The following is a 72,089-nucleotide window of genomic DNA, read 5'->3' as shown; positions in this document are numbered from 1 at the left end:
GTAAATTGAATTAGGTGAAGTGGATTCTGTGTGGTACGAACCTCTTACAAAATCGAAAGCAGACAACTACGCCGCTCAGAGGGCTAGAGGCTTTCATCTTGGATGGTAATGAAATACTACTACATATTTAAAATTATGTACATGACATGACATGAACACGTGCGGAATTAATTAGTTAGTACAAAATTGCTACAATTGTTTGTTGGTAATGAATTGTTGTGGCCTGTTATGCCGATATCATATCATGTCAACACAAATAAAACCGTGGATGAATCGTGTTCAAGACCACCAAATTGTTAACGTGTTTGTGTCCATATGGCCACATCATGAATTGTCATCCTTTGGTTTATGGAGAGTATCCAAACACATTGCAGAACATAGTAGGAAAAAGGCTAACCAAGGTGAAGGGAGCCTTTGATTTCAGACCATCCACTACGATGTCTTTATACCGTCCCTTAACTACAATTTGACCACTATTTGAGGGCCCCACTGTCATTTTTTCCTCCATCCCTTAACTAAGGGACGGAACCTGCAATGCTCCGTCCCTTAACCGTCCCTTATTCCGTCCCTTAATTACTATTCATTCAATTTCATTTTTTATTTTTTTTTACAACCCAATTAAATTTAAACAAACACGATTCATTAAAATTAAAACAACATTACAACTTAAACTTAAAAAAAAAGAAAAAAGACATAATTAAAATTCTAAAAAAATAAAAAATGACATAATTTAATCTTCTCCGCCAAAGTTTTCCCAAATGTGCTCAATTAGATCCTCTTGGAGTTGGGTGTGGGCGCTAGAGTCGCGTGTCCTTGCCCGAATAGCCAACCATTTGTTTGAGTTGATTTAAGATGGAAATTGGAGTGATAGAGAGGATTTGAGAGGAATAGATGTGTGTTTGTGTGAGAAATGAGTATGAAATATGATTATTTATAGAGTAAATAAATAAATAAAATTAAAAAAAAAGAAAATAAAAAATTAACGGTAACATTACCGTTTAAAATTTTTTTTTTATTAAAATTCGATTTTTTTTAAAAAATCAATTTTTTTTTAAAAAATTGAATTATTGCGTCATCCGTGACGACGCCCACTCGCGGGCCAGCGAGTGGGCGTCACGCATGCATCGAGGGGGCGCCACGTCGCCCGGGCGCGTGACGGGACGAGGGTTGCAACGCGTCCCGCGGCGGAACCGTCCCTCCGGGACGGAACGCGAGCCGCGCACGGGACGCGTAGTGGATGCTCTCATAGGCTTAAATCAATACACTGCATATTACATGTATGATCTCTCCAGCTTAAATTCAAACACTTTTGATACCAGCAGGATTGGAATCTTGGATTTGCTTGTATGTAAGTTTCTATTTTACTTCATCTCATCCTCACTTTAATTTGTGTTCCCCAATAAATTTTTTATCCTTATTTTTTGCAGATGAATGACATGGATTGCCAATTGGCCCAATGGTGAGTTTATCTCAAAATAATTATAGTAGTAAAAAGATTTTTATCTAAACTATATATACACACACATGGCTTGATTGAATTTATGTGTAGGCACATTCCTATTGGTTGTACATTGTCCCATAGGGTCTCTACAAAGCTGTGAACTATGTTGAAGGTCATTATGGCAATCCAACTAACATCCTTATAAATTCTAATAGATTCCTCCCACAAGGAAGTTAGATGTAGAGTTGGGTCATAGATTAGAAGGTCTTTGGTTTTGCAATAAAGATTCAATATCTACACGTGGAGAAGTAGCAAGCCACTTCGATTTTTTGGAGAATCAAACTTGTAACTATTCAATATCATAATTTAATATTAACTTAATAGCATGTTTATATGTGTAGAAACATGAAATTGAATCGATCCACAAAATCATCTAAATAGATTCTAATATGTGAATTTATTTACTTTTGCTATTTCCGCAGTGCAAAATAATTGTGTTGATCATTTTGAATTTCTACTAATTGAAAGTAGAATATTTATAGCAACATAAAGTTTCAATCATATCGAATATGATTTTAAAAAAAATTAACTGTATAGTCCCGATTTAACTTGGTATTATCCTTGCTATATAACTTGTGATGAAAATGTATGTACCAACATAATTGTTTCACTACAATGACTAATTGGAAACTAGTCCTTATGACAAACTAAAACTGGATGATTGCATCCTTTGTTTTACAGTCATAAATTTCAAGAGTTTATTATTTAATCATTGTTGTGATTTCTAACTTGAAATACTTTATTTGGAAATCCAAAGTATTTCTAAATGGAAGACTTTTAATGTTATTTTAATAGTTATGAAAATTGGGTATATCACCACTCCTTTTATTATAGGGAGTGAGCCCTTTTAACTCTATCGAACATTATTTTAATTCCATTGATGAATATTTTATGAGACAAAATTTAGCTCCTACTTTTTAAAGTAGAAAATTAGAAGTCTCAATATTCTTTAAACTATTAAAACAAATTACACAGTGGTTGGAGTTAAATTCATCCTAGTTTAATAAATGAGATGTGAAGCTCTTATTAAACTCTTATAATTTAATTATTCTTTAAGAAAGACTCCCACTATTTTAATCATCATTTTCACAAAAAAATAAATAAACACCAACTATTCAAATAGTTAGCTCTTGGCTTGGAGCATTAAAATAAATTTTAATGTGCACACTATATATACTGCAAGACTTTCTAGTATTTACAATAAATACTTTTCTTGTGAATAATTGAATTAACTTAATTGTCTTGTAATCAAATATAGTGATTATTTTTCTTTATCCTTATTTGAACAAATGCGACCCAATGATCATTTTATTTTGTTTAAATTCATGCCGAACATAAAAGATTCTAATGATTCATTTACAAAATAATGGTTGAAAATTTAAACGATTAAAGAAACTGAATAAACAACAACTAATTAGTAAAACTTATTAATAATTGAATCAACAAGAATATACACAAGTAAACATTTTGATATTAAATTTGGTTTCATTCGATGTCATTAGTAATTGGATAATCAAAATTTATTTTTCCAATAATGCAAGCATTATAAAACGATATTGATATTCCAAAATAGTAATTGATAATCTAGTAATAAAAATTCCAAACCAACAATCCAATGTGACATAAAAAACAATATAAAAAATATAAAAAACTAAAATTCAACAACAGTAAATATAAGCAAAATACACTCCCATTCTTCAATAATACAAAAGTGCTATGGCTATATCGAAATTAAACCTTTCTCCATTTCATATGAAGTTGACTTGAACTTTCTGCCATGTCAGACTCGTGTCCTAGGTCAGAAGAGTTCTTTGTCATATTTCTTTGCATCTTTCTTATCTTGATTTGAGCATCAATAAGCTTGTTGAAGAGTACTAGAAGAGATGTTGTCCAACAAGTGTATGAAATCTCATTATTTACATCTTCATAGCTCTTTGTAAGACCATCGAGGATCATGAGTTGTTGGGTTTCCGGGCTTGTCTTCTCACCCAACGTTTCAAGTCTATCAAAACCATCCATCATTTCCACGACATAGTCGCTCATGTTTTGGTCTTCCTTGAAGACATTTTTCCTCATTTTTCCTCGACGTTTTGATAGACTTGAAACCCGGAAACCCAACAACTCATGATCCTCGATGGTCTTACAAAGAGCTATGAAGATGTAAAGAATGAGATTTTTTACACTTGTTGGATACATCTCTTCTAGTACTCTTCAGCAAGCTTACTGATGCTCAAATCAATAAAAGGAAGATGCAAAGAAATGTAACAAAGAACTCTTCTGACCTAGGACGCGAGTCCGACGTGGTAGAAAGTTCAAGTCAAGTTCATATGAAGAGGAGAAATGTTTAGTTTCGATATAGCCATTACACTTTTGTATTTTTGAACAATAGGAGTTTATTTTTGTTTATATTTACTGTTGTTGAATTTTAATTTTTGATATTGTTTCTGATATCACATTGGATTATTGGTTTGGAATTTTTATTACTAGATTATCAATTAATGTTTTGGAATATCAATATCATTTTATAATGCTTGCCTTATTGGAAAAATGAATTTTGATTATCCAGTTACTAATCACATGGAATGAAATCAAATTTAATATCAAAATGTTTACTTGTGTATATTCTTGTTGATTCAATTATTAAAAAGTTTTACTTCTAAGTTGTTGATTATGCAGTTTATTAAAAATGTCTCATATAATATTTATAAATGGTATTATAATAATGTTCGATACAGTTTTCCAAAGAAAGTATTTCAAGTTAGAAATCACAACAATGATTAAATAATACACTCTTTGAATTTATGGCTATAAAACAAAGGATGCAATCATCTGTTTTAGTTTGTCATAAGGACTAATTTCCAATTAGTCATTGTGGTGAAACAATTATGTTAATACATATATTTTTATCACAAGTTATATAGCAAGGATAATACCAAGTTAAATTGTGATTATACGATTAAAGTTTTTTTTGATATCATATTCGACATTATTGAAATTTTAGGTTGCAATAAGTATTCTACTTTCAATTAGTAGAAATCCAGAATGATTAAGACTATTGGATTTTTATAGAGAAATATGTATAAGTGCATTTGAGAAAGGCACATAAAATTATTCTACTGGATCACTAGGCCAATAAAGCGGTTGGTATACTCGAAAGCATTCTTTGAGTATAAGTGGGAGATTGCTGGGGTTTGTAAACTAAAAGATGCTTCTAGCATATATGGCCTTGTACAGTCAGCTCATGCACGTATGCTAGATAATACCAATCCACTTGTTTACCTAATTATGAGAATAGATAATATAATATAATAGTTTATTTATTAAAATGTAAATAAACAAGTCTAAGGCTTCTTACTAAGAAGGTTAAAGTAGAGAATCTGATGGGTTCTTAGTAGGGGACCTGATCGGATCTAGTAAGACGAAAAATGAGTTCACAACCTGGATAGGCCTTGGCTACCTATTGGTATGGTTACAGTGTTTGTGATAATTCTCTCTTACTTAAGAAGAGATAAGTAACGCTTGTGTTGTAGAGCACTATAAGGATCAACCTGAAATATATTTTTTATTACTATCTACTACGAGAATATACTTTAGAAATTTTAGTATTTCTTAGTCTATGCAAATAATATTAATATTATTTATTTAATCAGACGACACTTTGACTTATCAATATGTGAGAGTTTTTAGCAACTCAATCATGATTTCTTGGGTGGTAGTAATTGAATAACATGAAAATATTAGAATATTATTTAATAGAATTCACGTGTTGAGTGTTGTATGATTTTATTCCCAATAGGTGTTTGAAAAGGGAATTTATTATTTAAAAATCTGCACAATTAGAATTTTATTACATGAATAATAAATAAAGTTTCAAACTGGAAACACTATTTGGAGAATTAATTTAATTCAAGTCACATAGCAAACAAAGAATTAAATTAATGGATTAAGATAATCTTAAATGTGGGAAACATTATAAAATAAAATAGAACCCAAGTTCAATATTATATTTAGTGGAATAAAATAATATTCTATTAGATAATATATTAAATAATGGGTTAATTGATATAATAAGTTTATTGTATAATGGGCTAACCCAATATATAATCACTCAACGGATCCCCATTCTTGCCCAATAGAAGTCCATCTTATAAATAGTGAAGAGAGGTGGGAAACCCTAGCACACAATTGCACAACGCACTCCTCTCCAAACCCTAGCCACCTGTCACGACTGCACTTTCTAAGGATAGAAGCCCGGTTGATCGCGACTAGGGGAGGGTGAAAGAAGCGGGGAAGAAAGGGGAAAACTGTGGCACAACTAAACATGAACTAAAATAACTAGAATTTTTCTATATCAGAGTGCATGATACAAAGATTGTAAACTCGACTTTTACATTGCAGCGGAAGAGTAAAGAGTAGATGACATCGTGTATGGAGACATGATACATCCAAGTACTATTCTATCGAAGGATCTTCATTGTCTGTGCTCAACACCGCCCGCCGTCATCACTGCTCAACCTGCACATTTTTAAAACATATGCAGGGCTGAGTACTTGGTGTACTCAGTGGACACGTGCCAAAATATATTTTATTTTCATAAAATAAAAGTTTATGTCAAGCCACTCCTAAGTGAACTCGGGGTTTTAAGAAAAATCCGAGAACACCAAATCATTTTTCCTTTTCCTTTATCAAAAATGATATGTCGATCTATTTTCCTGGAACATTTGTCGTATCTAAACTAACTCCTGGTGAACTGGAATGTTCACTAAACTCCTGGTGAACTGAAATTCACGAACTCCTAGTGAACTGAAATTCACGAACTCCTAGTGAACTGAAATTCACGAAACTCCTGGTGAACTGAAATTCCCGAACTCCTAGTGAATCGAAATTCACGAAACTCCTGGTCTAGTAGGGACGTCGCCCTCGCTAGACAAACAGATAGGCAAAGTTCAAAACGCAACATGGCTTGACATAATTTTCAAAACATCATTTTTCTCTTAAAACATATTTGGAACAAAACTCATTTCTATCGGTCAAAGCCGAACACATAACATCAACAAAGACTACAGTTCATAAGCACACTTAAAGCAACACATAACATCATATAATATAAATCACATCACCTCCACTTTATGTAAATAACTATAAACATACTCCAATGATATTTTCTCAATAGCACCCTAAACCCTAATCTAACATAAAGCTGACTTCGTTTGCTTAAAACTCCTTAACTTGAATTCTCCTCTCTCCGCCCTGAACTCGCGATGATAACCTTTTTAAAAACAACAAACTTACTAACAAGAATTAAGAAAATTCTTAAACTTTTAATTAGAATGCATGCCCCTAATTAATCATGGCCCAAGAACTTAAATAGAATTCTTGGACAAGACCATATTAATTTCGGCCCAAGCTCCTTCGTAAATTAATTTCATCCGGCACAACCTTCAAATATTTTTGTAACCCAAGACTTCAGCCTGATATACTATTCCCATTTATTCTCTTCTCCAGACCCAAATCAAATAATCTGTCAGCCACTCTTCTTCTTTCCTATTTAATTTCCTCAGGCCCAACATAAATTAAATAAAAGCCTCAACTCACTGGCCCAACTCCTTCTATGCTCACAGGCCCAAAATAATTGATCTCTTGGCCCAACCAATTACATAAAATTTGCACCAACCCCATCTTCTTCATACTCTATCGGTACTCCTTCCCCAATCTCACTATTACCCATTCTCCAAAATAAAACCCCACTTGATGAGAAAATCAGGCGAAATTCCATGAAAGTACCTCATGGGAGCTCTTATCCGCCATTTGTACCCGCAAAAAAAATATTCCAATGAAGGGAAAGACGCGAGCACCTCTCGCGTGTTTAAATGAAACACGCGTATCTCTCTCGCGTGTATAAACAAACACGCATCACCGTCTCGCGTGTATAAATGAAACACGCATGAGACTCATGCGTGTTTGCCTTTCATTCAAATCAAGATTTTCAAATTGGGAGAGCCCAGAGAAGCTACGCTCTTATCGTGGCGAAATTCCATGAAACCACAATCGTTTACTCCCTATTTTTGCACGAGAAAACACACAATTAAACTTCAAATCAAGATGAAACCACAATCGAATTCATTCAAATACATCTACATAAGCCCTTTCTCTTTGCATGCTTTAATTGCGTCGTCAAACATTTCATCCAATCCATTATCATACTTAAATCCCGTTGCCTCCAGTTTCTTCGTCGACAACCCCGAAGTTAATCTGACATCTGGTTTGGGTGTTCTGTGAATGAGAGGCAGAAGCAGCGATGGAACCAAGGCAAACACGCGTTTGCCTAACGCGTGTATGAGTAAAACACGCGAGAGAAGAATGCGTGTATGAGTAAACACGCGAAAGCGTCATGCGTGTTTGTTTTATCAAAGACGCCAGAAGCTCACGCGTCTTTCCCATCACTGGAAATGGTTTTTTTCTGGGTACAAATGGCGGATATCATCTCCCATGACGTACATTCGCGGAATCTCAGCGGCGCCTACCATCCTTTCTCACTTTCCTCCGTCGCCGGCCACATTTGCCGGAGCTCCACCAGCGCCAGCCGCCTTTGTTCTCTATTTCTTCCTCAATTCACATCACATTTTCATTCTAAATTAAAATCCCCAAATCAAAGACTAAGTTTCTCTTGCCCCAGCTCTATAGTCCCACTCCAAATCGACACCACCTGCACAGTGGTCGTCGTCCTCCACCGCCTCCTCCGGCGGCGTTTCTCTTCCTGCGGTACTCCTACTGCTGAGCGCCGTCGGCGTTCTCTTCGCCGCGGTCTTCTTCGCAAGGCAGCGCCACCATCGCCCGCCTCTCTTGCGGTGTCAGGTTGCGAGTAGCATTGCTGGCTTCTCCCATTCCCTCACAGCGTCGGTCCCTTCGAGCTGCCTGGGGGTCGGTCACCGTCGGAGCTGCCGTATCAGTGCCCCGTCTGTCGGGGTCGTTTGCCGCCTCCAGCGGCATGCTGTGTAGCTGCTGCCCGGTTGGGGTCGCTGCCGTACCATGGAGTCCCCGCGGCTGCCCTCGTGGCCTCGCCGTCGCCGGTGGTCTTCGAGGCAGCCCCTCGTCCTTAAAGCTAAGTTTTTTTACTCCTTTTCATTACTTTGTTTGATTGATTATGAAATTTGGGCAGTAGCTAGGTGATGTTGAAGGTCTTGACTAGTGTGCTAAAGCTTTGATTTTCCTTGGGCCGTAGTCATGATAAATCGTTACTGATCTTAGGCTAAAAGCAACTTGTGATATTCTTTGTTCCAAATCATGTGATGTGGAAATCCTAAATCTCTAAGTTCTTGAGCATGAGGTTCTAAGATGATGCAGAGGGGAGTATTTTGGTTAACTTGCTTGTGGAGTTACTCTTGTGTTTGTTGAATTGCTCTCTTGCCATTCCTTCCAACCCTTGCTGCTCCTCTTTAAGTAAGCACACTTGTAAGTATGCGTGTGGTACATTTATGTACATAGTCCACTTTTATGAAATTCTTGGCATTTCTTCTTTTCAACTATTATAGTTCATAAAATTTGAAATTTCCTTGCACTTTAATTCCAATCGTCTCTTCGTTCAAATTTTTTTATACTCCAATATTAGTGGCAGATGCGAATCCCAAGGTGGCGACGGCTAGTGTTTTTCATTTTTCAATTAGGGATTTAGCGGGCCCGGTTAATTGACAAGGCCCAATGTGTGGTTTTGACCTAATTTAATATCCTATGTATTTGATTTATTCAAATAAGAATATAGGTTTTTTTAATCATTTTTATTCGGAGTACCATGGTTCATGGAAAAGATAAAATGTGATTTATTTTAATTATTTGGTTGTAGACACTTAGTGGTTTAAAATCAAATAATTAATTTGATTATATGATTTATGTCTCGACCGCATTTTGCTAAGGATAGCGAAAGCGGGTAAACTGCGACTAATGAGAAGGATTTAAGAAGAGGGGAAAGAAAGGGGATAGAACTTGAGAATTTGCACAAGGCCAAGTCGATTGATATCATGAAATAGAAGCCAAATATTCAATTACATGATCTTGAAAAATAACATCTCATCAAATAAATCAGAGTTCGATGGTGAGATTCTACAATTCTCACTTCACAAAAGCACAGCGGAATGAGTCCTTGCAAAAACGACTTCGTGTATGAAGACACGAATCGTTTAAGATCCACTTGATTATTTAATAACATCGGCTCCAATCATTACTCATTCACGTGCCGAAAAGCAAAATATACATTATATAGTTGTCATCCATCTACAATATCACACATGTGTTTTTCCTAAAAGGCCCGAGCATATTAAATTAATTTGTGAGCTAAAAGTTTGTCTGATCAGATTAAGTTCTTTCATCATTCATAATTTGCCATATCTAAACATTCAAACGCCGGGGAGGTGGCCACCTCTCGCGGGCACCCATCATTCCATTCCACCGTGTCAGGAAGGTGGCCACCTTCCACGGGCACAGAACCGGCCAACCCTCTGGATGGCTCACGGCTCTCGTCGTGTACACAAGTCTGTGTTGGGACGTCGTCCACGCTCAGGCCCGAATTCGATTTAAAGTTTTGGGGTTACCAAAACAAATAGGCATATAGCCCATAGACAGGCATCATCAAAACAAATATTTTTATGGCATGACAACAACTTGAAAGAGAATCATAGCTCCATTTGAGAAAAATATGACATTTCATAATTTCGCAAGTATTTGATATTTATATCCCCACTAATGTGATCGATATTAAAAGAAAGCTCACCTGGTATGCTTATTCCTCAACTTAATTACTCGCTTTGGCCTCACTCGCCCTTGAGCAATTTATCCTCTTAGTTGTGGTTACTCTCTCCGCGCTGTCACTACCTCCCTCGTTCTCCTTCTTAGTCCTTGCTGAAATTCTTATGTGTGGTGAAGCTGGTGGTGACTCCATGGTTGAGGGAATGGAGGTGGGGAGGAAGCTTATATAGGCCTCGATTTTGGCCTCTTGTGTCTGAATTTTGGGAGGAATGATCCTTCTGTTTTGAAGCTACATGCTTGGACTCCTTTTGAGTTTTGTGATTGGGTTTCTTTACCCCTTTGATGTATACCTTAGGATTGTTCTTTAGGGCTGCATTCCAACCTTGGAATGACTGATCTCATGTCTGTGTATATGCACATGTTCCTGCAGGAGTATTCCCTTTTGGGGCTTACTATGAGCTCATGTTCCAAACACTATTTGGAACATGATAAGGATTCTTCAAATCCTAGTTTTATTCCCTTTTTGGGGCTTACTATGAGCTCATGTTCCAAACACTATTGTTTGATGATAAGGATTCTTCAAATCCTAGCATTTTACTATTTTAGTGAAACTCCAACTCTAGCTCTTTGTGTGATCCATTTCTAATACCCCTTTTGGTGTTTCACTTTTGCAGGATCCTTGGTGTAACTTGGCTGTCCATTTGGAGATTTGTGGGGGTGGAACTGATGGGAAGGAGAGAAGAGGAATGGAATCTTGTGTGTAGCTAAGAGGTGTAGAGTAGCTTGGGGATGTGTTGCCCCTTTCATCCGCATATTCCAACTTGTATAGCATGTATTGTACCTTAATATACACATGTATATTCCACATTTCTCCATTAAAAGTATTTCCCTCACTTTTCCTTGCAATAGTAATTCTTGCACTTTATTTATTTATTTTTTTTCTTCCAACGAAAACACTTAGATTATTCCAAGGTCGGGATTACAATGAGAATTTTATGATTACACGTCTCTTAAAAGCAATTATTTTACGCTAATCAATCCGATTTATCTCGAAAGAAGGGATCGAAATTTCAGGGCGTCACAATTTACATCTTATTTGCCTATGTGATTTACATCTTATGTGAGTTAAATCATTATTTGCTTGCATATCCAGAGCCTTTGTGTTAGTGACAAAGAGCTTAGACATTATTGTATGAAGCGCCGAGTTCGAGTCATCTTGACATCAGTTGTTATTTCCTTTTTTCCATAGGAGTTTATTTGTAAGAAAAAAAATAAAAATCATTATTTGCTTGCATGATAATCAATTAAAATTCATTCTATTTAAAATGATTAAGCAACATTTACGAAAACTTGAGTTGTATATGGTCTCCATAAATGGTGTTCAAATGTGAACTAAATTAGATAATATTTCGACTTTTCTTTAGAGGAGTTATGTATTAGTAGTATTTACAGTTTTCGCAATATTTGAATAACTAAAATGGTTCTTTTCAATTAAAGGCATAATTCTGAAGGAATACCTTATCTAGTGGGAGCAATATTATCAAGAAGTGAGAATTGTTTAAAAGATTTTAACCATGGTCTTAGAATTGTATTGAGTGGTGTACAACCTCTCTTTAGAGGAGTATTCAAAGCAAGATAAAATTCTTGAGGACTAGAATTATGGTACTAGCTTAGGCTATATTAGTCAGCCATGCCATTCTTATGGTCTATGGACTCTCTATCGGTAATGTGGCCAAGAATTTTTAAAAAATCTAAATAATCCTTGACATCCTTTGGTGATTGTTTATTTAGCGTTTTAATTGTATATGTGATTCTTGAATGTTTTATGGTTTTTATATTCTGTTATAATATATAGTTGTGTGATGGATACCTTTTATTGTTCTCAGTCAATATCAATTATATCGCTCAATCCATTATCTGTAATCTTGAAAGAAAACAAACTCGAGGGGCCGAATTATGTAGATTGGAAACGTAATATAGGAATCGCGCTCCCATATAGCAAGCAAACGTATAGAGAGAAAATATCATATCGAGATTGTATAGAGAGGAGACGTTGGTCTATTATCATTGTATATGACCCATATGTCCATTGCAATTGTGTATCAGATCCATGCCAAGACCGTCACATATCATTTTTAATCGAATGATTTACATAATATCAATACAATATTAAACACATCAATTATTTCAACTACATATCCATATTATATTCCTATTAGAATGTATTATAAATATATCTATTGCATCCATCGTGTATTCACTATATAATTCTAATAAAGTGTATAAAACATACATATTCCATCAATCACATACCCATATCATACTCCACCATCATTATCAAATTATACATAAATCACATCATATAATCCAAATATTCACTTGTCGAGAGCCTTTCTCCTAGCGGCAAGGAGCTTAGACATTATTGCATGGGGTGCCGAGTTCGAGCCCTCTTGAGATCAGATGTAATTTCCTCCTATCTATAGTATAGGAGTTTATTAAAAAAAATCCAAATATTCACTTAAATTCAACATCCACAATCCATATCAATAACAATCAATCACGTAACATATGTAAAACTAAAAGTGTGATTTATACACACTTGACAACAACAAGTAATCAAACACCCAAATTCCCTTCTTATCTACAACTTTGTATAGCCAGAGGGGTCGAAACTATTTTCGTTTATTTCCCTCAATTTTATTTCTTCCTAACTCCTCTATTCTCTTCTTTACCCCTACTGACTCTACGTCAAAATGTATATGAACTTGAGGCGGCTAACTATCAATATTAAAGTTATAGCTATTGCTTACAATACATTATTAAATTATGGGCAAACTGCCTTAATAGTCATGAACTTTTGCCAAATTCCGGTTTTTCCCACAAACTAAAAAATTGACGTATAATGTTACGAACTTTATAATCGGTTGCCGTTTTCCCATGGCGAGTTTTCCAACTATGAAGTTAGCTGACATCTCTTTTTCAACTGATGTGGCTGCTAAGTGTGTGTTGAATGGATGACGTGGATGGCAAATTTTAAGTTGACTTTGTCATTTCTTCCCCCACCACTCCTCCTTCCTACTCTCTTCTTCCTCTTCCACCAAACCCTCATCCCTTGCCACAACCACCACCTAGCCCTCCATCGGAACCTCCCCCCGAGCCAACCACCAGCTCCACCGCCGCCACCTAACCCACTTCCAGAACCTCCCCCAAGTCCACCACCAGCTCCGTCCCCGCCACCTAGCCCTCCACCAGCACCTCCCCCAAGTCCACCACCGCCGCCACCAAACGTGTCCTTCTTAAGCCTCCTACCATCACCAAACAACCTCTCAATTTCTCATGCCTCCTACCATCTGCAAAGCAAACAACCCCACTAACAACATCACAGCAAACACCCCTCCATTTGTCAAATTCCTCCCCATTGCCACCACAATTAAAAAAGAAACGGTTAACTATTAATGTGTTTGTTATCCTCCAATAAAAGTTTCGATTCTATTTATAAATCTGCATTCTATTCAACCTTTCCTTTTTCCGACCCTCTTTCCTGTTTCTCACTTTCTTCAAATTTCGGTGGCGGAGCTTCCTCCGCCAGCGACAGAGGCGGCCTCGAGGCTGGGTTTCATCAAACCCTAGCTTAAACAAGATAAACATTAGTACATATTTAATTGTTTGTGCCAAATTTAATCCAAATGTGCTCAATCAAATCTTCTCGAAGAGCAATATGAGCTTCTCTATTACGGAGTTGAGCTCGATTAGTCATATATGATGACAAGCTCCCGATCCGTTGAGTGGAATAGCAAAAGGCTTCAACATTTTCTTCATGTACTCTTGTATGCGTATCTTGAATAAACTCAGTTGCATCATAATAATTTTGATATGTACCACGTTCATCTGCTACTATCATATTATGCATGATGATACAAGCCACCATAATTTTTCCCATCAAAATCTTATCCCATACAAGACACGGCCTTCGCAAAAATGTGAAACGTGCTTGTAGGACTCCAAATGCTCGCTCAACATCTTTTCTAATAGACTCTTGGTGTTGAGCAAACAACTTATGCTTTTGAGTTTGTGGAGAAGTGATTGACTTGACAAATGTAGCCCATGCCAGATATATGCCATCCGTAAGATAATATGCCCTATTATATTGATGACCATTCACTACGTAATTAACATATAAAGCTCGACCTTCTAAGACATCATCAAAAACAAGAGACCGATGGAGTACATTAATATCATTGCACGAACCTAGAATCCCAAAGAATGCATGCCATATCCATAAGTCGTATGATGCCACAACTTCCAAAATGATAGTTGGTTTTCTACTTCTCCTTGTATATTGTCCTGCCCATGCGTTAAGACAATTTTTCCACTGCCAATGCATGCGGTCTATACTCCCTATCATGCCTGGGAAACCACGTTGATCTGCTACATATAGAAGTTTAGTCATATCTTGTTCAGTAGGTCTTCGAAGATATGTGACACTAAAACATGAAATAACACCATCAGCGAAATGCATTAGAGAATCTCTTGTCGCTGTTAAACTTAACCGCAATTATTCATCGACGACATCGGATGATGCCCCATACGCCAACACCCGCATAGCTCATGTACACTTCTGTAAAGAGGACAAACTTTGTCTCCCAACAGCATCGCGTCTCTCCTGAAAATACTCATCCTTAGCAGTTACAGCTTCTACTATCCGAAGGAATACGGATTGGTGCATGCGAAATCGGCGTCAGATCACCTCTGGTCCGTACGTCGGGTTGGGATCCAAATAGTCATTGATCAAACGCTAAGCACCAATCTCGCGTTGCCTTTCACAATACCTTTTTCTGACTCAAGAAGCTTGAACCCCTGCAGTTAGATTGGGAATGTTAGATAACATATTCTCAACAATTGTATAAATTTCATGATTTTGTTGAGAAACTCGTTCTTCCTATTGATTGAGTGCAACGGTATTTGAATCGCCAGAACTTGAATCTGATGAAAGTGATGAGTTTTCTATTAGATTTTGTATACTATAAATCACCTTTCGAGTGATTGAATACTGTAAAACTCTATATTTTATTTTCAATGGATGCAACAGATTATTTTTGTCATAATGTTGTTATGTTTTACATTTAATGAATGTTTATTGCATATTTAAATGTATAAGCAACGTAACAAAGTCTAAGTCTTTGTTTTAGTAGACCGGTTGTGGGCGTCGTCCACTTTAAGGTAACACGGTTAGTTCTTAACAAAGAAAAATAAGAATTTCACAATGTCAGTCCGCATATTTCTAAGACTTACTGAAATAAGATGGCATTAATGTGGTATAGCACTGAATTGGATCTAACAGCAAGACAAGTCTTTATGCTATCTACTGAAAGACGAGGTCTTGATAATTAATTTCTTAATCAATGTACGTTAGCATTGAGCATACGGTATTGATTATGCACTACTTTGACTTAGCAAATGGTGCGGATTTTTCACAACCCAAGAATCCTGGTATATTGGATAGTGGTGATTAATATCTAGCGGTGCTAGGATTGCTATTATATTGAATCGTGCACGAGGTGAGTCTCGTTTGATAACGTCCACAAGAGGAGATCGAAATAAGGTTTTATTATTCGGAACCTAGCTAGTTGGAGTTTGATTACTCTAAGAATAATAAATAAGCGTTTCTTGCTAAGTACACTCTTGGAGTTAATAATATGTTAATTAATTTAGTTCATAGCAGACATTAATTAATTAATGGACGTTTCTATCTTAAGCATGGGAAATGAACGACAAACAGATAGAAACCCGGAATACTTGTAATTTCGGATTTGGATGGGAAGTGCAATATTACTTCTATAGTGGCTGCCCGTAATATTCCTATATAACCTTATATTAAATTATGGGTTCAATTTAATTAGTAAAAAGCTAATTGGGGGAAGCCATATCCAAATTCTTCCATAGATCCCTGACTGGGCCATATATGTGACTTAATACAAATAGGAGAATAAAGGAGACAGAAAATACACTGATTATTTTCACTCAAAATTTCGTCCCCCTCTCCTTGCCAAAGAGGGACGATTTTTCAACTCCCTCTGTGAGCAGTTTTCGTCTTCTTAATTAAAGTCCTACTATTCTGGTGAGATCAGCCCACACTGATATCAGTTTACAGTCCGAGAACCAGTCAGAAGATCCGTGGTTTAGTACTCAAGATCTTCATGTGGGGAAGGCGCTAGCCAACTTCGATTCTTTGGAGATTTAACGAGGTAAATTGGCTAACTCCGTAGTAAGCATATTTTAGGTTTCAATTACGCAAAAGCATGATTAAATTCAAGTTATGAGCATGATACATGTGATAATTACGCGAATAGATTGTCTAAATAATCTGCTAAATATATCATAATTATTATGTGATCAATTTGATGCACGCTTCCGCTGCCAACCCCTTCCATTGGTATTACAGCCAGTTTTTTGCTCTGATTAGTTGGATTTATATTTCGTGAAATTCATGTATGCATGTGTTATTTGATTGCGAAGCATGTTCTTGGTGTTTTTGTTTATATTTTATGCATGATGAACTCAACAACTATCGAATCAAAGAACTTGAATTTTTCGATCGTACGAGACGTGCGATCCGTCGGTGCTGACGTCGAGACGGATCGCACCACGCGCGATCGAGGAAGGGCGTCAAATTGAGTGGGAGCTGAGGGTCACGATCACGGTGCAACGCGCAGGCGAGCGAGTGCTCGTACGCGCCGCCGACCAAGACCAAACCCTAGGCGATGCCTGCACAAGGCTAACGGAGGGAGGAGGTGCGGCAGATGGTTCGACCAAGACCCATCCAGGGACCGAGATGCCACCAAGGCCCGAACCCTAGGCGGAAGAGCAGCGCGAACCCGGCCTAGCCGAGAGCTTCGCACCGGTGTGTGCGTCGCTGGCTCAGACAGTGGGAGCCGACGACAGTTGGAGGAAGACGGTCGAGAGCAGTAGCGCTGTAGAGCGAGCTGCTGGCCGTGGATCGGCGATGACCGATGTGCCCAGGCGCTGAGTCAGACGTCTCAGCGGACCCCATCCCCCGGTCGAATCGCCAGCCGTCACACGAACCAGGCGGCCGAGAACCGTGCACCGCCGGTCAAGACACCATGTGCGTCAGAATTTTCCGATGACGAATTCGTCGGATATTCGTCGTTCAGCGTTCGTGCAAACCTCGTGCGATGAGAATATCAATGATGGATTATTTTAATGATTATTTAATTCCTCAATTAAAAGATATCATTAAAATATTATTATTTAATGGAAATAAAATATTTTAGGAAGATTTCCCTAGTATTTAGGAATATTTGATTATTGACTATATCTATGTAAATAAATAATATTATTTTGATTCCTAGATGATATGGACAAGAAAAATTCAATAGTTTCCTAACTATTATATATCTAGAATCCTAATAAGAATAGATGTGTAGGAATACATTAAATAATATAATTTCTCTTCCTAATCTTGAACATGGAAGTAATTTGAATTTAATTTTTCATGTCTAATTAAGATTTAAATAATTCGTTTATTTTAGAAATATCTTATAGTAGACGTGAATAAGAATTAAATTATAGAATAATTAATTTCCTAAAGTACGATACTAAAAGATAATAAAAGATTCAATTATCCAGTCAATTAAATGCCAACATAATTTAATTAAGCCTTTTTTTTGCCTTAAGGCTAAGGATAATTAAAGAAAAACCATAACCAAAATATCTAAGCTATAATTACGAACTTAATAGTAAGTTCATTTGTGAAGCTATAATTACGAACTTAATAGTAAGTTCATTTCATAACCAAAATATCTAAGCCTTTTTGTATATGGTCTCCATCGATTGGTCTGCAATTTGTGAAGATAATTTCTAGTATTATCGTCACCCATTATGTGGGGACAATAATCCTAAGAAATAGTAAGTTCGTGAGGGCGAACTTCTCAAATATAAAAAGTATGAATTAGAATGTGATTTCTAATATTATCGCCACCCATTATGTGGAGACAATAATCCTAAGAAACTACGAGATTCAGGAGTTCACACAGAATTTATGAGACAACTTGATTTTATTAGCAGCACATGAACATTTTTATGGGAGTGTATTGTAGAAATGAGATTCTGTAATGCTAAATCTGGTGGTCTTGCTTAGGTAACATTAGGCGGCCATGCCATTATGTGGTCTCTGGACTATTCGTCAGTGTTGTGACCAGTAAAATGCTAAAATTTTAATGCGTATTAACCTCTTATGGAGGGTACAAAATTTTAATTTTACAGTTGTAAGATTTTGAAAAGTTTTATGGTTAATCAACTCAAATTTCTTACATAAGTTTATGACAAATAGTAAATCTTCTGTTTTGCAGTGCAAACTCAATCGTCAAAATGTCATTCAATCCTCTTTCTGCAATTCTTAAAGAAAACAAACTCGAGGGCCAAAATTACATAGAATGAAAACAAAATTTGGACATCGTTCTCATAGATGAAGAGTACAAGTTTGTGCTCACTACTCCACAGCCTCCAGTGCCGGCGGCGAATGCCGCGGCAGGAGCTAGAGATGCGCATAGACGGTGGCATAAGGCGAATGAGATGGCTAAGTGTTGTATGTTGGCTTCTATGTCTTCAATGCTTAAGCATCAGCATTCTTCCATGGCGACTGCCACCGAGATTATGCAAAATCTCACAAATCTTTTTGATACTCAGAATCGAGCAGCTAAGTCTCAAGCCTTTCGGAGTATCATGATGAAGACAATGAAGGAAGGCACGTCTGTGCGGGACCATGTCCTCGAGATGATGAGCCACCTCAACCAAATTGAGGTTTTGGGAGGGACGATCGATCCTGAGTCCCAAGTGACTATTATCCTTCAGAGTCTTCCCCCTAGCTTCCAGCAGTTCAAGCTCAACTTCGAGATGAACAATGCAGAGTTGTTGACTGAACTTCAGTCGGCGGAGGACCTTATGGTTCAAGCTAAGGTAGCTATACTGAGTTTGGCCCCTCATTCCTCTGGCTTTAAGCCTGACGTAGGAAAGAAGAAGACACCGAACCCTGTTGGAGCTAAGAATGCTAAGGGAAAGAAGAAGAAGAAGAAGAAGAAGAAGAAAAAGAAGAAGAAGAAGAAGAAGGCTAACAAGAAGCTTTCGGGGAAGTGTTTCAATTGTGGAGAGAAGGGGCATTGGAAGCCAGACTGTCCTAAAAAGGGCATGGCTACTAGTATGCACCAAGCTCTAGTGGTCGAGTCATGTTTGGCTTCGACATCTACTCATACTTGGGTTATTGACACTGGAGCTACTGATCATATTTGTTTAGATCCTGACTTAATGCAGGTGACAAGACGGCTATATGATGGTGAGATCGAGGTCCAGATGGGAGACGCTACTAAATTGGCGGCCGTTGCAGTGGGAGACGTTTATTTGCATTTTAGTAGTGATAGATTTTTTATTTTGAAGAATATTTTGTTGATACCTTCTTTTAGAAGAAATTTAATTCCAGTTTTTAAATTGGTTTTTGATGGATATTCGATTTCATTTAATGACAATTGCGTTGTTAAGAAAGATGATTCTTATTGTTAGGGTTTGTATACTAGAAATCACCTTTCGAGTGATTGAATACTGTAAAACTCTAATAATTATTTTCCAATGAATGCAACAGATTATTTTTGTCATAATGTTGTTATGTTTTACATTTAATGGATGTTTATTGCATATTTAAATGTATAAGCGAACATAACATAAGTCTAAGTCTTTGTTTTAGTAGACCGGTTGTGGGCTGCGCTCAATTTAAGGTACACAGTCAGTTTTGAATAAAGAAAATAAGAATTTCTCAACCCAGATAGACCTAGTCAATGTACATTAGCATTGAGCATACGATATTGAGTATCTACTACTTTGACTTACCAAAGGTGCGGGTTTTTCGTCACCCAACGATCCAAGTATATTGGGTAGTGGGGATCATTATCTAGCGGTGCTAGGATTGCTATTATGTTGAATAATAAATAAGAGTTTCTTGCTAAGTCCACTCTTGGAGAATAAAATATGTTAATTAATTAAGTCTATAGCAGACATTAATTAATTAATAGATGTTTCTATCTTAAGCGCGGAAAATGAATTAAACAAATAAAAGGAAACCCGGAATACTTGTAATTTCGGATTTGGAAAGGCAGTGCAATATTACTTCTGTACTGGCTGCTTGTAATATTCCAATATAAGCTTATATTAAATTGTGGGTTCAATTTAATTAGTAAAAAGCTAATTGGGTGAGGCCATGTCCAAATTCTTCCTTAGATCCCTGACTGTGCCAAATATGTGACTTAATATAAATAGGAGAATAAATGAGACATAAAATAATAATAATTATCATTGCTAGAATTTTCGTCCCCCTCTAGAAAGAGAGAGAATTCGAAAATTGCTCCCTCCGTGAGCTGTGTTTTGTCTTCATTATTCGAGTCCTAGTATTCTGGTGAGATTTGCCCACACAAATATCAGTATACAGTCTGGGACACCAGTCAGAAGATCAGAGGTCGAGTACTGAAGATCTTCACGTGGAGACGAAGCAAGCCATCATCGATTCTTGATTGAATCAACGAGGTAAATTGGCTAATTCCGTAGTGAGCATGTTTTAGGGATTTTATATGCTAAAACATGTTTTAATTCAAGTTATGAGCATGATACATGTGATAATTACGCGAATAGAATTTGTCTAAATAATCTGCTAAATAGATCAAATTTATGTGATCGGAAATTTATGCACGCTTCCGCTGCCAACCCCTTCACTTATATCTGTCGTGGTATCATGGAAAACAATCTGCACACAATCACATCTACACAGTTTAATAATCGCAAATCAGAACTCAATACAGCATTGAAAATTTCAAGGAAAAGAAAAGAACATTCACGTTCAATGAGCGAAACGTACTTATGGCACCTTAGACTTGGTCATGCCTATGAAAGAAGGATTCATTCTCTGGTGGACCAAGACCTTATCAAAGGTCTAGAGAAGGAGCCGTTTCATATGTGTGAATCCTGCTTGGAAGGCTAAGGGCAATAGGGCCAAGGAAGTACTTGAGCTCGTTCATACCGATGTGTGTGGACCAATGTCAATCGAGGCAAGAGGCGGTTTTCGATACTTCATCACCTTTATTTATGACTTCTCAAAAATTGAATATGTCTATTTGATGCACCACAAGTCTGAATCTTTTGACAAGTTCAAAGAGTTTAAGGCATATGTGGAAACGTATCATGGAAAGAATATCAATAGTCTGCGATCTGATCACGGAGGCGAGTACCTCAGTGCCGATTTTTTGGACTACTTATCGGTGGCGGGAATTGAATCCCAACTGACTGCGCCGGGCACACACCAACAGAATGACGTGGATGAAAGAAGGAATATGACCTTGTTGAACATGGTCCGGTCGATGATGAGTTATGCAAAGCTACCTATTTCGTTTTGGGGACATGCCTTGTTTTTTGCAAGTCATATTTTAGACAACTTACAGTCAAAATCCATGCCAACTACTCCTTATGAGTTGTGGACTGGGCGCAAGCCCAATCTAGCATATCTTAAGATTTGGGGTTGCCCGGCTCATGTATTGGAAAATGATCCAACTAAGTCGAGATCAAGGACGGAGGTATGTGTGTTTATATGGTACCCTAGAGGATCGAAAGCTTATGAATTCTATAGTCTCCAAGACAAGAAAGTCATTGTGAGTACTCACGAGACATTCATAGAGGAAGACTTTGTAATGCATCATAAGACCAGCAGTGAAGTGGCTCTTGACGAGCTAACTTTTGTCACAAGTTCCATTAACCAAGAACCCGTACCTAGTGTACAAACAATTCATGAAATTTCAACTTCTACTCAAAGTTTATAGTGTCGCGCTGCAGTGGGAGGGTCTCTTATGAGCCCGATAGATACATTGGTTTGGGGGAATCTATAGATCTGTAATAGCTGAGACTTAGATTCTCGAGAATCAGGAAAATAAAATACTAGAATTTTATTAAAGAATGAATGAGTATTTTTTTATTTCTTGAAAAAGAGTACAAATATAATTTCCAGAATCTCAAACGATGGGAATTAATGAAACGAGATCCGACAACTAGTAAATAATACTTGTTGAGATAAACAAAAGAGAGTTCAAAGTGAACTACTACAACTGAGAGTTCATAGTGAACTTTCTCGGCCTTCAACGTGATCCATCTCGGCCCCAAATCCATCTCGGCCCCAAAACCCCAGACGAGCTGAAAGGGTGAGGCCACGAGGACAGACAGCCTCAGCACCGCAGCCTTAGCCCTGCCAAGAACAACGAATGGAGATTGGAATGCATGAAATAAAATGCAACTAACACCATGTTTTAGCAAAGGAAAGAAAATCAGTACCTTTCTAAAAAGTGGGAGAAAGCTAGGCCGAGAAGGGCAAGATCAGCCAGCCAATTTTCCCCTCCAACTGCAGCACTGCGAGGCTGCAGATAACAGCCAGTACCACCCCTTTCAGACCTGCTATGGTCAAGGAAATCAGCCACAAAGGCTATCTCCGATGTGCAATTGCAATGAGAGACAACAACCCATTAATGCACCTAGTACTACACCCCATATAGAGCCAAATACAGTTGGATGTACAGCAAGGGAATGCAGGAGCTTAAGCACAAATTCAGTTGTGATATCAGAGCACAACCAGGAGCCATAGGCTCATCAGTCTCACGAGTACGCCCCTGCAGGTTGCTGCAGAGGGAACAACCACTGCCAGCCATCCGTTTCAGCCGAGTACACCAGCCTTTCTCAGGCTTTCAGTTAGGCAAACGTGTATAAATAATCCTCAGCCTCACACTCCCTCAACACCACAACTCCGTAGCAAAGAAGCAAGCTAAGGAGAGGGAAGAAGTGTCTAGGCAGAGAAGGACCGAGGTAGAGAGGGATCGAGCAGGAGTAAGGAGCAGCCTCACTCATCAATCACAGGAGGTAAATCCTCAAAATCATACTAGCATCATGTAGCATACACAGTAGATAGCCAAGAATGAGAACTTAGGAACACAAAGCTCAAGAACATAGGAGTATGCCATAAAACCCCACCTCACAACAGAACCGGTAACATAGAAACAACTACCACAGGCTTAACCCCTCCATGAAATCGAATCAATCATAGGAGAATCTAAGAAAAAATCCCCTAATGCTCAAGTTACAGTGTCATAGAAATTTAAACAAGAAACTTTGCTTTGGAGTTAGAATGGCTCTGGACGAGATGCCGTGCAGCCGGAAGGGAAACGTGCAGTCGCTGAGGACGGCGGTCCCACCGAGAAGGCGACGCCCACTCCTCTGTATCCACAACGCCGAGAAAAAAGGGGAGGCGGCAGACGGAGGTGTCGGCAGGGTTGGGGCTAGCTCCGAGTCCAGCTCGACGGAGGGGGGAAAGACAGCTGGAGGTGGCTACACAGCCGCGACGTCGGCTGGAGGCGGAGGCGGCACCGGCGATGCCCACAGTTACGAAACACAGAGGCGACGGCGGTAGTGCGAAGGAGTACTGATCGGGGTTGGCCGACGGACGAGGCGCCGCCGTTTTTGCCAGAAAAGAAAGGGTCGAGATACCGCAGGAACTGGTAGACCACCAGCGCGTCGGCTTTGCCGAGAAGGAAGATGGAAAGGGTTAGGGGTTGCTTGATTCAAAATTTGAGAATAAGGGAGAAAGAGAGAGAGAGAATCGCGAGGGTGGTGAAGGGAGTAATTGGGCTTTGCCCAATTATTTTTTATTTGGGCCTCAGATAAAGACATTAGAAGGAAAAGAGATTTGGGCCAATAAATTAAACTGGGCTGAGAATACTTAAACAAATAAATAGTTTGGGCTAGAATAATTAATCCCTAATCAGGGCCTAAGAATTTATTTCTTGGACTAATATTTTTTTTAGTGGGAGCTATTTTCTTAAATTAGTTCAAAAGTATAATGGGATTAATTTCCTAAGCCACAGAAGAGAAAGGATTTATTAAGCGTTGTCGAAATAGTATCCGATAAATAATTAAAGCGGACTTTACTAGTCACAGAAAGTATTTTAAAATACTTGAGATAATCCGGGAATTTAGTATACCCGCACAGTTCGGTCAGTTTCCGAATAAATTAAATCGCCGATTTAATTAAAGAATTTAGATCTCTAAGTTTTAGAAAGAAAGAGATAAAATAAAAGAGCACACGCATAGACATGCATTCATGCAAGATAAATAATTACTTAAAGCCTAATTTAAGTATACGAATTTTGTAAAGGAACGTCGTCGCTCGACGAGTAATCTCAGAACAAGGAAAGCACCCGTTTTGCAAGAGTTTAAGCAATCGAGGTGGGCCTTTCTCTTCTTCCTTTTAAAGTGTGTTTTATGTGAAAACATGATTATTTGAATGAGTTGTCATGCCATGTTTTGTTTTATGATTGTCTATCTGTTGGCTATGCCAACCAATTAAATCGAATTCGGGTCCCAGTAGGTCAGTAAATCCTACTCGGACTAGTGTACACATAGGGACCGTGAGCTAGCGCCAGGTTGGCCGGCCCTATGATCGTGGAATGTGGCCACATTCCCGATTCACGCATTGAGATATGGTATATCATCAGAAGTTTAAAAGACTGCAGTCTATTTTCAGAAATAAATAACAGTTTTAGTGACCGGGACTTATTTTCAGAAAAAACCCGTGTTCACTCAGCTTGGCTGACAACTAAAAGAAAACAGTTTTCGGCATAAGCCTACTGAGTATATCAAGTACTCAGCCCTGCATATTGTTTTCCTTAATGTGCAGGTTGATCAGTCGAGGCAGAGGAGGTGTTGGGACAGAAGACTAAATAAGTAGAAGGATAGCTGATGTAGTATGTCTTCATACATATTACATTTGTCTTGGAACTCTTCCGTTGCGTAAACTTGGACTTACTTTAGTAAAGACAATGTCTCATTTTTCCCTCTGATTTAGTATGATTTGTACCCTCAACATATTTCAGACAAAGTTTCCTTTAAATTAAGCATCTTATGATGAGTTGAGACAGTTTCAGTAAGTTCTAGTCGCGATATAGCTACGCTTTCTTTGACTAGGGAGATGTGGTCGTGACAAGATCACTCCTCGGACAGCAATGTATTAGATCCCTGCAACTTTGCAGAGGTGCAGGAGAATGTCGATCATTGCGAATGGGTGAAAGTAATGGATTCGGAACTACAATCTATGATAAATAAAGACATCAACGATTTATCCGTCCTACTCGAAGGTTGTACTGCCATTGGGAGTAAGTGGATATACAAGCGTAAACGTGGACCCGATGGATGAGTTAAAGTCTTTAAGGGAAGACTAGTGGCCAATGGGTATACCTAAAGGGAAGGTGTCGATTACGACGAGACCTTCTCCCCGATGGCCATGCTCAAATCGATCCGGATACTTTTGTCTATAGTAGCTTACATGGATTGGGATGTGTGGAAGATGGACGTTAAGACTGCGTTCTTGAACGGAAGTCTTGAGGAGACCATCTACATGGAACAACCCAAAGGATATGCCGTGAAAGGCAAGGAACACATGGTTTGAAAGCTTAAGAAAGCTATTTATGGCCTCAAGCAAGCATCTAGATCATGGAACAAGTGTTTCGATCAGACTGTTCATAAGTTTGGATTCCAAAAGTGCCCAAATGAAAGCTGCATTAACAAGAAGGTTGAAAAGGGGAATGTTGTGTTCCTAGTTTTATATGTAGATGACATTCTTCTAATTGGAAACAATAAAAAGATATTGTCATCAGTATGAAATTTGTGGTCGAACCAATTCGAGATGGAGGATATGGGAGACGCGGGACACATCCTCTGGATCAAGGTTCTTCAGAATCGTGAGAAGAAGACGTTGTACTTATCTCAAGAACCTTACATTGACATTGTGCTTAGTCACTTTAGTATGCAAGATGTCAAGAAAGGTTTCTTACCTTTTAGACATGACATCCATCTGTGCCCCAAAACACCATCTGAGATAGAAGAGATGAGAAGGATTCCATATGCTTCGGCAGTTGGAAGTCTCATGTATGATATGCTTTGTACAAGGCCTGATATTTGCTTTGTTGTTGGCATGGTGGCAAGATATCAGTCGAATCCGGGCCAAGGACATTGGACTGCCGTAAAGAACATACTCAAGTACCTTAAACGGACTAAGGAATATGCTCTAGTTTACAATGTAGCCGAGCTTTGTCCTTTGAGATATACTGACTCAGATTTTCAAGCTGATCAGGACTCGAGAAAATCTACTTTCGGATATGTGTTCATCTTAGGAGGTGGATCCGTAATTTGGAAGAGTGTGAAGCAGAAATGCATCGCGGACTCTACCATGGAAGCCGAATATGTGGCCGATTCTGAGGCTGCAAAAGAGGCTGCATGGTTCAAGAACATCCTTATGGACTTAGGTGTGGTTACGAATCTGCCCAAGAGCATCACCATTTATTGTGACAATTCTGGTGTTGTGGCAAACTCGAAAGAACCACGAGCTCACAAAGTGATCAAACACATAGAGAGGAAGTATCATATCATTAGAGATATAGTGCAGAGATGAGACATACAAGTGGTCAAGATTGCGTCAGAGAACAACCTGGCAGATCCTTTTACAAAGGCATTGCAAGTGAAACCGTTCGAGCGCATGTTGTAGGGATGGAAGTTCGACTTATTCAAGACCTCAACTCGCTTTCAGTATAAATGGGAGAATTAGACGCAGTGCACATTTATTTTGTATACTCGAAAGCTGTTTTGAGTATAAGTGGGAGATTGTTAGAGTTTGTATACTAGAAATCACCTTTCGAGTGATTGAATACTGTAAAACTCTATATTTTATTTTCCAATGGATGCAACAAATTATTTTGGTCATAATGTTGTTATGTTTTACATTTAATGAATGTTTATTTTATATTTAAATGTGTAGGCAACGTAACAAAGTCTAAGACTTTGTTTTAGTAGACCGGTTGTGAGCGTCGTCCACTTTAAGGTAACACGGTCAGTTCTGAACAAAGAAAAATAAGGATTTCACAACCTAGATATGCCTAGACTACATATCGTGAAAGGTTGCAATGTCAGTCCGCATATTTCTAAGCCTTACTGAAATAAGATGACATTGGTGTGATATAACACTGAATTGGATCTAACAACAAGACGAGTCTTTATGCTATCTACTGAAAGACGAGGTCTTGATAATTAATTTCTTAATCAATGTACGTTAGCACTGAGCATACGATATTGATTATGTTCTACTTTGACTTACCAAATGGTGCGGGTTTTTCGCAACCCAAGAATCCTGATATATTAGGTAGTGGTGATTAATATCTAGCAATGCTAGGATTGCTATTATATTGAATCGTGCGCGGGTGAGTCTCGTTTGATAATGTCCACAAGAGAAGATCGAAACAAGGTTTTATTATTCAGAACCTAGCTAGTTGGAGTTTAATTACTCTATGAATAATGAATAAGTGTTTCTTGCTAAGTCCACTCTTGGAGTTAATAATTTGTTAATTAATTAAGTTCATAGCAGACATTAATTAATTAATGGACGTTTCTATCTTAAGCACGAGAAATGAACGACAAACGGATGGAAACTCGAAATACTTGTAATTTCAGATTTGGATGGGCAGTGCAATATTACTTCTGTAGTGGCTGCTCGTAATATTCCAATATAAGCTTATATTAAATTGTGGGTTCAATTTAATTAGTAAAAAGTTCATTGGGGGAGGCCATATCCAAATTCTTCCATAGATCCCTGACTGGGCCCAATATGTGACTTAATATAAATAGGAGAATAAAGGAGACAGAAAATACACTGAATATTTTGACTCAAAAAATTCATCCCCCTCTCCTTGCCAAAGAGGGACGATTTTTCAGCTACCTCCGTGAGCAGTTTTCGTCTTCTTTATTAAAGTCATAGTATTCTGGTGAGATCAGCCCACACTGATATCAGTTTACAGTCCGGGAACCAGTCAGAAGATCAGTGGTTTAGTACTCAAGATCTTCACATGGAGAAGGCGCAAGCCAACTTCGATTCTTTGGAGAATTAGCGAGGTAAATTGGATAGCTCCGTAGTAAGCATGTTTTAGGTTTCAATTACGCTAAAGCATGATTAAATTCAAGTTATGAGAATGATACATGTGATAATTACGCGAATATATTTTGTCTAAATAATCTGCTAAATAGATCAGAATTAGTATGTGATCAATTTGATGCGCGCTTCCGCTGCCAACCCCTTCATTTTCACTGGAAGACATTTTTTGGAAGTGGAGTGAGTAGTTGGTGTTATCTATAAAAAGAATTCACACGCTATTTATAAACTAAATACTATTTACAAGTGGCACGAAATTCATATTTTCACCAAGACATGTGATAGACTCATTTGCAGTAATGCATGTGACACATCAATAACTTTAGTAGGATCATGCATGTGATATCCGACTCATATTTCCAACAAGACATGTGATAGACACACTTGCAGTAATGCATGTGACATATCAATAACTTTAGTAGGATAATGCATGTGATATCTGACTCATATTTCCAACAAGACATGTGATAGACACACTTGCAGTAATGCATGTGACATATCAATCACTTTTGCTAGAAAATGCATGTGATAAAGAAATAACGCTTGTGACATCTCAATCACTTTTGCCATAAAATGTATGTGACATATTGTTTATAACATCCCACTTACTTTTGCATGTGATAGAGAAGTAATGTTCTTTTGCATGTGATAGAGAAGTAATGTTCCTGACATCTTAGTAATTATTTTTATTGGTAAATGCATGTGATATCAAACTCATATCTGCAAATGCATGTGGTAAGAAATGATATTTGTGACATCCCACTTACTTTTGCAGAAAATGCATGTGACACTAATTTATATTACATAAAGTGCAATCAAAGATCACACCAAATGAAACAAATTAAGATAACACAAAACTAACATTACATAATTAAAAGCACAGCATACAAATAATACTACAACTAAGATCACACCAAACTAATATTACATAACTTATTCTCACACCAAACTCCTCTCAAACTAAAAGCATTCATTTTCCAAACAGAATCTCCGTTAGTTTGCGTTTCATGTCTTGATCTTCTGGGGACAAGTGCTCTTTCTCCAACAACTTAATCAATATTTTTTGGTACATCTTCATAGAGGGCTTATCCAGCTTTTCACGTTCTATCTGCAGTCGAACCTTTGCTATTTCGTTCTCATTATCTTTAACTAGCCTAAGTGCATGAAGATCTGCAGCACATTGTGCATTAATAGAATCAGATTGTGTTACCTTGCCTTTTACTTTTCTTTTTTCCTTGTCTCTGCCTATAAGTCGGAAACTAGTTGAATGTCTAGATGTGGGAGTTTCCAGATTTGAAGAGATAGTATACTCGCCGGATTCAGAAGTCTTTATCCTTTTTGAGTTGCTACCATCCTATTCATTAGCAAAATTTTCATTGTCAGGAAATACCTGTGATGCATCATGAACACTCCACTTCTCATGTTTACTCATAACTTCATTAAACACTATCAAATCTTGAAAGTCGTTGCCTCCGTCTCCTTTGTAGATGCGATGAGCTTCATTCTCAACATCCTGGTCGCTCATGCCACTCCTCCTTTGGGCGTTGGCTTCTCTGAGTGTAGCCACCCATTTGTTGTCGTTTTCGTTAAGTCGTTTCCATCGACCCTTCAAAGATTCCATATTTCTTTTGTTAATTTAGTTGTTAATTTCACCTTAATTTTCTGTTTGGCATCCATGATACAATTTATGGACATGTAGCCATAATGTATCTCCCTTTTGATTTTTACCATGCACACTATCTTCGCTTGCGTAGATCCAAGAAGACATAAGTGCTATATCTTCTTTCACACCCCAACTTACATTGTTTGAGCTCCTCTGATTTTTGTTCGCTTGTTGGACATTTCCGAACAAATTCCGGGTGATATTTTCAGACGTGGGAATTTTAGTAGATGTAGGAATTTGACTTAGATTTGGAGAAAATTCAAGGTTTTGTGAATACTCCGGATTTGAAAAAAAATGGGAGTTTGGATATTCTGATAATTGTTGATAATTTTGGGAATTTTGATGGTTTGGGAAATAAGGACGATAGTCTGGATAATTTGGATCCATGAAACCAAATTTATCAAAACAAGAACGAAAAGAAAGTTAGTTTGTTTGTGAAGAGTTTTGCATGCTTAGTGGGATATATATAGAAAAAATGAAGCACAATTAAAAAGTAGCAAATAATAAAGAAATAATAAAATAATAATTAATTAAAAAATAAAATGAACTAGTTCACGTGAATTTTTCACAAGAAGGGCTCACATGAATGTTTGGAAGAATAATTCACATGAGTTTTGAAATGATATATAAAGATAAATATAATAATAATTAAATAAATTAAATTAATAACTAAAAGTAATTGATAAGGCTCATTTTATGCACCAGTTTAGGGGTAAAATGTACACTACTTGATCGGTTTTATCGTGCAAAATAAGTGTTAAATATGCAGAAATGCCGCTTGACCAAGGCAACAAGACCAGACTGATCAAGTAAGTACAATAGGTGAAAAAAGGCCAGATATCGGGGGAAGTTGATCAAGGGGAGTAATCAAGCAGTCAAGGAGGGGACCACTGGCTTCCAGAAGAAGGACACATGCGGCTATGTGTTGGATGGTGCGCAACATTCTGTTATCAAGGACAACGTTCTAGAAGGGGACACGTGCTGATATATGAGACGTAAGGACGAAGCTGAGTCACGAATCTGTTACTGAAAAGCATCGTCATTCTAGAAGGAAAGCACGTAGCAATCAATGAGTCGCTTACTCTCAGCATGCGCGAATATTCCCTGCCAAGATCGTTATCCAGCTGGAAGTAGTGCGAGCCTATAAATAGAGGATGTGCCACCACATGAAAGAGAATCCGATCATTTACTTTCCGTCTTTAGTTTAGTTTAGTTTAGCTCTCAAGTTTAGTTCAGTTCTCTAGATAGCTTAGATAAAGTAATGCTTAGTTAGAAAGGGTGATTGAAGGAGCGCTGCAGAATACTTGATATCTGTCGGCGTATTATTAAGCTTCCCGCCGAGGATCTCCTCGGTTTTACTTGCTTTAGTATTTTCCGAAGTGTTATCTTAGTTTAAATTTCACGTTGTACTGTTCTGAGTTTAGTTTTAATCAAAGTTGCTTTCGTTTTCATCGTGGTGTTTACTGTTTCACGTAGTTAATTTTCATTCCAATCTGAAATTCACTTGACCCAGTAGTTAAAATTTTCTTGATCAAGTTAGTAAGTTAGATTCTGTCTAGAGTAAAATCAGTAGGTAAAAACTCCCAAAGTTAAAGCGTGGCAGCAGCCAACCCCCTGTTCAATACTCACACACTTGATACACTAGCTTCTTTATGGGATCGACCCCGAACTTGCCGCTTTACTGTTAAAGTAGTGCAAAATTGGGAGTTTATAAATTACTTTGGTAGGAAACGAGTGAGAGTAAGATTGCATTGATCAAGTGGTAACGACATTTGCTAACTGATCCAACCGGTTCGGTTATCTTCCATATAACTTGATCCACACTCAATTCGCGCCCCCTCTCGAGGCCCTTCCAATAATAAAAATATCATAAATTCACAATGTTCAAAATATTCAAAATGTGATTATCTAAAATATTTACATTTCATATTTATAGTATACAATTCTAAAACATGTACATAAATAAAGTAGTGATTAATCAATAATTAGTAGTAAATAAAAAAAATAAAATTAATAATACATTGAGCCAATAGAAAATGGACATGTGTCCTTTGCCCTCCACTTTATGTTGGGTTGGCTGACAAGCCCCCAAATTGGAGGTTGGGTTGAGTTATTTAATTTTTGTTTTATTTTTATTTCTTTCTATTTTGTCTTTTGTGTTTGCCCCCATCTCCAAGTCACGATGGGGGTGGTCTAACATACATGTGAGTGGCCAAAAAGTAACCTAACCCACAAAAAGAAAAACATATAAACCAATAAGTAAATCAAGTAACCAATCAATGCGACTCGTCCCTTTTTATATTTAAATCAAGTAACCAATGCGACTCGTCCCTCTTGATATTTAAATCAAAGACGGATGCGAGCCATATGTTGTCTCACCTTCGTCGCTCCTCTCCGCCTCGAAGTGAACACTACAACCATCGTTGTTGCGTCCAACTCAACCCAAATTGTGTAGTAAACTCCATATCCACCATCAGACCGTTGTGCCTCAAAGACTGACGCTGCTATAATGGAATATCGATCATGTTAACCAACTTGGATTGTTAGGCTATTCGAGTACGAGTTATTTGAGTTATAATTTTTTTAGTTTATAAATTTTGAACTCTAAACCTAAACTTCCGAGTTTTGGACCAACCTATTAAGTCAATAGGAATGAATAAATTTTACTCCCTCCGTCCTCCGATTTGGGTCGCATTTTGATTCGACACAGGTTTTAAGAAATGTAAAGAAAACTGGATTGAAAAAATTAGTGGTACATGATGTCCTACTTTTATATATTAATATTATAAATTATGAGTAAAATGAGTTAGTGGAATACGAGGATCACTACAAAAAATAAATGGGATAATTAATAAGGAACAAACCAAAATGAAAAACTGAAATATATAATGGAGGACAAAGGGAGTGTAATTTTTTCATATTATTGTATTTCTACTAATAATTTTATATCTTTAATAAATGAATACATACACAAATATATGTTATTTCAACTCAAAACTAATATGTGACTTACCGAGATACAAAATTATTCTTTTTTCCTAAATTATTACTATTTTTAATTTAAATATATACTTTCTCCGTCTTAAAGTAGATGTCACACTTGAGTGATCACACAATGTTTTAGAAAATGTTATTATGTGCGTTAAGTTAAGAAAGAAAATATATTTTTATATATTGATTTGAAAGAAAATATTTTTCAAAAATAAAATATGACATTTTTTATGAAACCCACTAAAATTAGAAAGTGCTATGTCTACTTTAGAACAAAAAAAAAGTACATTACTGTTTATGCTAAATGTAAAAGTGAAATAAAGAAATAAAATAAGGAGCAACTTCAAATGATGAATCAAAATGTATGTTCATATACTTTTGAAAAAAATGTTTAACTAATTTTTAAACGTTTTAAAAAAATAATGTGAGTTAATCTCATTTCAAACCAACAGATTAGTTTCGTGTCAATTTTTCAACCTTAATTCTATTTCTAAAAATATTGCAGATTTCTAGTTTAAGTGATATCCTGTTAACTAAAATGCAATTAATCCCATAAATAATTACTGTACGAAACTCTAAAACGTATACTGCAATAGCATTGCGAAACCATGACTATTATTTTTCTCCTCAACTGGACTAAAGTCGTATCGTATTAGCCCACTCACCCAATCCCCCTCCAAAACCCTATATTCCCTATATAAAATCCCCAAATTCAAGAATTAGGGCTTCCCATTTCCGCCTCTCTCCCCCCCCCGCCGCCGCTCTCTTCAATTCAATCAATGGCGCAGGAACAGCTTGTCCTCCGCGGCACGATGCGCGCCCACACCGACTGGGTGACCGCCATTGCCACCCCAATCGACAACTCCGACATGATCGTCACCGCCTCCCGCGACAAGTCCATCATCGTCTGGTCCCTTACCAAGGAGGACCGCTCCTACGGCGTCGCCCGCCGCCGCCTGACCGGCCACTCTCACTTCGTTCAGGACGTCGTCCTCTCCTCCGACGGCCAGTTCGCCCTCTCCGGCTCCTGGGACGGCGAGCTCCGCCTCTGGGACCTCGCCGCCGGCACCACCGCCCGCCGCTTCGTCGGCCACACCAAGGACGTCCTCTCCGTCGCCTTCTCCGTCGACAACCGCCAGATCGTCTCCGCCTCCCGCGACAAGTCGATCAAGCTCTGGAACACCCTCGGCGAGTGCAAGTACACAATCCAGGACGCCGACGCCCACTCCGATTGGGTCTCCTGCGTCCGATTCTCCCCCAACACCTTGCAGCCCACGATCGTCTCCGGATCCTGGGATCGGACGGTGAAGATTTGGAATTTGAGCAACTGTAAACTGAGATCTACTCTCGCCGGCCACTCTGGCTATGTGAACACGGCCGCGGTGTCGCCTGATGGCTCGCTTTGCGCGAGCGGGGGGAAGGATGGGGTGATTTTGCTGTGGGATTTGGCGGAGGGGAAGAAGCTGTACTCGCTGGATGCGGGATCGATTATTCATTCGTTGTGCTTTAGCCCGAACCGGTACTGGCTGTGCGCGGCCACGGAGTCAAGCATTAAGATCTGGGACTTGGAGAGCAAGAGCGTTGTGGTGGATCTTAAGGTTGATTTGAAGCATGAGAGCGAGTTGGTTTCAGATGGAGCACAAACCGCAGCTGGAAAAACTAAGGTATTGTATAAATCTCTTATGAATCATGTGTTGTTTGTTATTGCTTATTGTTAAAGATTGAGTCTTTTCTTATCAAGACCTTATATTTGGTTGCGTAGTTAGGAATAAATATCTCAAGGTTGTGTGCGGTCTGTTTATCAAATTCACAAAATAATAAGTGTAGGAGGAGGTAGTAAGTATTAAATGGATAGAGAAAGATAGCTGAATATTTAATTGGAAATAGAAAAGTGCTTGAATGTATTATTTCGAGAGAGAAAGTTTTAAAAAATAGAAATGTGTTATCTTATTTGGAACAAACTAAAAATAGAAATTGTGTAATCTTAAGTGGGACTATGGGACTAAGGAAGTAGTTGAATATTTTTTATGAGGAGAGAGGAGATAGGGATATATAGGTATAGAAAGTGGACATCATCTTGAGTGAGACAAACTAAAAATAAAGGTGGACATCTTGAGTTGAGTGGGACGTAGGGAGTAATGAGATAAGCTTTTGAGAAAGTGCAATAGAAAAAGAGATAAGATTAGTCAAATGTTGATTATTATTGCCTTAGTTGTATTCCAGTTTTATAATAAACACACCATATATTCTCTGGTTACTCTTAGTTGAACCTCAACAAGAACAAATATATGGAATTGATTGCTAGATGTATTCCTTTAATCTTTGTGTGGCTTTGAATCTTTCTTATTATGGTCTTAGTTGTATTCCAGTCTACATTCTTTGGTAACTCTTAGTTGAAGGTCATAAATAGTAAATTGATGGAATTGATTGCTAGATGTCTTCCTTTGATCTTTATTCCTACTATGATTTTTAGTAGTGTAAAATCTTGGTGTTTGCTTTTGATGAGTGGGTTTATGTGTTTAGGTGATATATTGCACGAGTCTAAACTGGAGCGCAGATGGAAGCACGCTTTTCAGTGGATATACGGATGGAGTGGTGCGAGTTTGGGGCATTGGCCGATACTAAAGCCTACTGTGAGTTGTTTTTACTTTTTAGATTGAAGCTCAGAGGGCATCGGACTCTCTGTTTTTATGCTTTTGTTGTTTCTACTAACTGCGACTGTTAAACAATAATTGTTTTTTTCTTAATTTAAATCCCTTTACAATTCTGCATATCTTGTTTCATTTTTTAATTGAATACAGTCTTTCGTTATTAGCTACTACTCCCTCCCTCTCTCCCGGCTAAGATGACATATTTGTTAGTCCGCATGAGATTTTTAGGAATTGCTGGTTAGTGCGGTTAATTGGAGAGAGAAAGAGAATGTGTTGAAGTATTAAATGATTAGAGAAAAATGGTTGAATATTTTATTAGAAAGAGAAGAAATGGTTGGGTATATTAATGGGAGAACAAAGTTACTAAAATGGAAATCAGTCATTTTGGTTGGGATAAACTAAAAAGGAAACTGTGTCATCTTAGTTAGTTGGGACGAAAGCAATAGTAGTACAAACTTGTCACATGTGTGCTAGTATTCCTATTATATTTTTAATGCTCTTTATATTTAGAAAATTATTCATTGTATATTTTTAACTTTTTAAATGGATTATACTAGTACTACATTTTTAATACTCTTTTAAAAATAGACCACATTCCATTTTAGGATATCCATTAAAAATATGTTAATTTTATTTAAAGACACTTTTTTCGGTGGGTTTTATTTTTTTGACAATACTTTAATTATTTTTTATTTTTTTTATTTTACCGTGCATTAAAATTCGTTATGTTGAAATGTTATCTATTTTGTAGAAATGGAGGGAGAGTCTGTTATATTTTTAATGCTCTCTATATGTTGAAAAAGATTCACTTAATATTTCGAACTTTTTTAATGGATTACACTACTTTAATTGTGTTACACTAGCTAGTATTTTATTTTAATACCCTTTACATGTAATGTTACTACTAATTAGTTAAAAGTTTAAAATTTTCATTTTGCTTTTCTTTACTCTAAAAATGAAATATTATCAATTAAGAAAGTCAGCTTATAGGTTCAAGAAGGAAAAAGTAATTGTAAGGAGTAACATTTTTAACAAAGATTCAAGTCAACTATAGAGGATTTTTTATGTGGAAATGAAAATATTTTAAAATTATTCTGCCACTTTTTGATTTGTCTACCATTTTTAATGTTGCAACATAACACCATATTTCTCAACTATAAGTTATTAAAATATTAATGTAATTATTTAGATTTAGCCATTTTCTTTTAAATCTTCAACATAAATTAATAATATGCATTAAATGTGATTACTTATTATTCTAATTTTCTCAAGTATAAGTTAGTAAATATTAATATAATCTCACATACTACCTCTGTCCCACATTGTCACATTTAGTGTGAGGACGGATTTTAAGAATTTTAAAGAAAAGTTAGTTGAATAAGTTAGTCGACTATGACATCCAAGCCCTATAGCTCAAGTGGTTGAGAAGGGTGGCAAGGATATGGCACCATCTTGGAGGTCTTGAGTTTGAATCTTGGATGGCGCGACTTTGGGATTAATTTCCCTGTGGGCATGTTCAAGGTTGCTTCCGGGCTAGTTCGCTTGCCGAAAGTATCTCGAACTCCTATGTATGAAAAAAAAAGTTAGTCGACTATGAGTCCCACTTATATATATATTAGTTTTATAATAAAATGTGAGTAGAATTGGTTGTTGAAATGTGTGGTCTACTTAATGTGACTCTTATAGTGGGACGGATCGAGTTGGCAAAATGTGAGACGCAGGTAGTAATATTTTATTTTAGAAATACATAAAGTCAAAATAAAAGATTGGAAATTAATTAACCTATGCACATAAATAGGATTAAAAAAGAATATTATCAAAAAAACTATTCTTGCATTCCACTTTTACGTATCCTATAACTTAGGGGTGTGATCAATTGTTAAATCACCCCTCAATTGCTAACTACAACTAATTTAAAACCATAAAATTCTAAAGATCTAATGATCTATAAATTGCCACATGTAAATTCATTTTTTATATTTTAATACTAAAAATCTAAAGATTTAGTGTTTTAGATCAAAATGTCAACACAATGAATTAAACATATCAACGCCATGCTTTGAATATGTCAACACAGATTCATATTGACATTTTACATGTATTAAGTTGACATATTTTGTTAGTTATATTGACATAAAACTATTGACGAAATATATGAAATTTACGAAAATATTATTAAATTTTGACATCGGAACATATGCAAATGAGATCTTGTTAGAATCCTTATAAAATTATCTTTAATTTGATATATTTTGTGTAAAAAAATAATATAAATTGAGATAATTATAATTATTTAAAATTTTGAAATATTTTTTAAAAGGGAGTTATAACTAACTTTTTGTTAATTGACATTAATACCTCTAATTGATATTTTTTTGCATTGCATTGATATCCGTGTCGTGGATAAATGATCTTGTGCCTTGATTTAATAATCCAATGTCTATAATTTAGTTGTAGTTAGCAATTTAAGAGAGAGTTAGCAATATAACACACCTCATCTAACTTATTTAAACAATAATTTGTCATTCCCTCCGTTCTTGAGTCATTTTTCTATTTCGGGAAGTTTTCTCATAGTTGAGTCATTTATATATATAGTACTCTTTTTCTCTTTTTTATTTACTCTCTTTTATTTTATTCACATTTTACTTTATTCTTTCTACTTTCTTATCTCTCTTACTTTTTTTATCTATTTATTTAACATATTCAACATTCATTGATTAAATTCCGTGCCGAAACGTTTCCCCTCAACTATGTGGGAACGGAGGGAGTACATATTCTACTAGTACAATGTATGTATAACTAGTTTTAACGTCCGTGCTATGCACGGTCCAATAAATTTTTAGAAAATAGATATAAATTGTAGAAACAAAACTTAAAAGTAAAAACCAAACAAAAAGATACATTTTCTGATTTTCAATAGCTAAAAAGTTCACGAGTTATAGGGATAAAAAATTACATATTCAAAAACAAATACATAACTTAAAACCAAACACCAAACAAATACTCCCTACGTTCCATAGTAATAGAGTCATTTTGCCATTTTGGTACGTTTCATAGTAATAGAGTCATTTCCCTTTTTAGTAAAAGTCAACACATTTCTGCACACCTACTTAACTACTTTACTCTCTCTTACTTTATTCTCTCTTCATCTCTCAACCTTTTTCATTTTTCACTTTATTCTCTCTTTACTTAACTCACCTAAAACAATTTTTTCTTAATCTCCGTGCTAAAAGAAACGTCTCCATTACTATGGAACGGAGGGAGTACAACATAAAGTTTTGAAACATTTCTTTGTAAACCTCATTAATAATGGAATCACCACTGCTATCAAGTTCATCTTTACAAACTAAAATCTTTAAACCTTCACGACTTGTAACTCTTGCTATTGCAATAGAGTTGTTCATGACTAAAGACAGGTTTCCTAAAAAACAATTCAACAAGTGAAAGTGATTGACCTTGACTTTTGTTAATCATTATAGCATACGACACAACCAAAGGAAACTATTGCCGTTGAAAACCTTAAATTACATTCGACGAATTAAAACTTTTTAACCAACTAGGGATGTCAATCGGGCCAACCCATTCGGGTTTGGGCCAACCCGAACGGGTTGTCGGGCCATTCGGGTACGAGCTATTTGGGTTATGCTTTTTTCGGGTTACAAAAGTTCAACCCTAACCCTAACCCTTCGGGTTTCGGGCTAACCCATCGGGTTATTCGGGCCAATGCGTATTTTTAGTTTTGTTACTATTTTCAAAAAAATAATACGTATTTTAATTTTTTTTAATTATATACATATTTTTAATTAGTCATGCAACAATGAAATACGTATTTTTAATTTTCTTTAAGATTTTAGAAAAAAGATTAAGTTTTTCAAATTAAAATAACTTATTTATTACATATTTACGTAATTATTTACAAAATATCTATCAATAGTATGTTTATGTTTATGTATTTAAAACATAAATGAACACTTTGTTTCAAAATTCAAACATAAATCAATTCTTAGAAAATTGAATAAAATTCTCATAACGTGAGAGGTGGAGCGTAGATGTAACAAAAATATTTTTAATTGTTAAAGAGTGAATTATCAAGATGCTAGCTAATTGGAGTAACTCTAAAGTTTTCTTGAATTATAATTGGTCAAATTTAATTTATTTCAGTTGTAGATAAGTCAAATACTGATTTATCTTTGTTTTAAGAATCATCAAAGTACGCATAATTCAATGACGAAACGACTCCAAAATACTTTGCACTATTATATTGGAAATATACTAAAAGAAAGCTTTTATATGCGAGTATTTATGAATCCATGAACCACACAATGATTTTTTTCGTGATCTTATATAGTCGGTTGACGTATTTGGATTTTGCATGGTTTTAGAGAATTGTCTTGGATGATTTTGATTATATTTCTATATTTTGGTATGTTTACATGTTTGTTGAGAATTGATAGAAAATGAATTAGAAAAATATGCATAAAATATGTAGATGTGCAGCAGCCTTGTTCGAGTCAATGTTTCTTGCGATTTTGAAGTCCGATAAGCCCATAATGCATATTCTAAAGGGCTTCGCGTGAGTATCTTGTACGCCTCAATCGGAGCTTTGTAGAGAAAGTTATGCCCTTTACAAAGACTGCGCGCTGTCCATAAGCCTTCAACCCGACGGGCCGACCCGTAACCCGACCGGGTCAGCCCACCTAGCCCGATGACCCGACCGGGTAAACCCGAATAGCCCGATTTCAAATTCGGGTTTCGAAATTACTGAAGGGGTTGGCAGCGGAAGCGTGCATGAGATCCGATCACATAAATTTGATCTATTTAGCAGATTATTTAGACAAATTCTATTCGCGTAATTATCACATGTATCATGCTCATAACTTGAATTAAAACATGCTTTAGCACATAAAATCCCTAAAACATGCTCACTACGGAATTAGCCAATTTACCTCGTTGATTCAATCAAGAATCGATGATGGCTTGCTCCGTCTCCACGTGAAGATCTTCAGTACTCGACCTCTGATCATTTGACTGGTGTCCCGAACTGTATACTGATATTTGTGTGGGCAAATCTCACCAGAATACTAGGACTCGAATAATGAAGACAGAACTCAGCTCACGGAGGGAGCAATTTTTGAATTCTCTCTCTTTCTCTAGAGGGGGACGAAAATTGTGGCTCTATTAATTAATTTTCTGTCTCTTTTATTCTCCTATTTATAAAGTCACATATTGGGTCCAGTCAGGGATCTAAGGAAGAATTTGGACATGACCTCACCCAATTAGCTTTTTTCTAATTAAATTGAACCCACAATTTAATATAAGCTTATATTGAAATATTACAAGCAGCCACTACAGTAGTAATATTGCGCTGCCTTTCCAAATCCGAAATTAAAAGTATTCCGGGTTTCCTTTTATTTGTTTAATTCATTTCCCGCGCTTAAGATAGAAACATCCATTAATTAAATAATGTCTACTATGGACTTAATTAATTAACATATTTTATTCTCCAAGAGTGGATTTAGCAAGAAACTCTTATTTATTATTCATAGAGTAATTAAACTCCAACTTGCTAGGTTCCGAATAATAAAACCTCGTTTCGAGCTCCTCTTGTGGATGTTATCAAACGAGACTCTCCTCGCGCACGATTCAACATAATAGCAATCCTAGCACCGCTAGACAATGATCACCACTACCCAATATACCTGGATTGTTGGGTGACGAAAAACCCGCACCTTTGGTAAGTCAAAGTAGTAGATACTCAATATCGTATGCTCAATGCTAATGTACATTGACTAAGAAATCAATTATCATGACCTCGTCTTTCAGTAGTAGCATAAAGACTCGTCTTGCTGTTAAATCCATTCAGTGTTATACCACACCAACGTCATCATATTTCAATAAGGCTTAGAAATAATTGGACTGACAATGCAACCTTTCACGATAGGTAGTCTAGGTCTATTTGGGTTGTGAAATTCTTATTTTTCTTTGTTCAGAACTGACCGCGTACCTTAAATTGAGCGCAACACACAACCGGTCTACTAGAAGGGAGTAAATTTCTACAAACTCGGGTTGAGTAAGGCCAAGATTGTCATGGAAAGGCTCCTAAATGCTAGAAGGGAGTACGACGATACATTAGTCATAGCCCAACCAGAGAAAGTTAAGAGTGCTCCCACAGCAGACAATGACAATCTACTGAAGAGCCGAATTGACAAGCTAGAGGAAACACTCCAGTCAGTGATTCAATCAAGCCAATCTCAAGTCTTCCTACTCCAAACCCACTTCCAACGGATCAAGTGAGTTTTCTCCAGAATACAGGGGAGATCTGGAGTTCAAATAGGAGTTGGAACCCCGAAGGTCAAGCAGAGGTGTACCAACAGGAATGAAGGGGTTGGCAGCGGAAGCTTGCATAAAAAAACCGATCACATGAATTTGATCTATTTAGCTGATTATTTAGACAAATTCTATTCGCGTAATTTTCTCACTTTTCATGCTCATAACTTGAATTATAATCATGCTTCAGATCAAACAATCCCTAAAACATGCATACTATGGAGTTAGCCAATTTACCTCGGTGATTCACTTAAGAATCGAAGATGGATCGCGTCTTCTCCTCGTGAAGATCTTCAGAACTCGACCTCGGATCTTCTGACTGCTGTCCCGGACTGTAGACTGATATTTGTGTGGGCAAATCTCACCAGTGTACTAGGACTTAAATAACGAAGACATAAATCTGCTCACGGAATGAGAAAAATTTCGATCCTCTCTCTCATCTGAGGTGGACGAAATTTTGTTATTTAAAAGTTGTATTTTCTGTCTCCTTTATTCTCCTATTTATATTAAGTCACATATAGGGCCCAGTCATGGATCTAAGGAAGAATTTGGACATGGCCTCACCCAATTAGCTTTTTACTAATTAAATTGAACCCACAATTTAATACAAGCTCATATTGGAATATTACAAGCAACCACTACAGAAGTAATATTGCACCGCCTTTCCAGACCTCGTCTTTCAGTAGATAGCATAAAGACTTGTCTTGCTGTTAGATCCATTCAGTGCTATACCACACCAACGTCTTCATATTTCAATAAGGCTTAGAAATAATCGGACTGACATTGCAACCTTTCACGATAGGTAGTCTAGGCCATCTAGGTTGTGAAATTCTTATTTTTCTTTGTTCAGGACTGACCGCGTACCTTAAATTGAGCGCAGCCCACGACCGGTCTACTAAAACAAAGACTTAGACTTTGTTATGTTCGCTTATACATTTAAATATGCAATAAACATCCATTAAATGTAAAACATAACAACATTATGACAAAAATAATCTGTTGCATTCATTGGAAAATAATTATTAGAGTTTTACAGTATTCAATCACTCGAAAGGTGATTTCTAGTATACAAACCCTAACAATTGCAACCCTTATTCGGGCCGGCCCGCGGGTTCCAGGTTACATTGACATCCCTATAACCAACATTATGACCACCCAAAACTTCTGCTTCCAAAACAAAGTCACCTAATTGGGTAATTATCAATCGGGTGCCATTGCACAATCCATTAAAGTGATCTACATTTTCTCAATAACATCACGTGTACCAACTTTTAACAACAATGGATGATTAGAAGTACCTGAACACTTCAAATTATTCAGAAATTCAACAAAATGTATTTCAACGAAACCATAGGATGTTCCATCAGAGTTCAATACTCTATCAGAGTCCAAAGAATGTCTCTCGGTAGACTGAAAAGTAAAGAAATCATGAACTAATTAACCTCATCAACGACCTCTAAAGTAGGAGCAAGAATCGCACGATCTCGCAAACAATTAGTGAACTCTTTGTGATTCAGGTAAGACTGATAAATGGCTGAAATAATGGTTTTCAGAGAATCGTCAACATTAGGCAATACAATGTCAACAGGAGATGAATATTCACTTCACCATCATTTGGACCATCAATGACACCATCACTAATAGATGCCACCAAAGACGAAAATTAATTCAATTTCGAAGCTTCATCACTATCACCAGATTGAACTCTAAGAAGTCTCATGCTTTTGGTTAATTTCAGAATTTTGCAATATCTCCAATAATAAGATGAGTTAATGGTAGCACTGACAACATCTTGTCGACTACCTTTAGGAACAACTGCAAAAATTTGTCTAAAGACACCACCTAAACTACAATTTTTTCACCAAATGACTTCTCCATACACAACTCATCACATACACGCATAATACCCCTCAAACTTCAATATAATGTTTGTGAACCATGGGAGCTTCATACCAAATAATAAGCTTAACTCTCACAATCAACTCAACAAGTGGAATACCTTGTTGAATATTGCACACGAAACTTCATTCACATTGATATGAATTTTAAACCGAGTATGTGCAGTTCTACCACAAGGCAACAATAAAGAAGCTATACCACTGAAAGCCACATTTAAAACAATATCACCCTTCGAACGAATCTCAGCTGACAACGACTTCCATATGAAAGTTTTACCAGTACCACCATAACCATAAACAATAAATACACCACCATCACATGAAGGCACATATGACATTATAGTTCATGCACAAAAAGTTGTTCATCAGTGAATTTAGAAATAGAGTCCAAATATTCTGTTGTCATGTTTTACGATTATAACACAACTCATCACTAATCATTAATTATGAGATGTTTCAAAATACTCAAACTTGGATATAACATAAATTGGAATTCACAAACTTCTTCCAACATTCAATAACAATTTCTAATTTCAACCAATCCAAAATTCTTAATTTCATCATAATTTGACAAAAAATATATAAAGTGGGACCCACATTCCATCATTATGATGTGGATCCCCTTTATATATTTGTTGCTAAATTATGATGAAATTATGAATTTTGGATTGATTGAAATTAAGAAATTGATGTTGAATGTTGGAAGAAGTTTGCGTTAATTCCAATGTACTCCCCCGTCCCAATAAATATGAAACGTTTGCTTTTCGGCACGGGATTTATGTAGTGTTATTTTGTGAGTTAAAGAAGAGTGAGTAAAGTAAGAGAGAGAGAAGTAGAGATAAAGTTATTTCTATTTTAGGAAACGTTTCATTTTTAATGGGACAACCCAAAAAGGAAAACGTTTCATTTTTAATGGGACAGAGGGAGTATGTCGTATCCAAGTTCCGAGTATTTTGAAATATCTCATTATCGATTGATTAGTGATGAGTTGTGTTAAGATTCTAAAGCATTACAAGAAAATATTTGGACTCTATTTCCAAATTCACTTTTGAACAACTTTTTGTGCATGGTACAATAATGTCATTTGTATGTTCTTGTGATGGTGGTGTGTTTTTTGTCTATGGTTGTGGTGGTACTAGTAAAACTTTCATATGAAATTCGTTGACAGTGGGATTCGTTGGATGGGTGATATTTTTTTAATGTGGCTTCCAGTGGTATAGCTTCTTTGTTGTTGCCTAGTGGTAGAACTGTACATTCTCGGTTCAAAATTCCTATCAATATGAATGAAGATTCCATGTGTTATATTAAACAATGTAGTCCACTTGCTGAGTTGATTGTGAGAGCTAAGCTTATTATTTGAGATGAAGCTCCGATGGTTCACAAACATTGCATTGAAGTCGTGGATCGGAATTTGAGAGATACTATGCGTGTATGCGATGAGTTGTGTATGGAGAAGTCATTTGGTGGAAAAACTATAGTTTTTATTGGTGACTTTAGACAAATTTTGCCAGTTGTTCCTAAAGGTAGTCGACGATATTGTTAATGCTACTATTAACTCATTGTATCTTTGGAGATATTGCAAAGTTCTGAAGTTAACCCAAAACATGAGACTTCTTAGAGCTTTTAAATTGAATGAATTTTCGACTTGGGTGGCATCTACTCCATCCGTCCCATAAAAATAGGCCATATTTCCTTTTCATCCCTCCTATAGAAATAGTCCATATCTTCTTTTGGCAACAATTTTCTCCTTGTCTTTTATTTTTTCATTTATGAGCCCCACCATCCACTATATAATTTGAACTACTTTTTCTCATTGTCTCTTACTTTACCAATTACACATTTAAACTCATGCCAACCCTAAATGATATATTTCTATAGGGCGGAGAGAGTATGGTGTTATTGGTGGTCCAAATGTTGGTGAAGTGAATATTCATCTTCCTGCTATTTTGTCTAACGTTGGCGATTCTCCCAAAACCATCATTTCATCCATTTATGTGTCTTACATGAATCACGAAGAGTTCACTAATTATTTGTGAGATCGTGCGACTCTTGCTCCTACTTTAGAGGTTAATCAGTTCATGATTTCTTTACTTTTCAATCTGGTGGGAGAAATTATTTGAGCTCTTCTTATAGTATATTGAACTCTGATTGAACATCAAATGGTTTTGCTTAAATACATTATGTTGAATTTCATAAAAATTTAAAATGCTCTACTCCTAATTATCAATTGTTGTTGAAAGTTGTTATATCTGTGATTTTATTGAGAAATGCATATCACTCTAATAGATTGTGCAGCTGCATCGTGACACCGTTGCGGTTCCATCTGACGAGTCGATCACCCTCGTCATGGGACGAGGCCCACTCGCCCCCCGAGTGGGCGTCATTTTTGATAGACGCTGCCAATTAGCCGTCACATCCCCCAGACAGGCGAGCCACGAGACCCTTAATATCGCAGTGGAAAAACATAACAAGACAAATTAAATGTCTAGTTAGTCATAATCAGATTCCGGCTGCGCACTTTTGAAGGGCAGGCTGATCCAAAATGAAGAAGTGACTTGCATCGGTCAACCATGACTTTAACCCTCTGGGAACCAATATCACCAAATAACTTCAACGTGTGAGTGTTGTCAAAACCCGTTTGAATAGAGTTCCGACAACTGCAGTTCAACGCCTGACTCCAGAACGGAGTCGTCACTCGCTGCGACCTTGAAAACATGTCCTTCATCGTCCTGGACCAAAACGTTAAGGGTTTTAGGTGGGCATTTATGCGTGGGACTAAACATGTACCGGCTGCCATGTGCTTCTTATGAAAACGTTGCTGTTGTCGAAAAAGGCAGATGGTGATGATAATAATCCCTTCGATGATAGTGGTGTCGTGTTGGATGAAGACTAAGCCGGGCGCGGCACTGGCTGCTATGCTCCAGCCAAGTGATCAATGCGCAGCGTGAGCTGAACCGCGTCGTGATATTTCCTGCCTTTGTGTGCATCCGAATATAGGGTTGTTAAGAAAATCCCCAAGTATTGGTTTTCGGATAGGTCAGAAATCTTGGCGAGGTGGGCACGAATTCGACGAGGGACCCGTCATTGCCATGTTATCTTCGTAAAGCTTCATTAACTCCTGCTTAAAGTGATCCCAAGAGTGGTATGGAACAGAGAGCTCGCTCGCATCTCCGCCATGGACGCCTCGAGTTGAGACCCCAATGCTGAATCAAGCTCGTTCGGCAAGCATTGGATATTCAATTCCTCAACCATATCTGTTAACGTCTTCGTTTTGTTATCTAAATCTCTGGCAACCTTCTCCAAACGGGTCTCGCGTAACAACCATCGTTCACTGCACCAAATTCCTCACACAGGAGGCCTACGATCGATCTAAATCGCCCACAACTTGATTTCCCAAAATGTATCTGTTAACTCCTATGGATCCCACCTTATACAGGCGACTAAAAACAAATCATAGAACAATTTAACTAAACAATAAAATCTCTAAAAATTAACTAACAAATCTGCGGAGAGAATATTGGATTTTCCCCAACTAACTGCTTCCCTCTTGTTGCAGCCAAACCACCCGAGTGAGGTTCAAACTCCGGAGCATATACATGTGTTTGATTTCACTGAGTAATACTTGATAGCAGTAGTATGCTTAAAAATTTATCAACAACTAATACTTTCCAAGCCTCAGATTGTCCTGAAACTCCTAATACTTGGTTCAGAAATAACACACATTTAAATGATTGATGATTTATATTTGCTTGGATATTTTGAATTGGTTACATAGTTCCTTTTTACCACAACTTTTCTTGATATTACATAGTATTGTTACTCATCTTTGGGCTATAACTTCCAACCAAATCCAAGTTTGAATTATTGCACTATATTTCGGAAACAGACACCACATGAATTATTTCAAATAATAGCCAAAGAAATTAAATCACACTCACACACTAATCATCTAGGTGACTGAACACACAAATATGAAGACTATTAAAAGATACAGTACATAAGTTGCATTCATAAATTTCTCCATGGCTACTTCTTGGATGCATCCAGTGAACGGAGATAGTTGAGGCCCGTTTGGAAGTAGTCGACTGCCTTTTCTCGGGGTGGAAGGCATTCGTGGATGGCCGGAACGTGCACAAAGCATTGAGTCCATTGGTAGAGTGAAGGAAAAGTGGACGAGTCGAGCAGCTTCATACCTCCAACTTGTTCTATTGCAGGAAGCCACAAGCATATCCACCCCACAACTAAATCGAGGTATCCTATCTCATCTCCCCCGAAAAACTTCTTTCCTTCAATCTGCTTCTCCAAAAGCTCTAGTGTTTCTTTTGCAGCAACAATAGCCACCTCCTTTTCTTCCCCTTCTGATTTCATGGCTTCAAATGCGGTCACAACTACCTGTGGTTCATTTTAGGCATACATGTTACTAGCAAGACGCCTCCAACTATTGGATAATGAATAAAGTAAAAATAAAGGTGTTTCTGTTTTTAGTAATGAGTCATTTTTGATGGAACAAACTAAAAAAAAAGTGAGTCGTTAGAGTGGGACGGAGGGAGTAAATACTCCACAAATAAAGATGATTTTTGTTATTTTGGGACGTCCCCTAATAAAAGACACATTTATTTCTTTTTTCATTTCTAGTAAGTGGACTTAACGCTCTACTAAATCATTCCACTATAAAATTTATATATCAAAATGGAACACATATTCCACTAAGTTTTTACCCATTTTCTTTATATGGTCAAAGAATTATTTTAAAATTCATACCCAGGCAAAATGTGTCTTTTATTCACAGACGGATGCAGTACATTTTACAGTCAACACATCAAAATATCCAATTTGCTGTTGCAAGTTAAACATGGCCACAGATTTACAAGATCTAGAGCTTGTTAAAAACAATTATTAAGATGCCAAACTAATCTGAAATTCGAAAATATTTACCTTTTCATCAACGAACTTAGCCCAGAAACGAGCCATACTACGATCGTATGTATCCTCAGGCATCAACGGGTGGGTCGTGTTCCATACCTCATCGATGTATTCAAGAATGAGCAAAGACTCGACGATGGGCTTGTCCTCGTGTATCAGAACAGGGACTTTCTTATGGATCGGGTTCATTTGCAGGAGGAGAGGACTCTTGTTTAGCAAGTTTTCTTCGACAAGTTCGTAGCTAACACCTTTGAGCTTGAGGGCCCACAGGACTCGCACGCATGGGAAGCTTGTGTTTAAGCCAAGGATCTTCACCCCTCCCATGTTTTGGTTTTGATGAAAAGTGTTTTGTGTTTTTGTATCTCTGATCTATTGAATCATCTCCTTCTTATTTATTTCTTTGTGATCACACATGTTGCTTTTAATACTTAATGAATGGAGTCAATTTTGAGAAATAGGAGGCCAAAGTTGACCATTTCTAAAAGACCAGCAATTGTGTAATTGACCAAATAAATAGTGGCCAGTTTGGTGCTATTATTATACGGGTAGGAGAGAGACATTAGTGAGGTAGAATTGCAAGATGTAACTTCTTAATTTATTTTAATCATGAAAAAACTATTTTCCTCTTTAAAAAATATTAATTTTTAAAATATCACGAGTTTTAATATACTATTGATTAAGTAAAAGAAAAATTTGGTAAAATAAGAAAAGGAGAGAGAAAAATAAATAAAGTAAAAGAAAGGAAGAGAAAAAATAATGAAAGTAATGTTAGTGGATTTAAGGGTCCACTTCCTAAAATAAAAAGCTTAAAATTATTCTATTTTTAAGAGACGTACCAAAATGTAAATAGATTATATTTTTAATGGATGAGGTAGTTTTTCTTTGGACATGTGAATTTGATACGTCAGTTACTATAAATTTTAATATGTGGTCGCATGAGTTTAAACAAAATTGATTTTATCGTATAGCATAACTAAAACTAATTATAAATTTTAGGATAAGAATATCAAATGATTAGGAATAATGATATGTGTTAACCAAATTAATCAATCATAACGTTCTAAGATGGGTATCGAGAAGAAATTGAAATGATGATGAAAACGGAAAAATAGTTCAAATATATAACGTTCGAAGATGGGTATCGAGAAGAAATTGAAATAATGATGAAAACGGAAAAATAAATGGAACGAAGTTCAAATATATAATGATGGGGTTATGTTTATTTTTTTTAAAGAAATTGTTACGACCATATCTCCCTAGTGATAGTGAGCGTAGGTATATTGTGACTAAATAAGGTCTTATGAAATAAAAAAGGGGTAAGCATAGATAAAGATCAAGTTCAAACATTAGTTTCGAAAAGCGAAAGTGATACATGACAAAACAATAGATAAAGATCAAGTTCAGTAACTTCCTGTTTCTTGCTTTCGTTGCGCACACACACTTAGTTTTAGTTAGTCTAGTTTAGTTGGCACTTGATGGTAGTTTTTGTCACTGTTATATTTCTGTTCTTGCTATTCCACTCCGAGAAGGGGAGATGAAACAATTTCTTACTTTTGTAGTTCACTTTTGGATGTTATTGACAGTTATAATTTCATTTCCAGCTGATGTGTTCTGTTTCATGCATGATACTTCTGATCTGCTTCTGATTTCTATTTCCCAATGCATATCATAGCTCGAATGTTTTTTTCATGTTGATTTGATCAGATCTGATGTTTTACGTCTAAGTTGCCTTGAGATGACTAGATCTAGTAGCTACTGTTATATCTCTACATGAGCATGGGTTAGTTTCTTGTTTACATAGTTGCAGTTCAGATCTAAGGAGTGGATTCAAGTCTATGAGTTGTTTTGAAGTTTCGTCCACCGTAGCTTTTCAAGTTTGTTCTTGCTTCTTTTTTCATGTTGATTCTGTGAAGAAGATGGAGTTGTTAAAAAGTTTTTACTTTATCGTACACTTTGCAGGGGACTGACAGTCCCATGTTTATTCTGTTTGTTCATTTATGGAAGGTTCAGTTAAGTTTTTAATATTTTCAATTTCTTGTTTTGATTTCAGTTAAGAGACGACTCAAAGCAACATCGAGAAGAATCAACGTCCTGATCTATGTGGATAAAGCTTTATCCCCTGCTGGTGTGAGCCAAGGGGACTGCTGAAGTAAGGGAACGCATAGATGGGCGGGGCGTCTCAGGTTTTTCTTAAGAATTTTAGTTTAAATTTTGTAATTAACTTTTTGTTGTTTTCTGTTTCGCATAGTTGGAGAACACCGAGTCCAGGAGGCGAATAGCGGAAGAAGAAGGAGTGGAGCCAACCACTGTCCAAGACGAATCACTTCCCACTTCACTAATCGGCTCGGGTGCCAACTGTGATGAAAATGAGGGCATCATCTTCGTGAGCCCGCATGAATCAATAGCCACCCCAGACAAGGAGGAAGTCCAGAAGGAACCCACCATGGTTTGTGACCAGGGAGCTGATCTGGAGATAGGCTCACTATATGCCCATTTAGTGGACGAACGCACATATGCCATATCTACCACTCCGGGGCAGGAAGCGGAATATGTGAACCCAGAAGTACTTGCCATCTTACCCACTTTTTTGGGAGCTAGTGTTGAGAGTCCAATTGAATTTCTTCATGAGTTCGACAAAATTTGCAGAGTGCAGAAAATGCCAAAAGGGTCAAATGAGGAGGATTTCAAGTTGAGAACTATTCCCCTCTCTTTGAAAGGCGAAGCAGATGCTTAATTTAGAGGATTGAAGTCCAATAGTATCAGCACATGGTCAGATTTCAAAGGGGAATTCCTAAACCAATTCTACCCAGCAACAAAAGCAAATGCACTCAGGAGGGAAATCAAAGAAGTTACCCAAAGGTGTGGTGAAGGCCTGAGCAAATATTGGCACAGAAACAGAGGTCTTCTGGATGCATGCCCTAACCACAATCTGCAGGAAGTGGAGGTCTATTCAAAGTTATATGATGGGATGGACATGAAGAGCAAGAACTTAGTGAACTCATCAAGCAGAGGAAATTTCTACAAACTCGGGTTGAGTAAGGCCAAGATTGTCATGGAAAGGCTCCTAAATGCTAGAAGGGAGTACGACGATACATCAGTCATAGCCCAACCAGAGAAAGTTAAGAGTGCTCCCACAGCAGACAATGACAATCTACTGAAGAGCCGAATTGACAAGCTAGAGGAAACACTCCAGTCAGTGATTCAATCAAGCCAATCTCAAGTCTTCCTACTCCAAACCCACTTCCAACGGATCAAGTGAGTTTTCTCCAGAATACATGGGAGATCTGGAGTTCAAATAGGAGTTGGAACCCCGAAGGTCAAGCAAAGGTGTACCAACAGGAATGAAGGGGTTGGCAGCGGAAGCTTGCATAAAAAAACCGATCACATGAATTTGATCTATTTAGCTGATTATTTAGACAAATTCTATTCGCGCAATTTTCTCACTTTTCATGCTCATAACTTGAATTATAATCATGCTTCAGATCAAACAATCCCTAAAACATGCATACTATGGAGTTAGCCAATTTACCTCGGTGATTCACTTAAGAATCGAAGATGGATCGCGTCTTCTCCTCGTGAAGATCTTCAGAACTCGACCTCGGATCTTCTGACTGGTGTCCCGGACTGTAGACTGATATTTGTGTGGGCAAATCTCACCAGTGTACTAGGACTTAAATAACGAAGACATAAATTTGCTCACGGAAGGAGAAGAATTTCGATCCTCTCTCTCATCTGAGGTGGACGAAATTTTGTTATTTAAAAGTTGTATTTTCTGTCTCCTTTATTCTCCTATTTATATTAAGTCACATATAGGGCCCAGTCATGGATCTAAGGAAGAATTTGGACATGGCCTCACCCAATTAGCTTTTTACTAATTAAATTGAACCCACAATTTAATACAAGCTCATATTGGAATATTACAAGCAACCACTACAGAAGTAATATTGCACCGCCTTTCCAAATCCGAAATTACAAGTATTCCGGGTTTCCTTTTGTTTGTTTAATTCATTTCCCGCGCTTAATATAGAAACATCCATTAATTAATTAATGTCTGCTATGGACTTAATTAATTAACATATTTTAATTTCAAAGAGTGGATTTAGCAAGAAACTCTTATTTATTATTCATAGAGTAATCAAACTCCAACTAGTTAGGTTCCGAATAATAAAACCTTGTTTCGAGCTCCTCTTTTGGATGTTATCAAACGAGACTCTCCTCGCGCACGATTCAATATAATAGCAATCCTAGCACCGCCAGATAATGATCACCATTACCCAATATACCTGGATCGTTGGGTGACGAAAAACCCGCGCCTTTGGTAAGTTAAAGTAGTAGATACTCAATATCGTATGCTCAATGCTAACGTACATTGATTAAGAAATTAATTATCAAGACCTCGTCTTTCAGTAGATAGCATAAAGACTTGTCTTGCTGTTAGATCCATTCAGTGCTATACCACACCAACGTCATCATATTTCAATAAGGCTTAGAAATAATCGGACTTACATTGCAACCTTTCACGATAGGTAGTCTAGGCCATCTAGGTTGTGAAATTCTTATTTTTCTTTGTTCAGGAATGACCGCGTACCTTAAATTGAGCGCAGCCCACGACCGGTCTACTAAAACAAAGACTTAGACTTTGTTATGTTCACTTATACATTTAAATATGCAATAAACATCCATTAAATGTAAAACATAACAACATTACGATAAAAATAATCTGTTGCATTTATTGGAAAATAATAATTAGAGTTTTACAGTATTCAATCATTCGAAAGGTGATTTCTAGTATACAAACCCTAACAAGGAATACCCACACAGTGGAGGATGGAGATGGTCGAAAGAGTACACAACTTTCCCATGCCATACAGAGCCCTATCCGATTCCCAGTCAAACTCCCACTTGGAATATGGGATATCCACACTACAAACCTCACCCTGAATTTCCAAGCGATGAGTGCAGCCCACCGACATATCAACCTGACTATTCCAGTCATTACCCTTCATTCCCATGTCATCTTTATCAGACCTACCCCCCGAGCAGGGGACCACTTTCCTACATGGTTAAATGAGGACTGGCGAACTCAAAACCCTCATTGTTACCAAGACCAAACTTGTCTTGATCAACATCGATATCAATAGAGCTTTGAACTGCCCTTGAATGAAAATCAATATGCAAATTCTACAGAAGGAGAGATTGAGGGGTTGATCGTATCACAACAGAACATGAGGAGCTACACGAGGTCAAATGATGAATTGGTGATGGAAACGCAGCGCACTTATGATGAGCGGAAATCCCACATGGATGAAATGATCCGGCAGGTCGCGTTGTTGACTGAGTTTATGAAAGAAATAATAGAGGACAAAGCAGAAGCCAGGATGAAAGAGAAGAGAATAGAAGAAGAAGGGGTAAGTGAGCCTGAAGAGAAAGAGCCATCAGTTGCTGAGCAAAAGTCGGAGGACTCACTAGAGGAGACAAGGAAAGCAGGAGTCGTTGAGGCCGAACTAGCAGGGAAGGAGTCTCAAACTGAGGATGAGTCGAGCATCGCGTATCTCATGGATGACCTAACATGCAAAATTCCAGAGGGAGCGAAGGACAAACTTCCGGGGGAGAAAGAAGAACACACCATACACCATGAGAAACCGGGAGCCTCATTACTCTACCTTCAGGTGAAAACAGAGCATGACCGTGAAGGGGTGTAACATCCCAAAAATTTGTGATGTTTATTTAATAAGTTGATTTGAAATTTCAATTATGAAACTTTTGTTTCTATGTGATTAAGTGAATTATGTGAAATAATTTCGTGGGTGATGTGGAATGAAGTAGTTGATATTTTTATATTTTCCAATGTGGGGAAATAATTTAATAGGATCAGGCATATATTTTTCTGAGCCAATTCATTGGAATTTTCATCCCTTCCTAATTTTTAGAAATAGTATTACATTTCTTGGATTTAATTAATTGTTTTAGGATATTTATCCAAATTAAATCCAAACCAAATTATCCCTAATTTGCACAACATAGAATCAGAACTCTAACCTATTCTTTTGGAGTTTTCGAAAAATCCCCTATTTAATAGGAGGGTGAATTATTTTTTCTTGATTTAATTGGTGCCTTATTGATTCCCTTCTTTTTAATTAAATCCAATTAAATCATGTCACATTTTATTTCTTCACCCAAATTAAATTAAGAGTTGAATTATTCCTTGTGGCTAATTAAGCCAATTTTCGCCCCCACTATTTTGTAGAGGAGATTATAATTGTTACCTAATTTATGGAAGTATTTTCCTATAAAGAAACTACGAAATTTAAATCCTATTCTATTTAATTGAGGATTTAAATAATTTTCTTGTGCACACTCCTTGAATTTTCGGACCCCTCATTATTTTTCCTACTTGGAGATTTAATTTATTTTGTTCCCTTGTTTATGGAATATTCATTGTTTTATTTCCTAAATTGTGGATCTATTTCTTTCCAAGTAAATACCACATAATTCCTTGTTAATTCCCAGCCATAAATTTTGAAAGTTATGCCTTCTTTTTAATTGTGGGATTTTAATTATTGGCCACTATTTTATTCCTCCACAATTAATTAATTTTGTGGGATTAAACCTAGGACTATATAATCACCTAAACTAAACCCTAGACCCCATTCCCTCAAAATTTTCGCCACTCTCCTCTCTCCCTCTCTCTCTCACATGCCTCTCCTCTCCCACACACATTCTCTCCAAAAATCATCCATTCAATCCTTGTTCTTGCATCCGTTGAAGTTAATTTTCAAGAGTCTCCGACGAATCGCATCAATTCTTGTTTCTACCGATTCGTTTTCATCAAGAAAGGTATATTTGATTCACTTTCCCTCAATCTTTTCATATAATCCTTGTTCTTGAACCCTACATGCATATATTGAGTGTAGGAATGATAGATCGCAAAATTAATCGGTGAGAAAGTGTGTTTGCATGAGAACTTTGATAATTATGCGATTTTGATTGAGTTTATGTGAAGTTTGATTTGAATCTTTGGTGACTGATGTGAGTTTATGTGCAAACATGATTATGAGAACCTTTTTGAGCATGATTTTGTGTTATAAGCATGATAAATTGTATTTGGATGATTGAGGAAGAAACCCTAATTTTGAATTTGTGAGTCTGAATCTGTGACTTTCGAACAACAGTTTCTGATGTGTAATTTACCTATCAAACGATTGATGTGAAAATTTTACTGACTAAATTTCAAGGTGTTTTCTATGTCTCGTGTGAATTTCAGCGCACTTTGTCGAAAAACGGATTTTTAATAAATGTTTGAAGTTGACTGCGCAATTCTGCCACAAACTTGTGTTCTCTCCCAGAAAGTTTCGTATTTTTTTTGACCCACCAAATTACCCCCGTTTGATGTAATTCTTGAACTAAATGAACATTTGAAGTGTCTTCTGAGTCGTTTAAAAAGTTCATCCTCATTGAACATCGGATGAATTTATGGTGAATTGTTTAAATGAACTGCGCAATGCTGCCAAAATTTTTATGTTCCGACCAGAGAGTTGTATAAATGTTTTGACTGACAAAATGCCATGATTTGAGTGTCAAACTTTAACTGAATGAACTTGAATGTGTCTACTGTGTTGTGACCAAATTTTAGCTTCATATGAGATCGGATGAATTTTTGGTGATTTTTACAAACCAACCGCGCAGTTCTGCCAGTTTTGTTGTTATGTGAAAATATCACTTGTTGCTAAGTTTGATGAACTATATGATGCATGTATGATTTGGGAAAGTATCCTATGAGGTGATTATGTGTGACACGTTGAGAAATATTATGGCATGTTTTTCCTTATGTCGATGAATGATGGGATGTGTAATTTAAGGGAAACGATGAAAAGGAACAAAAGGACATGCATGATAACCTAAGTTTATGGAAAGCTGATTGTGTTGTCGTTGGCAAGGGTGATTGAGTATACGTGAGCTCGAGGAACGAGAGTTGCATAAGTTGGAATTGTGTTGTTAAGCAATCGAGGTGGGCTTTCTTTTCAAACCTCTTTATTTTCCGAAAATATTACGTGGTGTTATAAGGGTGGTTTAACTGTTATGTCATGCCATGTTTTTGTTTGTGAGATTGTTGCCTGATGCCTTGTTCGTCTGAGCTTGCTCCGTTAAGCTATAGGGCTGTGTTGTGAAACGAATTCGGGTCTGAGTAGGGCCGCAAACCCTATCAGGTTGTGTACACTGGTGGGATCGTGAGCCGTCCTTGCTAGTCGGCCGGTCTCGTGGGCGAATAGTGTGGCCTCACTTTCGTCGCACTGTGATATGATGATTGTGATTGATGGAATGATGTGAAAAGTGGGGAGATAAATTGTCTGGCCAGACTTGAAATGTTTTTGTGTTTTCGTGATATTTCTTACTACATATAAAACTCGAGATCACTGGTATGGATGACATAACTAATATAAAATGTTTTCGGCATGAGCCCATTGAGTACAACAAGTACTCAGCCCTGCATATTATTTTTCTTATGTGCAGGTTGAGCGGGATGTTGCGGATGATGTTGAGTTGGCCTTAGGATGCGTTGTGTCTTCATACATAGGCGTTATCCTTGACTCTCTTTAAACCTTATTTCCGCTGCTATGTTTTTTTAACTATGTTTCACTATTTTAATCTTTTTCGTACTATGTTTGAGTATGTTTTGGTTGTGTCAGGCTTGAAACGAGTATTTACAATGTTACTTGAAAATTATGTCTCCTGCTCTTTAAACTAAATGTTTTCTTAGGAGTTGATTGAGTTTTAATATTTCTCCGCTGCTTCTTTTAAAAGTGTTTATCATAAGTCGTTTTTATTTAATAGTAAAATTATAACTTTAAGCTTCTTTAAAACAAAAAAAAAAGTTTTTCATCCTTTAAGTTAATTAAGTTTTCATAAAAGGGTATCCTTGCATGTTGTATCACGATCACCGCGTTTGTAGTACCCCTAGTATGGGCGGTTGTGACAGAGTGGTATCAGAGCTTAGTGTTTCGCTCTGGTCCGAGAGTCTTCTTTTGTCTTAAGTCTAGATTAGTGAATCCTTATTGACTAGAAGTGTAACGAAAGCTAAACATCCAAAGCATCGCGCTCAACCAAAGAAAGTGAGGTATGTTTTAAGTTGTTGAAAGCATGTGAGATCGATGCATGTAATTGATGATGATATGATGAGGGTGTTTGGCAAGTGTATGCATGTGAATGAACGTTCTGCATGAAGATGAATTGTAATGACATGATTATATGGAATATGAGTATTATTGCCATGATAATCTAAGCGCGTGATATATATATACGAGTACGATGTTGTGATAGTATGATTTTGTTGAGTATGAGCATGATTGTCAAGGTGATCTAAACACGTGTTGTATGTAAGAATGTGATATTGTTCTGGTATGCTTATGTGAAACATGAGCATGAGTGACATAATGTCGTAAATATGTGTTATGTGTGAAAGTTCTACGATGTAAGCATGCGAACATAGGAAGATGGAGTGTTTTACATCAAAAATGGAAATTGATGAGTTGTTTTGAGAATGTTGAAATTTATGAGAAAAGATGAGTAACTAAAAATGTTGTTTCAAACATATATGCGAAGTGCATGAGTGTTTTGTCTGGAATACAAATGCGTTATGAGTTTTGAAAGATTTGCATGGTGTTTGACATGTAGAAAAAAAAAATAGGAAAATGATTTTGAGGTTGATTGTTTTGCAATATTAATGACTAGTTGTTCTAGTTGAGTATGATCGAGGAAAAATATTTATGTTGTGGAAAGTTGTTGGAATTTTTGAAAAAAAAATATCTTTGAACTTTAAATGAAAACATGTTAGTTCTTTCTTTCAGGAAAATTAATTGATCAATAGAAAATGTTGTGAGTATGAATTGTCCAAAAGAAAAAAAAATTTTGAGTTTCGACAAAAAAAAAGTTTAAAAAAAAAGAGAAATGACTTTTTCGTTTGGAAAATTGAGCTATGGAAGTGTGATGTTATGTATGTTATGAGGTGCGAAGTATGATACGTTATTCTATGGAGTGTTTTATACGAATGATGAAAGTTGATGCGAAAGTACGTTTTAGTTGAGTCAAAACTTTTATTTTAAAAGTGAGATGTGAAATTTTTTTTGGAAAGTGTGAAAGTGTAAAGAAATTTTGTTTCAAAAGTTTTGAATATAGTTGTAAAGTTCGAAAATGTTTTGCTATGAGATGTGAAAATGCGGTGTGTTTATCTTGAGGTATGAATTACGTAAATTGTGGTAGATGATGATCTATGAGATGATGAATTGTGTTGTGAACTTAGAGTACCTAAAATATAAGCCCAGTTGACCGAGTGAATCGTAGTTCTAAGTTGAAAACTTAACTATTGCTTCTCTGAGCAATGAAACGTATGAGAATATGAAAGTTGAGGCAAACCCTTAAGTCAAGGTGCGAGACAAGAAGAGCTGAAGCTAAGTGACATTTTCATGCAACAGCGAGCGATCATACTCGCGATTAAATTAGTATAGTGTAATCTTGCGTAAGTGACAACACGATGGAGATGATCTTCATACCCTGCTAAGGAGTACGAGGATGATAACAATGTCCTACGAGGATAGTCATTATGACATGCAGAGAATTTTATCAAGATGTGGATTCCAACTATCATTATTAGTGGCGATGACACGAAGAATCCCAGCGTGGAATCCACGGTTCTTAGAGCGATGTTACTAGTCTTGGCTTGCGAAAGATGAACGAGGGAGTGCGACTTTAATAGCTAGAACAAACTATTTTAATCAACAGCTCTTACTTGGATTCTAAGAAGTTATTTTTCAGGACCTTTCAAATAACCGTGGACCCTTGTCTACTTGACAGCTTGTTTCGTTCACCCCTTGCAAGTGATGCATATTATTTCTTTTCCTCCATTGAGTCTTAACTCACTTTCAGTTCTTGGAAAGTGGTGTTGCCTTCATAACTTTGGACACTTGGATTGATTGTAGTCTTTTATGACTTATTATTTATACGCACAATATTTTGACTTTGTGAGCCTTTGCTATTGAACTTCATTCCTAAAGCTGCTTGCAGTTATGTCCTTCAATATAATCACGTTTGACATTTTTTTTCTATGGGATATTCTTCCTTGAACTTTTGTTCAGCTTTTCATTTTGTAACCATGTCTGTGTCAAGTTATTTCTTACTGAGTGAAATTCTTTTTGGTTCAGTTCCACTATATGTATCCTTTTCATAATAAAACCTTCCTTTCTACAAAACGAACTTAAGGCCTACATTTTATACCTTGCCTTAACAAACTTAATCCACTTGATTTTTTTTCAAAAAGCTCGTTTGACTTTGGTTGCCTTCACAAACTTATGAACCCATTGATGTTATTCTATCAATCCATATTATGATTTTCGTTGAACCATGATCAGTACCGCCTTGTGACAAATGCCTACATTTCTCAATCCTCATGCAACTGATCATTTCTTTTCCCTCAACCCTTTAAGTCATTATCCATTGATGTGTGGACTTTTCAAATTTGGTCGGACAACTGAATTATCTTTTTGGCAGCCAACTATGAGAATTGACATTTATTTGATTTCATCCCATATTCATGACCTATCTTATGTTCTTTCATGCTCCGTGGGGATGATCATAACCAATTGTTATATTTCAAAATTGGTTCATATCCAAGTTAAGACCGTTTGATTAAAGTTCGCGTTCTTGATACATATTCTGAGTTTCTAATGCAACATTGCAAGAAGAGGCAAATTTCTTTTCGAGCCTCTAGCAAAGAGCCGACTATCTTGTATGGAATTTCCATGAACCGACAAAACCTCCCATAATCTCTGCTTTACAAGCAACCACAATGATAAGAAAAGGGCGTCCGGCGTATCTTGTGTACTTGAACGGAGAGGAAAAGAAGGATTTGAGAGTGGAAGACGTGGCAGTAGTACGAGATTTTCCCGATGTGTTTCCCGAAGCTTTATCTGGACCGCCACCCGACAGACAATTAGAGTTCACTATTGTTTTGGAACCAGGGTCTGCGCCAGTATCGAAGGCGCCATACCGAATGGCCCCTAAGGAATTGGCCGAGTTGAAGATACAGTTGCAAGAACTGTTAGACTTGGGTCCAGAGCCTTTGTCCTAGCGGCAAGGAGCTTAGACATTATTGCATGAGGTGCTAAGTTCGAGCCCTCTTGACATCAATTGTAATTTCCTCCCTTATATATGAGTTAATTTTTAAAAAAAAAAACTGTTAGACTTGGGTTTTATTCGACCCAGTGTGTCACCGTGGGGAGCGCCAGTGTTGTTTGTTAAGAAGAAGGATGGAACGATGAGGATGTGCATCGACTATCGTGAGCTCAACAAGATGACCTTGAAGAACAAGTACCCACTGCCGAGGATTGATGATTTGTTTGGCCAACTTTGAGGAGCGGGCATATTTTCAAAAATAGACTTGAGGTCGGGATATCAACTAAAGGTCCGACGAGAGGATGTGCCTAAGACTGCTTTTCGCACTCGTTATGGCCATTATGAATTCGTCGTGATGCCATTTGGGCTGACCAATGCCCCGGCTGTCTTCATGGACTTGATGAACCGAGTTTTCCATGAGTATCTCGGCAAGTTCATGTTAGTCTTCATCGACGATGTTTTAGTGTACTCGAAGAACGAGGAGGAACATGGATGGAATCTACAAACAGTGTTAGAAACGTTGCGAAAGGAGAAGCTTTATGCCAAGTTTAGTAAGTGCGAGTTTTGGTTGACTCGAGTGAACTTTCTTGGTCATATTGTGACGGCAAATGAAATCCAAGTAGACCCAGCAAAGGTCAAGGCCGTGCAGAATTGGTAATCGCCAAAAATGCCGAGTGAAATCCGCAGTTTCTTGGGATTGGCGGGATACTATCGACATTTCATTGAAGGATTCCCTAAAATCGCGAGACCCATGACACAACTGTTGAAGAAAGGAATCAAAGTGGTTTGGACGCCGGAGTGCGAGGCGAGTTTCCAACTGTTGAAAGAGAAATTGACTACAGCACCAGTCCTAGCGGTACCCGATGCCGACAAGGATTTCGCCGTCTATACAGATGCGTCAAAAGTAGGGCTAGGATGTGTGTTAATGCAAGATGGAAAAGTGATAGCATACGCTTCCCGACAGTTGAGACATAATGAATTGAATTTTTCGACTCATAATTTGGAGTTAGCAGCAGTGGTGCATGCACTGAAAATTTGGAGACACCATCTCTATGGAGTGAGATGCGAGATCTATACGGATCACAAGAGTCTCAAGTACTTCATCGAGCAGAAGGAGCTGAACATGCGACAACGACGTTGGTTGGAGATCGTGAAAGATTATGACTGTGGTATTCACTATCATCCGGGCAAGGCAAACGTAGTAGCCGATGCTTTGAGTAGGAAGAACCAATATCAATTGGCTTATTTCCTAACGCAAGAGGAAACGTCGATTCGCGAATTCGACAGAATGAGATTGGAAATAGTAAAAGTGCCCGAGCCAGTAGAAGGACGAATAGCGACGCTAGTGATTGAGCCAGATTTGAGAACCAAGCTCATAGAAGCCCAACGACGTGATGAGAAGTTGGAAGAATTACGTGTGAAGGTGAGAGCCTAGAAGCTTGATCATTACTGTGAGGAGGCAGATAATGCTTTGACGTACGATGGGCGATTGTGTGTGCCGAGCGATGAGACGCTAAAAGATGAGATTTTGAGTGAAGCGCACGACACGCCTTACACTGCACACCCCGGAAGCACGAAGATGTATCGAGATTTGAAGCAACGTTTTTGGTGGAATGGAATGAAAGGAGACGTAGCGTCATATGTGGAACGATGTCTAGCATGCCAACAAGTGAAGGCCTTACACCAACGGCCATATGGGAAGTTGCAACCACTCGAAATCCCCGAATGGAAGTGGGAGCATCTAGCTATGGATTTCGTGACGGGTTTGCCAAAGTCACAGAAGGGCAACACTGCGATTTGGGTGATCATCGATCGACTAACTAAAAGCGCGCACTTTTTACCAATTCGAATTACTTATGGCGCGGACAAATTAGCAAAACTCTACGTGAATGAGATTGTGTGTTTGCATGGAGTGCCAAAGACCTTTGTGTCCGACCGCGATACGAAGTTCACATCAAAGTTGTGGATGAGTTTGCAACGTGAATTGGGCACACAACTGAACTTCAGCACTGCTTATCACCCGCAATCGGACGGACAGTCAGAGAGGACGATTCCAACGCTTGAGGATATGCTGCGAGCCGTTGTCTTAGATCGAGGGGAAAGTTATGAAACTATTCTACCGTTGGTTGAATTCGCCTACAACAATAGCTACCAAGCGACGATCGATATGGCTCCGTATGAAGCCTTGTATGGCAGGAAGTGTCAATCCCCACTCTATTGGGATGAAATTGGCGAGAGAAGATGTTAGGACCCGACGCTATAAAGGAGATGACCGAAATTGTGCATCAAATCCACGCAAGGATCAAGGAAGCTCAAGATTGGCAGAAGTCGTATGCTGACGTGCGTCGAACGGAAATCAAATTCGACGTTGGTGACAAAGAGTTCTTGAAAGTATCCCCGACGAGAGGAGTTGTGAGGTTTGGAGTGAAAGGCAAGCTGGAACCGCGTTTTGTAGGACCGTACGAGATTATCAATGAAGTAGGTCCTGTAGCTTACCGCTTGGCGTTACCTCCCAGCTTTGAGAACGTGCACAACGTGTTCCATGTGTCACATTTACGCAAGTACGTGTTCGACCCCAAGCATATGATTCATCAAGAGGAAGTGATCCTAACCCCCGACATGAGCTACGAGGAAAGGCACGAGGCAATCCTAAATCGGAAGATACAAGAGTTGCGAAACAAGTCAATAGCGTCCGTGAAGGTGTTGTGGAAACACCATGGTCCCGAGGAAGCCACGTGGGAGTTAGAAGATAAATTGAAAGAAAAGTTCCACGAGTTGTTTATGTGAGACAATCAAATTTTCGGACGAAATTTCTGTTAAGAGGGGAAGGATGTAACATCCCAAAAATTTGTGATGTTTATTTAATAAGTTGATTTGAAATTTCAATTATGAAACTTTTGTTTCTATGCGATTAAGTGAATTATGTGAAATAATTGTCGTGAGTGATGTGGAATGAAGTAGTTGATATTTTTATATTTTCCAATGTGGGGAAATAATTTAATAGGATCATGCATATATTTTTCTGAGCCAATTCATTGGAATTTTCGGCCCTTCCTAATTTTTAGAAATAGTATTACATTTCTTGGATTTAAATAATTGTTTTAGGATATTTATCCAAATTAAATCCAAACCAAATTATCCCTAATTTGCACAACATGGAATCAGAACTCTAACCTATTCTTTTGGAGTTTTCGAAAAATCCCCTATTTAATAGGAGGGTGAATTATTTTTCCTTGATTTAATTGGTGCCTTATTGATTCCCTTCTTTTTAATTAAATCTAATTAAATCATGTCACATTTTATTTCTTCACCCAAATTAAATTAAGAGTTGAATTATTCCTTGTGGCTAATTAAGCCAATTTTTGCCCCCCTCTTTTGTAGAGGAGATTATAATTGTTACCTAATTTATGGAAGTCTTTTCCTATAAAGAAACTATGAAATTTAAATCCTATTCTATTTAATTGAGGATTTAAATAATTTTCTTGTGCACACTCCTTGAATTTTCGGCCCCCTCATTATTTTTCCTACTTGGAGATTTAATTTATTTTGTTCCCTTGTTTATGGAATATTCATTGTTTTATTTCCTAAATTGTGGATCTATTTCTCTCCAAGTAAATACCAAATAATTCCTTGTTAATTCCCAACCATAAATTTCGAAAGTTATGCCTTCTTTTTAATTGTGGAATTTTAATTATTGGTCACTATTTTATTCCTCCACAATTAATTAATTTTGTGGGATTAAACCTAGGACTATATAATCACCTAAACTAAACCCTAGCCCCCATTCCCTCAAAATTTTCGCCACTCTCCTCTCTCCCTCTCTCTCTCACACGCCTCTCCTCTCCCACACACATTCTCTCCAAAAATCATCTATTCAATCCTTGTTCTTGCATCCGTTGAAGTTAGTTTTCAAGAGTCTCCGACGAATCGCATCAATTCTTGTTTCTACCGATTCGTTTTCATCAAGAAAGGTATATTTGATTCACTTTCTCTCAATCTTTTCATATAATCCTTGTTCTTGAACCCTACATGCATATAGTGAGTGTAGGAATGATAGATCGCAAAATTAATCGGTGAGAAAGTGTGTTTGCATGAGAACTTTGATAATTATGCGATTTTGATTGAGTTTATGTGAAGTTTGATTTGAATCTTCGGTGAATGATGTGAGTTTATGTGCAAACATGATTATGAGAACCTTTTTGAGCATGATTTTGTGTTATAAGCATGAGAAATTGTATTTGGATGATTGAGGAAGAAAGCCTAATTTCGAATTTGTGAGCCTGAAATCTGTGACGTTCGAACAACAGTTTCTGATGTGTAATTGACCTATCAAGCGATTGATGTGAAAATTTTACTGACAAATTTCAAGGTGTTATCTATGTCTCGTGTGAATTTCAGCACACTTTGTCGAAAAATGGATTTTTAATAAATGTTTGAAGTTGACTGCGCAATTCTGCCAGAAACTTGTGTTCTCTCCCAGAAAGTTTTATATTCTGTTTGACCAATCAAATGACCTCTGTTTGATGTGATTCTTGAACTAAATGAACATTTGAAGTGTCTTCTGAGTCGTGTAAAAAGTTCAGCCTCATTGGACATCGGATGAATTTATGGTGAATTGTTTAAATGAACTGCGCAATGCTGCCAGAATTTTTATGTTCCGACCAGAGAGTTGTATAAATGTTTTGACTGACCAAATGCCATGATTTGAGTGTGAAACTTTAACTGAATGAACTTGAATGTGTCTACTGTGTTGTGACCAAATTTAGCTTCATATGAGGTCGGATGAATTTTTGGTGATTTTTACAAACTAACCGCGCAGTTCTGCCAGTTTTGTTGTTATGTGAAAATATCACTTGTTGCTAAGTTTGATGAACTATATGATGCATGTATGATTTGGGAAAGTATCCTATGAGGTGATTATGTGTGACACGTTGAGAAATATTATGGCATATTTTTCCTTATGTCGATGAATGATGGGATGGGTAATTTAAGGGAAACGATAAAAAGGAACAATAGGACATGCATGATAACATAAGTTTATAGAAAGCTGATTGTGTTGTCGTTGGCAAGGGTGATTGAGTATACGTGAGCTCGAGGAACGAGAGTTGCATAAGTTGGAATTGTGTTGTTAAGCAATCGAGGTGGGCTTTCTTTTCAAACCTCTTTATTTTCCGAAAATATTACGTGGTGTTATAAGGGTGGTTTAACTATTATGTCATGCCATGTTTTTGTTTGTGAGATTGTTGCCTGATGCCTAGTTCGTCTGAGCTTGCTTCGTCAGTTTTACAAACCAACCGCGCAGTTCTACCAGTTTTGTTGTTATGTGAAAATATCACTTGTTGCTAAGTTTGATGAAATATATGATGCATGTATGATTTGGGAAAGTATCCTATGAGGTGATTATGTGTGACAAGTTGAGAAATATTATGGCATATTTTTCCTTATGTCGATGAATGATGGGATGGGTAATTTAAGGGAAACGATAAAAAGGAACAATATGACATGCATGATAACATAAGTTTATGGAAAGCTGATTGTGTTGTCATTGGCAAGGGTGATTGAGTATACGTGAGCTCGAGGAACGAGAGTTGCATAAGTTGGAATTGTGTTGTTAAGCAATCGAGGTGGACTTTCTTTTCAAACCTCTTTATTTTCCGAAAATATTACGTGGTGTTATAAGGGTGGTTTAACTATTATGTCATGCCATGTTTTTGTTTGTGAGATTGTTGCCTGATGCCTAGTTCGTCTGAGCTTGCTCCGTTAGGCTATAGGGCTGTGTTGTGAAACGAATTCGGGTCTGAGTAGGGCCGCAAACCCTATCAGGCTGTGTACACTGGTGGGATCGTGAGCCGTCCTTGCTAGTCGGCCGGTCTCGTGGGTGAATAGTGTGGCCACACTTTCGTCGCACTGTGATATGATGATTGTGATTGATGGAATGATGTGAAAAGTGGGGAGATAAATTGTCTGGCCAGACTTGAAATGTTTTTGTGTTCTCGTGATATTTCTTACTACATATAAAACTTGAGATCACTGGTATGGATGACATAACTAATATAAAATGTTTTTGGCATGAGCCCATTGAGTACAACAAGTACTCAGCCCTGCATATTATTTTTCTTATATGCAGGTTGAGAGGGATGTTGCGGAGGATATTGAGTTGGTCTTAGGATGCGTTATGTCTTCATACATAGGCGTTATCCTTGACTCTCTTTAAACCTTATTTCCGCTGCTATATTTTTTTTAACTATGTTTCACTACTTTAATCTTTTTCGTACTATGTTTGAGTATGTTTTGGTTGTGTCAGGCTTGAAACAAGTATTTACAATGTTACTTGAAAATTATGTCTCCCGCTCTTTAAACTAAATGTTTTCTTTGGAGTTGATTGAGTTTTAATATTTCTCCGCTGCTTCTTTTAAAAGTGTTTATCATAAGTCATTTTTATTTAATAGTAAAATTATAACTTTCAGCTTCTTTAAAATAAAAAAAAAGTTTTCATCCTTTAAGTTAATTAAGTTTTCATAAAAGGCTATCCTTGCATGTTGTATCACGATCGCCGCGTTTGTAGTACCCCTAGTATGGGCGGTCGTGACAAGGGGGAATAGTGACGGTTATGTCCAATGTTGAAGGAGAACATACACAGCCAAAGTGCCACCTCCAGTGATAGATAAGCTCGAAGGGCGCCACAGCGAAGAAAGACCAGAAATGAATGAGGGAATGCCCGAAAGAAAGGTCGCAAGGACCATCCACTGTGTACAACTAGAGCCTTGGCCTGAGCCGTTCAAGGTGGAAAAGTTTCCTGACACTAGATTACGCCCAAAGGAAAAGAAGATAATTCAGGGGACTTACAAGAATCATAAGAAAATGCGGGGTGCAATGGAGGTGATGTGCCCCTAGGAAAATCGGTGGAATGTAAGAAGGAAAGTGCAATCAGGATCCCCAAATGATAATTTTTCCTATGAGAGATTGTAAATCTTTGAACTGATCAAGTTGGGAAGGAGTTCATCCCAGTTGATCCAGTTAAATACTTGGAGAGAAATGGAAGTTGAGGATGGATTACTGTAAGGAGGGAAGGAAGCTGTCGGGGCAGAAAGTACTACTCATCACGTCTTGGTTGACATCGAAGCAAGATGAAGACATCTTCAGCTCCGCCAATCCACCACAGAGGATTCACAAAGTTTGAAGGTAGTATCCTGATCTGTTACTTAGTCTTACTTCTTCACTTCAAAAAGATTAGAGAAACCCCACTACGCATACCTAGCCTGATCAAGTAAGTGTTCGTTGAAAATTCTTGGAGATCTACTTACTCAACCAATATTTATTAGAAGCAAGGCACTTGATCGAGTAGATTTCAAGAATCACCACGACTGGGAATAAAAAAAATCCCAAACAAAGTCTTATTTTCAGAAAAAAAAATTAACATGTTTTAAGAAAGAAATTTGGACGTATCTGGAAGGAGTTCTATTTTAATGATAAATCTTTAATTCTCGGAAGAGAATCTCCGACTAGTACTCCACAAAATTTCTTATTTTGTTTATTTTACTTTTGGGTCAGGAATTAGCTAAATAAGTAAGAAGGAGGAAATTGATGAGTAAATTTGTCTTTAACCAGGAGGAGTATAATGCGGAATTATTTAACTTTAAAATTTTAATTGTCAAATTTAAAATGTGGCGTAGGAAGGCGAACAGGCACTGATGTCATAAGCGAGCGTTCCCTCTCCCCTCACTGAACCAATACTCTTTAGGAGCAAGGCACTTGATCGAGTATATTTCAAGAGCTCGTTTCATGCATGTGTTCCGGGGCAAAACTGCACTCAAATCCATGAACTAACGTCTATTTTTGAGTCTGTTGTGTGCGAAATCCGCCATTTTCATAAGAAAGAACAAATTAGTTGGGCGGAAGCACTAAGAAAGAAACGAAGGCAAACGGAGTCGGCAGAAGTTCCATGATATGCGTGCAGGTTCTAGGTGTCGTGTCAAGCAAGGGTGTATCCACCTGATCAGGATAGAATTCCCAGCCAACCTGAACCTGATATCAATAAATTCCTCAACCCACTTCTACTGGCTAGTATAGTGGAGGTAAGGGTCGAATCCCACAGAGATGGATTCGCTTTGGGTAATTGTGGTGATAGTCTGGAGGGGGGTTGGTTAGCTACCACGCTTGGGTTGAGATTCTACCTTGACAGGAATTAAAGGTGGTACTCTACTGACTGGGTGGTGTGAAAGTGAATGACATGTAGTTGTGTACGTGAGAGTGAGAGACATGGTGTTTCAAGAACATGTGGAAAGTACTCGGTTACTATAAAAGGCTAAACGGAATATCAGAGAATAAGTGGTGGATTGGTGGCTGCACTGTCAGGTCTGTAGGGTACCAGCAGAAAAGTAAAAGACAAAAGCAAAAGTAACTAAAAAGCAAAAGTTGTCCCAAACTTGGATGTGGATGTTGTCTTCTCCAACAAATGTGCACAAAATCAAACAAACTCAGATTCCATGGATAACAATTACAGATTAACAACTTCACAATTCAGATCCACAATGTAACACTCTAAAATTCGAATATTAATCCAGTGAAAACAAGAATTACACTTACTGGGCGACATGCAAGGTGACATAATTCACGTAAACTCAGATTTCATACTTAATCCCTTCGAAAACTAAATCTAAGCAACAAGTTTAACTAACAATCTCAGATCGAGCAACTCCAAATGAAATTACTGTAACAATTAGATCTAAGCTACTTAGACAGAATGAAACAGATTCACACGGAAAGAGATGCATAAAAAACAACTTCATTGCATAAAACGTTTGGATCTAAACGAAACACTTCAAAAGATCACATGTACTGAAAATGCAACAGATCCAACGAAAAGATAACAAGTAAGATTAACTAGGAAAGCGAGTAAAGATTGTTTTGCCACTCCGGGCGATGAAACTGCTACAACTACGAAATAAACTGGTTGGAACGATGGAAGGCGAATCTCCGGTGGACTGATGGAACTTCAGGTGACCATGGTTGTATCGAGGAACAATAAGATCTTGGATTATGCTGAAGGAACTGATCTCCCGAGAGAGAATACTCTAACTAAGTGTGAATGTCGATTATGATTATTATCCCCAAGTGGCTTCCTTTTATAGGGAGGCCTGCCCTTGCTTTTTAGGGTAGACTCTCTGCGTGAAATGACTCTTTTGCCCTCGTTTGTGGTTGATCCTTCCCAGCAATCCTTCTTCTCCATCTCGAGCCTTTTTGGCATGCATCCTCGTCAGTATTGCACCCTTCTGGCGCTCTTTTCACCTGAGTTATCCGAACCCTTTCGTACTGACTGGTACTCTTTTCCTGCACACTTTAGAAGCTGTTTTGCAGATATAATCCAATTAAGCACGTTATACTGACCAGTAACCAAGGCCTAGAATACGACTTATCATTCTACATGAAGATAGAGCAGGAGACCCCACTACAAAATGTGAAGGGCAGTAATGACATTTCAGAGAGGTCGGTACACTAGGAATTAGAGTCATACGCCTCTCTATATAAGGAAAGCCCAACATAAAAGAAGGAGGACCCAGCAAGTGGTGAAGGGGGGTCTCACATTCATTCGATGTTAGAATATCTTCTGGGAATTCAGCTCTCTTCTAGGCTAAACTTGGAGCTATTTACTTCCTTTTTCTTGCTTTCATTTTAGACACACACTTCATTTTAGTTAGTCTAGTTTAGTTGGCACTTGATGGTAGTTTTCATCACTATTATCTTTTTGTTCTTGCTATTCCACTCCGAGAAGGGGTGATGACACAATTTCCTGCTTTTGTAGTTCACATTTGGATGTTATTGACAGTTATAATTTCATTTCCAGCTGATGTGTTATGTTTCATGCATTATACTTATGATCTGCTTCTGATTTCTATTTCGCGATGCATATCCTAGCTCGAATGTTTTGTTTCATGTTGATTTGATTAGATCTAATGTTTTACGTCTGAGTTGCCTTGAGATGACTAGATCATGTAGCTACTGCTATATTTCTGCATGAACATGGGTTAGTTTCTTGTTTACATAGTTACATTTCAGATCTATGGAGTGGATTCAAGTCTATGAGTTGTTTTCAGATTTGTTCTTGCTCTGTTTTTCATGTTGATTTTGTGAAGAAGATGAAGTTGTTAAATTTTTTTTACTTTATCGTACACTTTGCAGGTGACTGACAGTCCCCCGTTTATTCTGTTTGTTCATTTATGGAAGGTTCAGTTAAGTTGATCAAGCAGACTAGTTAAGCTTTCGTGAGTTGATCAGTTTAGTTTTAATTTCTCAAGTCCAGTAGTTTAACTTAACCCACCCCTAGAAAGCGTGGCAGCAGCCATCCCCATTTCGTGTCTCGCAAGCAAATGTCAAACACATCATCTATGTGGGATTAATCCTTACTTTCCTATACTAGTTAATAGTATTGTGAGTTAAGGTTTTGGAAACACGCTTTTGCATTCTTCTTTTTATCTCACTTGAGTGGGAGTAGGTCGAGTTGATCAGGCCAGATCTTTACTGGATCACTATCCTGTCCTCACAGGTAGAAGGTCACGCAATTGGATAACTGGATCAGTTCGACAACCCAACTTGAGAAAGCCACAACGACAATAGAGAGAATCAGAAGAAGGGTAAACAGCAAGCGCGGACTTTTAACATGCTTGAGGTTTCATTAACTACATGATGGCATGACATTTAGATTGGGTTCGAAGAGGAGGTGGAGGTTACCTTCTTGAAACGTAGTTGCTGCTCTTTGAGTTTCCCGTTGCTAGACTCACAGTTTCGTCCTACTACTTCGGAGTTCGGGAGGTAGGGGTTATCTGTAAGGAATCTGCAGAAAACTCAACTCCCAGCTCCCTCTCACTCTCTAACTTGCTACTGTGCTGGAATTTCAAAGTGTGTGTGGGAGGGGAAAAATTTGATGCATAAGAGGGGTTCTTATAAGCACTTTGCAGTGTACTTTAGGAGGATTAAATGGTTGTTGTTGAAGTTTTGTTTTCATTTGTAGCATACCTCTGTGTTGGATTTACTTGCAACACTTTAACTTAAATTATTTTGGTGTTATTTGGTGGTGCTAGGTACTTGGTTGTTAGCTTCATCTTGTTCTCATATCGCCATTTGGTGGCTGGTACAAGGCGGTTTCAGGTGCTGCCCTATGTGTGGAGAA

At 37.4% G+C, this 72,089-nt stretch overlaps 4 protein-coding genes across 4 annotated transcripts; 1 reads left to right on the top strand and 3 right to left on the bottom strand.

The window, feature by feature from the left end:
• Nucleotides 1-29,274: 29,274 nt before the first annotated feature.
• LOC121809026 lies at nucleotides 29,275-29,925 on the bottom strand. Its single transcript, XM_042209578.1, has 2 exons — nucleotides 29,740-29,925; nucleotides 29,275-29,658 (listed from the first exon to the last, which is right to left on the bottom strand). Exons 1-2 carry the CDS (start codon nucleotides 29,923-29,925, stop codon nucleotides 29,275-29,277), a joined length of 570 nt encoding a protein of 189 aa, XP_042065512.1.
• Nucleotides 29,926-33,630: 3,705 nt separating this feature from the next.
• LOC121808590 (guanine nucleotide-binding protein subunit beta-like protein) lies at nucleotides 33,631-35,729 on the top strand. Its single transcript, XM_042209154.1, has 2 exons — nucleotides 33,631-34,622; nucleotides 35,482-35,729. The coding sequence occupies exons 1-2, from the start codon at nucleotides 33,738-33,740 to the stop codon at nucleotides 35,581-35,583; spliced, it is 987 nt and encodes a 328-aa protein (XP_042065088.1). The 5' UTR covers nucleotides 33,631-33,737; the 3' UTR covers nucleotides 35,584-35,729.
• Nucleotides 35,730-43,172: 7,443 nt separating this feature from the next.
• Nucleotides 43,173-44,172, bottom strand: LOC121809024. Its single transcript, XM_042209577.1, has 2 exons — nucleotides 43,936-44,172; nucleotides 43,173-43,346 (listed from the first exon to the last, which is right to left on the bottom strand). Exons 1-2 carry the CDS (start codon nucleotides 44,170-44,172, stop codon nucleotides 43,173-43,175), a joined length of 411 nt encoding a protein of 136 aa, XP_042065511.1.
• A 3,384-nt stretch (nucleotides 44,173-47,556) lies between these two features.
• LOC121806730 (probable glutathione S-transferase) lies at nucleotides 47,557-49,154 on the bottom strand. The gene is made up of 2 exons (XM_042206858.1): nucleotides 48,770-49,154; nucleotides 47,557-48,226 (listed from the first exon to the last, which is right to left on the bottom strand). Exons 1-2 carry the CDS (start codon nucleotides 49,079-49,081, stop codon nucleotides 47,861-47,863), a joined length of 678 nt encoding a protein of 225 aa, XP_042062792.1. The 5' UTR covers nucleotides 49,082-49,154; the 3' UTR covers nucleotides 47,557-47,860.
• Between the last annotated feature and the right edge of the window lie 22,935 nt (nucleotides 49,155-72,089).

This window comes from Salvia splendens, chromosome 6 (genome assembly GCF_004379255.2).
Source record: "Salvia splendens isolate huo1 chromosome 6, SspV2, whole genome shotgun sequence".
Taxonomy (NCBI): domain Eukaryota; kingdom Viridiplantae; phylum Streptophyta; class Magnoliopsida; order Lamiales; family Lamiaceae; genus Salvia; species Salvia splendens.
This window is presented reverse-complemented; position numbering and strand designations above follow the sequence as displayed.

Bases quoted from the DNA above. Each gene is read 5' to 3' on its own strand.
- LOC121809026 (XM_042209578.1), bottom strand. From the start codon at position 29,925: ATGGAATCTTTGAAGGGTCGATGGAAACGACTTAACGAAAACGACAAC. The intron at 29,659-29,739 runs GTTATGAGTAAA...GCTAATGAATAG, and splicing joins ATTTGATAGTGTTTAATGAA to GATGGTAGCAACTCAAAAAG.
- LOC121808590 (XM_042209154.1), top strand. From the start codon at position 33,738: ATGGCGCAGGAACAGCTTGTCCTCCGCGGCACGATGCGCGCCCACACC. The intron at 34,623-35,481 runs GTATTGTATAAA...TTATGTGTTTAG, and splicing joins CCGCAGCTGGAAAAACTAAG to GTGATATATTGCACGAGTCT.
- LOC121809024 (XM_042209577.1), bottom strand. From the start codon at position 44,172: ATGTCATATGTGCCTTCATGTGATGGTGGTGTATTTATTGTTTATGGT. The intron at 43,347-43,935 runs GTATTCCACTTG...TTTACTTTTCAG, and splicing joins CGTGTGCAATATTCAACAAG to TCTACCGAGAGACATTCTTT.
- LOC121806730 (XM_042206858.1), bottom strand. From the start codon at position 49,081: ATGGGAGGGGTGAAGATCCTTGGCTTAAACACAAGCTTCCCATGCGTG. The intron at 48,227-48,769 runs GTAAATATTTTC...AATGAACCACAG, and splicing joins CTAAGTTCGTTGATGAAAAG to GTAGTTGTGACCGCATTTGA.